The sequence below is a fragment of the Sinohyriopsis cumingii genome, chromosome 3, assembly GCF_028554795.1.
Source record: "Sinohyriopsis cumingii isolate HCF-2022 chromosome 3, ASM2855479v2, whole genome shotgun sequence".
NCBI lineage: Eukaryota > Metazoa > Mollusca > Bivalvia > Unionida > Unionidae > Sinohyriopsis > Sinohyriopsis cumingii.
This window is the reverse complement of record NC_142963.1, coordinates 27,331,039-27,403,127: the sequence shown is the minus strand read 5'-3', so window position 1 is coordinate 27,403,127 and position 72,089 is coordinate 27,331,039. Positions and strand designations below refer to the sequence as shown.

General features: G+C 35.0%; 1 protein-coding gene and 1 long non-coding RNA gene across 3 annotated transcripts; both read right to left on the bottom strand.

Annotated features, from left to right (window-relative positions):
* Positions 1–10,046: 10,046 nt before the first annotated feature.
* LOC149802593 (uncharacterized) lies at positions 10,047–17,146 on the bottom strand. Of its 2 annotated transcripts, none has more exons than XR_016420067.1 (4): positions 16,801–17,146; positions 14,608–14,722; positions 12,605–12,694; positions 10,047–10,688 (listed from the first exon to the last, which is right to left on the bottom strand). It is a non-coding gene; the product is annotated as an uncharacterized LOC149802593 (long non-coding RNA). The 2 variants fall into 2 exon arrangements; XR_016420066.1 differs by having other exon boundaries at positions 16,268–17,143.
* Positions 17,147–28,453: 11,307 nt separating this feature from the next.
* On the bottom strand, positions 28,454–59,768 carry LOC149802592 (cytochrome P450 3A9-like). Its single transcript, XM_089951870.1, has 14 exons — positions 59,486–59,768; positions 52,214–52,316; positions 50,004–50,056; positions 49,368–49,464; positions 47,626–47,751; positions 45,900–45,988; positions 43,161–43,315; positions 42,098–42,222; positions 40,508–40,598; positions 37,616–37,773; positions 37,087–37,175; positions 34,152–34,289; positions 29,788–29,950; positions 28,454–28,895 (listed from the first exon to the last, which is right to left on the bottom strand). The coding sequence occupies exons 1-14, from the start codon at positions 59,554–59,556 to the stop codon at positions 28,818–28,820; spliced, it is 1,536 nt and encodes a 511-aa protein (XP_089807996.1). The 5' UTR covers positions 59,557–59,768; the 3' UTR covers positions 28,454–28,817.
* Between the last annotated feature and the right edge of the window lie 12,321 nt (positions 59,769–72,089).

Genomic DNA, 72,089 nt, shown 5'->3' with positions numbered 1-72,089 from the left:
AAAATGCCATAGACATGTCAGGCCAGCTTGCCTAGTTTTGTAATAGATACGCCAAACGGCAGCATCGCATTTGCGATACAGGTTAATGTAATATTTAATTATCTTTTTTATTCTGTCAGTCTTTTTCTAAAATATTTATTTATTTCTGAATTTCTGAGATGATCATACCGAGTAGCATAATTATTGCTTGTATATGTTTACATTTTAGATATAGAATATGTGTAATGATTTTTTTCCTTCAAGTTTACCAACTTCATACAGTTCTAGAATTTCTTTATTTTTAAAACATAATATAAATAATTAAATTGGTAATTAGTTAACGATTAGCAACTAGCCTTGTGGGGTGTAGAGAAGACTATAAGAAAGATCACACAAAAGGGCACAAAGGCCAATTATGGTAGCCGCTCATTGTTTATTTTTTGTTAAAATAATGTTATTTTAAATTTATAATTTATAATATAATGAACTTTGAAAATATCAATGATATTATTTCTGCGATTAATTCTGCGATTAAAAAATTAAAACATAAAGTTATAAAAATATCTGATGAACTAGATCCTGAGAAAATTATTTGTGATTTTAAAGAACGTAATTTGAAGATAGATGCCAACAGAGTACAAATTCATTAAGCAGATTCAGAAAGCTATGATCCAATCTTTGGCTGAGGTGAAGGAAGTTGATAAATGTGTCCCACTTTCACGCGAGATCGAGAAAATTAGACCAAAATTGTCTCACGAATACGAAACAAATAAATTATAAACACACGTGTGAAGCAGATGAGAAAGATTGTCAGATCGTGAAAAAGAAAGCGCTGTCGTTAGTGAAAGTGAAAGCGAAAGTGCCGTCAGTGACAGTATCAACAACGTCACTTGTGAAAGTGGTGATGAAAGATAGATCAGTATTAAATAAATCTGGACTTTGTAATTTATTTAAATATCAATCTGAAGAATTAGACAACATTTAATTAAGCCGATCTAATTCAATACAAGAATGTGCATAATTCATAATCTGATCTCTACAACGCGTAATCATAATAATATGTCCTCGCTGCAGTTCATTTAATTGTTCCTGCGCCAAAAAAAAATATTTGCATTGCCGTACTCGTCAATAATTATATTAACACTAAATTGTTTTGTGTTGACTGGGGGCGGTGTCAATATTATTCTGATGGCTTTTTCAAGTACCTCTTTTTGTCGTGTATAAAATCTCTTATATGTTGGTACATTATAAAATACCTCTTGATGAAATAATTAATTTGTAAAACACTCTGCAAAAATATCTTTATGATTATAAATCGTTAAGCTCTTAGGTAGAGATTTATATTCAAATTCACATTTCTTGAATCAATTAAGTGTCCGGATTGGTCTATAAGTTTGAAATGTATTCGTGATAATAGCGGATTATGACACCGTAGATAAACCGGATTAATAGGCTTTTGTACAAGCAAATATCCAGGAGGTTTTTTTGCAGTGTAAATGTATATAAAATATATCCTTGTTGAGTTTGACTAGATTTTCTAAGATCTATTTGACAGCTGCCATCAACTGCATCACATACAAGACCGACTGCGATTTTTTTGTGTTGTTGATGTTATATTTACAATTCCTGGTGAAATATGTCTGCCGCCACCGTACAGCTCATTGTTGTATCTGAAAAGAGATGGTGGCAGGGCTAATTTTTCCCATGACTCAACAATTTTAGGAAAGTTGTCATTGATAGGATCGTTGACTGTTTTTTTTTAGTTCGTCAGTTCTAAATTCTGGTATTACAAACGTTGATAATTGTTCTTTAGTTATTTTATAATGACTGAGAAATATTGTCGACCTATTTAAAATTTGATTTGCTGATTAATTAACTCAAGATCGGATATAACCTGATTTAAATGTTGTATTATTTCATTAATAAGTAGTTTTATATCATTATTATAATATTGTATAATACTGGAAAATAAATTTCGTAGATCACCGAGTACACGTGCCTGCTCATCTTTTACATCATCGGAAAATAGTTTAATAAATTTGTTTTGTCAACAACTGAATTAGTATCATCAGATGAAGTATAATAATCTATATCATTATTCATCATAATGAAATAAATACGACCAGTAACATCATCACTGTATTTCTATATAGTTTTTTGATATTCTGAAAGTTTTATATATATCAAATTAGTTAGTAGAAAAATCATCTCCTTTGGTTCTGGTGGTCCTTTATAGTCTGGTGGAATTTCCGGCCATCCTAAAAGACTTCGGATTGATGATTGATAAATACTACAACATAGTCTTGCGAATATATTTCTATCGCAGCTGATAAAGATTGTTCTTTAACTGTTATTGTTATTTTGATTATTTTCATTGCATTTGTACACGTGCATATTTTTTTGAGATGATATTAAGAAGGCCAGCAATTGTCGTTGCAGTTGAAACACAAATTGTTACTACTGCTGGTGCCATCACTACTGCTGGTGTTATTGTTGATAATAATGCGCCGTTTCTAGCGATAACAACAGACGCACAATAAACAATTATGTCAACGACAACTACACTTCTGCGATTTTGTTTTACTTTTGCTGTATATTCGTCAATGATATTTTTTAGTTTTGTTTGCCATTCACGTGCTAGATTATATTTAAAACGTTGAACGTTGATCGGAATGCTCATTATATTTTAAGTAGGTGGGAATTTAGCTACTATTTCAAGACACCTATAATAAATCAAACCGAGTTTAGTTTTTTGACTTCTTCGGTTTTCGACAGTAGATGTTTCCTCGCCATTTTGATCTAACATCACTAACATAGATCCAGGAGATCAACCTAACGGAGTTAGTGGATAACGCAGTGCAATTGTGGTAGATATTATAAATGTTACAATACCTAGCACTGAGAGGCTGTATATACCGGTAACCTCAGCGCGATGTAAATTTATGTCAATGAGTTTAATATCAATAGCTTGTGGACTTCCAAAAAGTTCAATAATAGATCTATTTGTGTTTCTACGAAAACTCATAAACAATTGTACATGATTAGAATAATCAATTCTAAATGAAGACATTTCATTATTAACCGAGACTAACGAGTTCATCATTGGAAGGATTTTATTATCGACATATTTCTTCGTTACAGCGTCATTGTCTGATTCTGGTTCTCCAAGACCAGTAATTTTTTTATTAGACATATGGAGAGAACCAGTCATTGTATCACCGGATGTTTGTACTCGACCACGAATATTATCTGATATCGTTGACATAATAACACCAGGCTTAATTTTTCCATTACTAACAAACACAGCTACAATATTTTCAGTTACTCCATTAATTCTAACGATAGTATCTTTTAATGAAAGAATGATTGTATTTAATTTTCCTTGCTCATCTTGAAATACTACAACTTCGTTTGGATCTAAATTTCAAAGATATAATAATTCAGATATATTACACCATTAATCTGTTTACTTATATTTTCATGGGTTATCCCGTCAGTTTTTGTTTTTGTTTAGAAGAAGATCTTCCGCAAATATCTACCATTATACTTTAAGATCTGTTTAAAACGATTAACGGCTACTTGTATACTCGTGGACGACTTGATGAGGTGTTAATGTTGATGAAGATATAGCGTCGAGTACAGCAATTGCTTCACGGCCGCATTTGGCGGATCGGTTATTGTTTGTGTTGGTAATGTTGAATACCAGACTGGAGATTTTATTGATTTCACGTAACTTATAAATTATTTTGGTGGATCCAACCCATATGAATCAAAATAAATAATTCCACGTGGATCAATCGCGTATACAACCCACTGAGGTTGTTTTGGTAATTGATCACGCATAAAACCACGTCTAAAAAAATTATATTTAATTTTTTAGCAGCATCAAGTAAATCAAAATTTGACATTGGACGGAAGTCTCAGACCTTTTCCTTATCAATCAGGGGTTCCTGGTAATCTTAGACCCCTTCCCCTTTTTTTAAATCCTCTTCCTACTATTTTATCAAAAGCCATTTTACCAGCAGTTCCATCAGCACCAAGTGCAGCTGTTTTTGCAATAACTGGAGCTGCAGCTAATAAAGCTGGTAAAGCTGCTGCAAGAAGTGGAAATATACCACCTGTTTTGATTGAGTCTTTAACCGCACCAGCAGAAATATTGATGTTAACGCCTGTGAGTTAGTGATATTTTGATCCAGGAGTCAGAATGACACTTACATGACGATATTACATTATAAATATCGTCAGTGATTTAATTCATGTTTTCCACTGGAGCATCAATAACTCTCATTCGTCCACCAGTACCTTCAAGGAACATTGCTATATCGCTGAGTATAACTGCAATTGTTCTGTAATTAACACCACCAGCTGGGTTTACACGAGCTTTAAAATTAATATCAACGACAGATTGTTTAAATAAGTATATAGGCTCCAATGAAAAGCAATAGATCGGATACAGATTTCTGAAATCTGTGATATTTGTAAACCGGTATCTATATTTTTATCACGTTCCATAAATGTCATTTATCTATGATTGTACGTGCTATATAGTTATTTTCAAAATTTAAAGTTATACCTTCAGATGGTTCCTGATGTCCATTTATCCATAAAGAAACTTCACTAACAGCAAGGTTGCCAAATATCATCTGACTACGTTCTTGATTATCTAATCGTTCAGCATTTAGTAAAGCGATAAATATATGCCTCGGTGCAGAAACTCCTTGTTGTGATGCAATATGCCATTTAAATAGCCTAGCAATATTACTCTGAATGCGATCTGTAGTTAACGTTAACCACGATAACAGTGATTTTCCGCCTGAATTGATCAAATTAAGCAATCTTTCTTCTTCAGCAACTGATGGAGGCATTATTAGCATCCACAATGAAATTTTAAATAATATTACTTTCCCATCAGCAACAGCGGATGGTCGCCAAATAGCATCATTATCATTACCCTTTCTCACAAGTACAACTGATTGTTTTGCTCCAAAGAAAACTTTTCCGACATTTCTACTAAATCCAAAAATAGGCGATAATGGAATTGCGCATGAAAATCTTCTACGACCATCTTTCAGCATTGATTTACATATAGAAAATCCTAAGTTGTAATTTGGTTTGGTGTTAATAATCATGTTTTCACCATCAATGTCAGTAGCGCCTGCATTGTTTCTTGGTCGTCTTATATCATACTGGTTACTTTCAGGATGAACAGTCTTATCTTTGGCGAACATCACTGACGAACCAACTGATCTTGCATAATCATCTGAATATCTTGCTAAATTTATTATCGCTGTAGCAACATCAAAGTCTTTTTTAATTATTTCAATATTAATTCCGTCAATCATGTACGTAGCGCTATCAAACAACGCCATAATACCGTTGTTAACAAAACCAACTACAGCATCGGCTCCATATGCTGTATTAAGTGGGAGATCTGTTATAAGCTCTCCTTCTACTTCAATAAATGCTTCAGCAGGTAAGAAATGTATGCTTGTATCTTGAACTTGTAGCTCGATTCTTCCTCATGCGTTAGGTACACGTGCGTCATAAGAATAATATTGATAATCGCGTAACGATTCATATTTAAGAACTGGTGCGTCTATATCAAACGTTGGATCGGATATACGCTTAAACATCTTATTATAACTATCTACGTCTAAGACGAAGACCACTTCCTGAAATAAAACTTGTGTTTGTCGGCATAATTTCATTAGCCAACTTTGTAGGAACAATTTCATTAACAGCCAACTCTGCTACAATTTCAGTACTGGGTAATTTTACTGGTTGTGGTTTTCGTTGTATTAATCGAGCTAATCTTTCTCTGATTGATGAAAATGCTTTACCACCAGTATCACCAACAGCATCAATACCTTTATCGCGAACAGCATCAATAGCTTTCATTCCTAATTGTTTTGCAATCGGTATTGCTTTTGGAGCTATTCTCTTAAATAAACCCATAACGACATCACCAAGTCCATCTCCATAAATCACTTTTTAAGTTGGCAATCGTGAGTGTACTATCCTAAATATTACAGGCCCACGTTGATCATTGTGTATAATCATTTTTAAATTACATGCTTATTAATTAATTGTTTTCAGTCACTGTGATAATCATCAGCAATTTCATTAATGAGAGAATGATAAATATTACGATCCATAACACCGCCTGTAAATAATCTTCGGCAAATATTAGATATTTCATTAATAATCTCTGGATAATTATTTCCTGCGCGTTTTCCTCCGATCAGAATTTCTAAGCGATCAACATCGGCAAGAACACTGTCAGGACAAGTTCCTAGACCACTTCCGGTTTTTGGAGGTTTTTCAATCAGTTCAGTAAGAACATATTTCTCTTCCGTTTGCTGTCATCCTTGTTCTTTTCTATTTTCTTTTTATTCTTTTACTACTTTTTGAAATTGTATTAGGTCTGGGTCAATCCAATTAATTTTACCTAAATCACCTAGAGCTGCATATACATTTCTGGTGTTCGATTTAGAAGATGTCGAGGTATTATAGATTTTTCTTTTTCATTATATCCATATGCAGCTATATCAATTAATTTAGTGGGGTCTTCAAGTTCTTTAATAATTTCAGGATTAAACATTTTCCTAAAAGGACCTAGTTGACCATTAATTTTCTTACAAATTCTGACGCCATCTGTGCTTGTTTCTGCGTTGAAAATTCTAATATACATTTTTGAAGTTTATCTATATTATCTTGATATTTTATAAATTCATGATCATTATCGCTAGCCTGGCTAGTACCTTTATATGCTCGATATACCCATTTTTCCCAATTTTTTTATCTATATTTTCATAACCAGGTTTTAAATATTTTTGTCTGTGATTAAAAGACTATAATCCAAAATTAGCTAATCAATGTCACTAAGTCTTTTTATTCTATCTATAATTCCTCTAATAAACTTTTCATTTATACTAGTTTTATAATTTTTTTGGTTTAGGTTCTGGTTCTTCACCAACAGCACCTTCAAGTATTTCTTCATCTTCAAGTTATGGTTGTGGCTAAGGGACAAGTTGTGGTTGAGCAGCAGCTATTTCAGCTGGAAGATCTCTTAAAATCTTTTTTGTCTGTTTAGTTCTTGCTATCTTTTCAGTTTGCTCAGCAGTTTGTTTTAATGCCGGAAGAAGACTCTCAGTAACTTCCGCAAGTTTCACAGTAGTTCACAGTAGCCTTTGTAATAGGTTTTAAAAATCGTTCTTTTTCTTCTGCATATTCAACTTGTGCTCCTCGTTATTCCTGCAGTTTTTGTTGGAGAGCATCACGAACGGGGATATATCTTCTAATTGCCTCTAATCTTTCTCGAACTAATCTACTAGTATAAAATTCCGTTATTAATATAAAAATGATTTAATTACTCATATATTTATAGCAGCAGAGGAGGTACGACCTCAATAAAAACATTCAGCAGGTAAACAAAACCACACACAAATTTAGAAAAACACGAACGACAACGATAAAGTAACATAAAAAAAACTAATCCAATCTGAGAAACTCTTGGTAAGTTAGAGGCTTCGGTTTGACGTTATTGACCTTATTATTTTTCGTAGGAAGCCTTAGTTTTTCAAAAATGACGTTCCAGCAAAAGGTCTGTTCACCTCCTCTGCTGCTAAAGCACGATTTGTTAGAAGACTCAGTAATCGGTAACTATGCATTACTGTTTGATAGTGTTCATAATGACCTGATTTATGACAAGTAAATTTTATATTTTCTCTATTGAAACATTGAAAAGTTATTTTGGTAAAAATAAATATAAATGCGATAGCTCAAATCTTTTTTCTGATTTCAGTAGAAACTGGTTATGCTAAATAAATTTGAAATGATGAAAACCTACCTTTTATAGTCTCTTACTATGCTTGCGAAAACGTTAATAACTTCTAAAATAAACCAGGTAAGTGTGTTTCATCATTTGTATTTCTTCGTTTAAGCAGTCTGTAATTTGGGACGAATCAGTCTGTAATTTGGGACGAATCATTTAAGCTGAGTAAGCATGGTCCCAATTACCCATTATCCAAATCAGCCTGATACATAGAGCGGCAAAACTGAGGAGGGGAGGCAAATTTTTAGTTGTGTTTGAAACAGATGCCGCTTTTGATACGAACAGCGACGGTACTAATACAGAAAATACCCTTTTCTAAAATGGAATCAGACTATCTACGAGCTACGACATCTGCTTTACTTACGACATCTTTAGTTAAAGAGACAAACACCCTTTCCATCAATGTGGACTAGCGCCTTTTACAAACCCTTTTACATAATTCAGTTTTCGACCAGAGTTCCTGCGATCCGTATCATGCGATAATATAATCGACATATCGGCCGAAAAGAAGGCAAGGCTAATTCTAAGAGGTGAGTTTGTTTAATGTACGGCGGCATCTATGGATAAATGCCTCGTGTCGGCAAATAGCTATAATTACTAGTTTTTTTGTCAAAGGATTTTGAATCCAGTAACGGCATCATCTTTGCTCAACATGTGTAATATTTTTGGCATGTCCTTTCGATTCGCTATTGAGACAGAGTAATTCATACATTGACAGAATGTAGCATGAACATCACTAATTTTATTTATTTCAGTAAATACGTCTTAGCATAAGGAATAAATTTTATTTTTCAATATACAGCATAAGAAGAGCAACAACTTGGCGGAGGATTGATCTCTCTCTCTCTCTCTCTCTCTCTATATATATATATATATATATATATATATATATATATATATATATATATATATATATATATATATTAGGTAATTTGTCATCTGGTTACATATCACCCCATGGGCCCCGAGTGGCCGAGTGGTCTAAAGCACCATCCGTTACGGATCACTGCCATCTCACCTCTGTCTGCGTGGGTTCGAGTCTCGGATTCGGCTAATGTGGGTATGTGAGAAAGCTTGCCAGTAGCTTCTCGTGGGTCGGTGGTTCTTTCCAAGGTTTTCCCAGGTTCTTCCTCCACCATTAATACTGGCCGCCATGTATAGCCTATCGTGTGCTGAAAAATGGCATTAAACCCTACAACAACAACAACAACAACATGTGATTCGCCGAAACAACGCGGTAGCAGCATAAGTAAATCCGATTTAATAGGTGTAAGGAAAACTATGCCATATTGTATCGAACCCATGCGACATTTTATCGAACCATATTTGCCTGATAGTATACTATTTGTCTTCTGGATCATAACAATCAAAATTTATTTCGTCTCTTTAATAAGTCGACGCAGACACTAGAACCATACTTAGCCATTTCATACACGTGATCTAAATATCGTGGTTTACATTTTCTTGACGTCAGAGGTTAAAAAGATCACGTGATGCAAACAACAAGCCGCATGATTTTGGCAATAATGAGACTAAGCAATGCTGTATGGAAGAGAAGATTATTCGTAATTAGTCGATAATCGTGTCATACTTCGACTTATTAAAGTTACAAATTTTGTGTTAATTGTTATGTCTCAAAGACAAATAGTCTACTTATCAATATCAGGCAGTAGCGTTCGATCACATGCCCTGGGGTAAGGAACACCCGGGCCTCTCCTAGTTTTTGTTCAAACAAATTTTTTCTTTTATAAAATTGAAAAGTGTTTTATTAGCCTGGGCCCCCTTACGGGCCTCCCCGGTTGCCTCCTCCCTTGTCGACCTTGGAAGTGACTGTGCAAAGCAACTATCCTGGACCGCTACCTCACGCTACCAAGTTTTCAATAAGGCTTGCGCTCTGACCTCACAGCCCAACATATGTAACCAACTATCCAAAATGGGGCAGAATTCCATAGAGGAAACTCGGAATATCTCAGGTCAAAGTTTTGCCATATTTGAAAACTTTTGTTCATTTAGGAATATCGCAAGAAAGGAGGAAATACAACACACACTTAATTCAAATCTCATGGCGTAACTAAAATCTTTTCATATACTTTTGTATTATTTATGCAACTTAAACAAGGAATGGAAACGTATACATCGTACGACTAATTGTCCTCCTACACTGTGTGGACAAGATAAGGTTCATGAATGTAATTTTATGGAAGAGAAAAATAAACAAGAACGACAACACATGTCTGTTGTTTGGTTTAAATTCAAGATTGAGCTATATGATTTGGCAAATGACTAGTTCAACTTAAAACTGGCTAATCAAACAATTCTGCCTGCAGCAGTAACAAAAATGTGTTGTTGAAATTAAATCACGTTTTCAGCTTCTTCTTGCCGCCTTTTGATTGAATGCAAAAGTTTATACAACGGCTTACTCGTGTAAATTTATTTTCTGAAGGCAACTGTTAATCTTCAACAATAGTGAGAAAAATTAAAATAGCAATGTTTTAACCACATGTGTCTCAGGTTGGAGTTATAAAAAGATTAAGTATATAATATTACTATATACTTAAGTGTGAAATATAGAAAAATGTTGGCAAAAAAATCATATTTTATTCATTCCTATATTTTCACAAGTGAAAATAAAATCTTTTTTTTTTTTTATTCTGTCTCTAGAAAGTTACTTCCCTTTACTGCCTTGGCAACAATGATAAACCCTATGTGATGCAAAGTACAAAACGCGTTCACAGTTTAATGACACTGATTCCACCATGAAGCATATCCTCTCCTTGTCTGGCATATAAAGCTAAGTGTATCTTTTAAACAATTTAGTTTCAATAGGTTTTCTTTTTTCGGCAGCTCAAACATTCTATGGTCCAGTAAGCGGCTTCTGTAACAAAAAGTCATATTTGTAAATATTTCTTGGAACAAGAAAGAAAATGCCTGGTTTGACGTTGGCAAAAGTTAACTCGGGTCAAATCTATGATCAGTATAAACCGATTTTTTTATTATAGTTCCAGCCATATTTTACTGATCAAGTAAAGGTTAGACGTTACGGATCACTGCCATCTCACCTCTGTCAACGTGGGTTCGAGTCCAAGGCTCGGCTAGCGTGGGTACATGGGAAAGCCTGCCAGTAGCTTCTCGTGGGTCGGTGGTTCTTCCCTGTGTTTTCCAGGGTTCTTCCTCCACCAGTTATACTGGCCGCCATGTATAGCCTATCTTGTGCTGAATAATGGCGTTAAACCCTAGAACAACAACAACAAAAAAAAATAAAGGTTAGATTTTTTTATGTTGTACAGCACAGAAACATTTTCAGGGTGATCTGGTGCAGTGGTAATTATAGTAAACAGCTGTCAGTCGTGCCTCCCAGTTATCAAAAAAGTTTGTCTTCAGCTGCAGATTTCCTGACATTATTATGCAAGTGCTTAAAGAAAAATTATATGCAATTATCACATGTTTGACAGTCATTTCATAGAAAAGGTTTTGTTATGCATTGCTCTGAAACTTAAAAACGGTCCGACTGGAAGACAACACCATCTAAAGCCGAATCCCAGGTAGAAAACAAAATGAAATGCACACAAGCATTTGAAATCAGTTACTTTTTTAGATAGTATTCACTACCGATTGAAACCAAACGACGCATCCGACAATATCACATGCCACCATGATTTCCTGTCAAGTAAATGACAAGTGAATTAACTATTTAACATTTTTATACAAACAGCATAAGTGATGCATTCAGAAAATAGCTACTAACATCAAGGACATCATAATTTATCAGACATCTTTCACGAAAATATCAGAACTATTTTAATTTTTTCCTGTATAATTGACATAACCAATATTTAAAAAATGTAACATTTCAGCATACTTCCCGTGACAATTTTTATTTTATTTTAACCCTCCATTTTAATTTAAAATTTATTTTTGTTCACTCATGCGTATTCAAGAAACTTCTGTATTTTTTCCTCTCTATAAACATCACTTTGCAAATTTAAATAGCTACCATGTGACTCTGTATGTAATACCCTTGGTATACGCCCATTTATCGTAAAACATCTTTAACCCCTGACACGACAAACGTTAATGGGGTTTCAGTGAAAGAACAATATGAGGCTTCCACCTCATACTTTCTTTTACCTATTTGGTCACTACCAATTTGATTTGTGGTTATTTGATTTTACCTGTTAGGTTTATTTGTTGTGAAGGTAACACATACAGCACAATATGCCTTAGCAACAATATAAATGCAGCCGGACATAATTTCAACACTATATTTCATCTAACTCAAAATCAACTGCAAAAGCAAGGACTTTGATCTCATCCATAGCAAACACTTTCGTTGTTTCTATGTGAAGAATTAATGCCACGTAAGATAGGAGTTGGTCCTGGTATGCCGCATCACCGTAGTTTCGTAAAATGACGAAACACAACACTGAAATATAGTAAAAATGCAGAGAGAGAGAGAGAGAGAGATCTGCTAGAGCACTCGCAAGGTATTTAAAAAGAAAACATTTGTATATCTTGTAGTATACGTCCAACCAAATTCCACTCAATAATATGATCGGTAATTTGTTGAAAGACCGATATAAATTGTCGAAATAAAATATAATTCAAGAAAAAATTGGGAAAAAATGGAACATCTGTTACATTAATTGCACCTGCCTTGAATGTGAACCTACTTAAAAGAAATGTTGTATACCAAAATGTTTTAAAGATTGATATTCCGAAACGCCCTATCTAACCCAATTGGAAAATAAGAAGTTACTACCCCATCTGGAAATAAACATGAAATTTGTATACCTATTTGGCTATTTCTGGAACTGTGAGTGGTGCAGTTGCTGTACTGCCTCTGGCAGTCCTTTCCTCAGGAATCGGAACATTTTTATAAATCTGGCATCAATAGAAAATGTATATGTATATGTATAATTATTATAATGGCGTTAGGTATCACGGTATATATAATAACATCCAAATATATAGCATTTACACAAACACAAGTTGGGCAGAAAGGCCTCCCCAAATGGTCTGCGAAGATCAACCGGGGAAAGCACCCTTCAAAAAGAAAAAAGAAGAGAAACGTTGTAAGTTGGAAGATTTGGATATGGGTTGGATGTTTGAAATCTTGGAAAAAATTTGGAAAACCCCAACTCCTCTTGAGACTAAAAAGCTATGTATAAAGGATAATTATTTACACTGAACAAATATAGTTTGTAAAATTAACATCATGGTTATATACTTATTTGAAAATTTATCCGAAATTCATTGCTGGGGCCCCGAGCGGCCAAGTGGTCTAAAGCGCTCATCGTTACGGAGCACTGCCATCTCACATCTGTCTGTGTGGGTTCGAGTCTCGGGCTCGGCCAATGTAGTTATATGAGAAAGCTTGCCAGTAGCTTCTTGTGGGTCGGTGGTTCTTTCCGGGGTTTCCCGAGTTTTTCCTCCACCATTTATACTGGCTGCCATTTATAGCCTGTCTTGTGCTGAAAAATGGCGTTAGGTATCAACGGTACCAATTGTTTTTCCATATACCTCAATGCTAATGTTTTGTGAAAATAAATATACTTTCTATCCTACCTCAGCATGCATGTCACACACTGTCATAGAGAACAATGCTAGATTGTCAATTTGACAATGACATAACCAGGTACTCCACTGCATTTAAGAGAGATAATTCTACTGGAACTAGACAGGGGTAAGAGTTATCTAGTCACAACAGGCGCATTTTCAGCCATGTGTACCATATTTTAAAAAAATCATAAAAAATACAAAATATGATCTAGATAGAAATTAACATAAACTCACATGTTGCCAAGAGGCTCAACATTTTTTAAGGCAAACAGAAAGTACAACTCTTACATAATGCACCAATCACATCTAGTGTTGTTCTTTATTTCAGAATGCAATCTTCCTACACCTTAAGCTCCACCCACATGGACTTGCGCAGTTGGTACCATTATACCTATAGCAAACCTTCATTTTTCCAATTATCTGTGAAATAGTTCGGGACTGTATAAGTAGCAAATGTATTTAGTCTCACTTGTGAAAAACAATTTTACGAGGTACTAAGCTATGTCTTCTATGAATGTGTTTAGACATGACATTGAGCTGTTTGAACTCTTGTTTTCATACTTGCTTCACTAGCAAACTCATCTTTTGAAATAAAATGAATTCTTTTAACTATGAGTTGTATCTTATTCATATCAGCATTTATTGAACTTCACATGGGTAAGATGGGATAAATCACATTATGTCATATTATGTAATAACTAGGTCAAAGGTCAATGTACCAAATAGTATGTACCTGTCCTACTTCAAAATGTACAATTCACCTAAAAGAAAGGAATTTATACTTGTTTGGTAGATGCAGAACTTAACACCAGAGACAGTTGGACATGACCCAATCTTATTATAAAGTATAAACTTTGAACACTTTACACTGTCTGCAGATACATGAGGTCACTAACCACCAGTCCTCATACAAAGGTCTACCTACCCATCCTCTTTGTAACACAAATAGTAAGCTTCCCTCCTTTGTAATGTGAATAAAATTGATTCAGTAAGCCAATCAGTCACCAAATATAGTAAATCACAGCTTCTAAGTGGTTATGTTGGATTGGGGATGAAATTAGGGGAATAAAATACAGAAAAATGCCAAATATAAACACTAAGTATAGCACATCAAATGCAGTTAAAAATAGGAGAAAAGTGTGTATCTAAAAGGGAGAGGTAGCTTATCATAAAGGAATTAAAGGAGACAAAATCAGCAATGCGAAAAATGATAAGTGAAAGTTTGATGACCTTACCTTGGACAAATATATGAGGCAGGACCCCATAGGTCCAAGGACAGCCCAAAGGCAACTGTGCTATAACATCCCTTACAGGTACCCAAATTTCAGATGAATTGGTGCTCATTTCCATCTAATATAAAAGGGTGAATAATTTAGATAATATAGATACATATAATGTATATTTCTTCTACATAAGAAATTAACAATAATTGGCTTAAGTTAGGCTGGAACTTACCTCAGAACCAAACAAAACATACATTATCAGTTTTTAAACTAGTAAACTTTACTGTGAGAAATTATTAAATTGCTTCTACTTACATCTGCATCAAGATTGAGGACTAATATAATACTTTACAAATCTTCTCTTTATTGTTATAACCAGTCACTGAAAATGTGAACTTTTATTTTCTTGAAATGTTATGACTGGTGTAAGGGAGATAACTGAATGATATACATAAGGTGTGGTAACCTCTAATATATTATCCATGTAATATAGTGGAGTTCATGAATAACCTGTATTAACTTCATTGCAATTAAATTATCCAAAAATACATTATTAGTAAAGTGAGAACTTAACATTTAGACTTCTATATTTAGTGGAGACCTCAAGAGTCATAATATTTTAATTTCTAAGATGACACTGCTCTTTCATATCACACAGTTCATATTTTCTACAATGCCGGCATGTACAGTGCAGCCTTCCATAACCATGCAGATATGATCCCATGCCAATTTGGATTATTGCGATGGGATGCAAAGTTTCAAGATCAGTGTGGATTTGAATGGAATGAATGCGCACCGTGTGACTAAAATGTTTTCATTCAGTAATGTTGGACCTAATATGGAAACTCCACAAGAACAGCTGGACAGAAAGAAATAGAATTAATTGAAAGTCAATAGTAGATTATCACTGGGCTTATAGAAGTGTCAATGGGAAATACTGACTTAAAGAAACTGCTCTTGTTTGTTGGTATTTCATGCTACCTCAACAAAAGGGAATGCAAGAGAACTTAACTAACTGCATGAACAATTTCAAGGCAGGAAAGAGTTTTAAAAAATGGACAATTAGAGTAGGACACTTAAAATCAAAGTGGGAAGGAATACCATATCTTTAATAAATTACCTAAAATTACTCATACCAGAACATCCTACATGGTACAAGCGATCTATAGTGTACTTAGAGTGTTCTCTATCCTGGTTTATGGAATGCCTTACAAGAACAAGATAGCTGTTTTTGTACACATGATTTTTCATCTTTTGCAGGTAAAATAGTAAATATTTGGCCAAAATCAACTATATTATGTTTACATAACTTATTTTGTTGCATGTATTCCAATCTAGGAGATAACAGCACAGACATAAAGGCATCAGGCAACACGTCTATATCTGTCATAGCTATAGTTATCAAAAGTCCCCACCCAAAGCCAACTTGTGCTATTTTCTGAAGATTTCATACATCATATTCTTAAAGGACTTTCAATATTTGCCCAGAACTGTTCAGCACCCATTTGTTTTCCTACATCAAACTAGTAAAGTTCATAAATGCTGCCCACATGTATGCGTTTCTATGGATACAATGTGAGGCTATTCTTCCATTTAGGTATCACGGTACCAATTGTTTTTCCATATACCTCAATGCTAATGTTTTGTGAAATAAATATACTTTCTATCCTACCTTAGCATGCATGTCACACACTATCATAGAGAACAATGCTAGATTGTCAATTTGACAATGACATAACCAGGAACTGCTTTGCATTTAAGAGAGATAACTCTACTGGAACTAGACAAGGGTAAGAGTTATCTAGTCACAACAGGCACATTTTCAGCCATGTGTACCATATTTAAAAAAAAAAATCATAAAAAATACAAAATATGATCCAGATAGAAATTAACATAAACTCACATGTTGCCAAGAGGCTCAACTTTTTTTAAAGCCCAACAGAAAGTACAACTCTTACATAATGCACCAATCACATCTAGTGTTGTTCTTTATTTCGAAATGCAATCTTCCTACACCTTAAGCTCCACCCACCTGGACTAGCGCAATTGTTACCGTTATACCTTAAACGCTATAACAATAACAGCAACAACAACCATTGCTGAACAGCAGTTTGGTAACTCATATCGCCCTCCGTACGGGTGTACTATACTACACCAATCCTGCGCATGCTCAGTTAGAGATAAACTATAATGGCAGCGACCTACGAAGGCTATACACGGTGAAGGATCAGACAGAGCCCAGTAGTTTGTATAAAATGCGGCGACATCTATTAAATATCATCTCCAGTCGCCAAACATTATCTCCACAATAGCCTCCAATCAATAGAACTTCTTATATCAAACTTGCAAATGCGTACTTCGAAATCACCATTAGGTCACACGTAGATGTACATATGTTGTGTGTTTCATCAGCTGATAGTTCAGGCGACCTATATTAGTCATCATATTTCAAAAATGTACATGCTGAGAAAAGCAATTGCCGTAAAAACTAGAAAATTCTGTCCGTTTCATGTATTTTTTATGAAATAAAAAGCAAAATGAGAGAAAGATGAGATTAGTTGTAGATTATATGTTAAGTTTTACATGCTTTTTTATTTTAAAAAGTGGTGTATAAAAGTAATGGTTATTGTAATCGGCCCAAGATTCCTGCCACATTCATCCGCCCGGTAAATGGCCAACCACAGGATCAAAAAGGTTTCACGTAATTCAACTGACCAATTTACTAATCCACTGGATGGGGTCGCAGTGCGTAGAAGTGACTGACAGCCTTAGTAACCTTTGAATGTTTTATCGGATAGCTTATGCGGTCGTGTAATGGAGGAGGTCAGAGCGTAAGTAGAAAAACGATAGAGATCTTGAATAAATAAAATATCGTAATGAGGAAGGCATGATCACATGCAAATACAACCTCTGGTGGTCCTGTAAGGAAAAGATGACAGGGATAGGAAAAGCAATGAATTAAGTATGTAATATGAAAGAAACAATTTGTATCTTTTCTTGTTGCTTTTTTGTTGATGTAGGCCATACATGGTGACATACAGTTAAATTCGCAAAATTGACAAGGGAAGAAATAATGGTTATTATCTAAGACGTGTTATGTTACCATGTTAACTACTGAATTTACAGTACGAAATGGCAACCGAACTGCGACAACACAGTGGTCTAGCTTGGACAAGGTTCAGGTACAGCCTAGTTTTAACGAAAATGGCCAGAATCGACTTACCTCCTTACAATGGCATCATGTGTCTTAGACATAACCCATGTAACGTATTTTGCAATGAACTATGTACAGATTAACATAAGGTTTCTATATAGCCATTGCGGCGATGTTCCAACGGATGACTTGAAACCAGAAAAACAATACATATTCCAGACTACTGAAACTCTGGAACAAAACGTCTCAAATCAGAAAACAATATGAAATGTTCACGAATACAACTTAATTTAAAAACACGTGCATTAGAAGTGCAAGTGTTGGATGAGTCTCATGTGTCGAGTCCAACAGGTTCAAATACAGAGAAAACCTTCGTGCACCTAAATGATAGAAGAAATGCCAGTTGTCCTAACAAGTTTTAAATGTCCGGGCGCAGAGAATCTTCGTGCATAATGATGGCTACCACCTAGTTCCCCTTCAGTGGGTTAAGTAAGTAGCACAGAAGCAGATATCCCTGATGCAGACGAGGTTTGAGAACTTCCGAGACCTGAACAAGTGGAGGGAAATGAAACAGTATCGATTAAAACTAGACAGTAAATATCGATGAGTTGAAATCTAGTTCAGAAATTTGCATATATTTTTAGGTGACTGGTTTTTCAATGATCTGCTAAGTCTCATCTGACTATTTTAGTCTTTTTTAACTATCTGATATACTCTGTTTAACAACTTCCATTGTGTAACGGAAAATTATTCCATATTGATTCGAGTTCGACATCTCGCTCGAATTATTAATACTTTTCAGAGGCAGAATATTAATTTCCTAGATAATGAATTTATTTTCTTTAAAATGTTTTATTGCAGAAAATGAATGTACTTGTGCTTTGTTTTGAAATGTAATTTAACAGTCTTAATGTCGTTGTATTCCGTCGTGTCTTTGTCTAACAATCTTAATGTCGTTAATAGTGTAGTGGGGTTGTTTAGCGACAGTTGGAAAATACATTACAGACTCACACGTGGCTGTTTAGCGACACCACTTTTTAGTACACCCTGAGGCGGTTGAGCGAAAGGGGAATTGAACCTGGGGAATATTAGGGCTGTATAGCGACATGGGAAAGTGGGGTTGTTGTATAGGCACAATAGAAATGGAACCGGTGAAGTGACGTTACGGTACTGAAGATTGGTAACAATGTAGCAAGGGGCTGACCTCAATTTGACCAAACAGCGGGATAAAACATAGAACGCTTAGGGACTCGCGGGACATAGACATATATAACACATACAACATACATACATAGATGGATGAATATTAATTTATCACGCAAACAACTACAACCGACTAAAACAATTGTTTAGGCAAGAAAGCAAATCTTTTCGAAGCATATGAGCGGCCATGAAAAGGACCTTTGGTTTTATGTTAACACCATTCCGTTAACATAGCGGGCATTAGATATGTCTTCTCGTCCTCAAACTTCTGACTTCTGGACCGTAGATGAGGACTCTCTTCAGACAGCCTTGTCTCTCCACATAAATTCTTCTTTTCCAAACGCTCGTATCGGTGATCCGGATGATTCTCCATGATGATTTGACATACATGGGTAAGTCCGTACGGAACAGCATCGACGATACGAGGGTAGATGATTTCACGTTTGTCAACATCTTGGGACGAGAACAGGTGATGGAAATGAAGTGAACGCGGATTTTTATAATGGAAGAGCGGATCGAAACGGATTGAGGTTTTTTTCAACTTTGTCAAACGTCGATACTCGGTCAAAGCCCTACGCTGGCTACATTACTTGTGTGACAAGGAAGACAAATGGATGTAGCACGCCCACAGCGGAGGAGGCGAAAACACCATCGGACCGAATTCGGTAGATGGCTGGGACTTAGAAAACCCCAAGATCGTGTACGAGTTTAACGGATGCTTATTTCACGGGTGTCCTCTCTGCTACCCTAAACCTGACATAAAAAATCAGTTTTTACAACGTACCATGGAACCCTTGCACGAGGCCACTTGTCAGCATCTGTTGAAGTTAGAACAGCAAGGATAGCAAGTGGTGGTAATGTGGGAACACGAGTACGATCACCGTTTGAAAACCAATCACGAGTTTAAACGCATCGTGGAAAGTTACAAGCTGGTGGACCCACTGAACCTGAGGGACAGTTTGTACAGAGGACGGACGAATGCCACCTGTTTGCTGTACCACGCCGACGAGGAGAAAGCAAAAGAAATCAAATACTTGGACATGTGTTCGCTGTATCCTAACGTGTGCAAATAATATCACTTTCAAGCACGGTACCCACAACTGATGACGAAACCTGGACAACATTCGACAATACGAAGGCTTGATTAAATATAAAGTCTTGCCTCCCACGGAATTGTACCATCACATTTTACCTCACCATTGCCAAGGAAAACTGGTGTTTTCCTTGTGCCGAAACGTGCAACCAAGATCAACCTTGTCAGCACACTCAGGAAGAACGCGCCTTGACGGGAACATGGGTCAGTGCTGAATTATTTAAAGCTCTGGACCTGGGATATCAATTGTTAGAAGTGTACGAAATTTACCACTTTCCAAAGACACAAAAATACCACAAGGGCGACGAGACTCAGGATGGCTTTTTCGCAGACTACGTGGATGGCTTTTTAATACTGAAACAAGAAGCCAGCGGCTATCCTTCCTTTTGCCACACTCCCGAAGACCAAATTAAATTCAAAGGGAGATACTGGTAGCAGGAAGGCATCACTTTTGACCACGTGGAAAAAAAAAACGAAGGAAGGCGATCGTTTGCCAAAGTGATGTTGAATTGCTTGTGTGGTAAAATGGCACAACAACAGTGTTTACGCAAGACGGAGTATTTGTCCGAACCTTTCAGCTACTTTCAGATGATTCACCACAAAACTAAATACATAAAACACGTGTCCGTCCTTCATGAGGACTTGATCTTAGTAAATTACAAAGAAGTGGACTTTGTAGAAGCCGACGAATTTGGAAATATCATCATTGGGGCTTACGTGACAGCCCATGCTCGCTTAGAATTGTACGACGTTTTAGAACTGTTAGGAGATCGCGTTCTCTACTTTGACACGGAAGTTGCATCTACATCGATCGCCTGGGTTACTATTACCCTAAAATCGAAGAAGACCGTTAAGGAGCCTTTACGGACCAGCACCCCGACGACAAGATTATAAGTTTTGCCTGTGGCGGTCCTAAATGTTACGGCTACGAATACCGGGACAAACAAGGAGAAGAGCACACGAAGTGTAAAGTGAAAGGATGGATTCTCAATTATCGCAATAGTCGAGTTGTGAACTTTGGCGTGCTGAAAAAAGCCTTGCAGTCTGGACAGGATGGAAACTTTAGAAACTTTAAAGTGACCACCTACGAACCGCACAAGATTGTACGTTTACCCACACGCCAAATTGGCAGTCGACCTTTGGAAAAAGTGTATCAAATCGTGTACCAGAAGCGAGTGCTGCTTCCCAACCACATCACTTTACCGTACGGACACGTCGATATTGGCCATCATATAAAAAAGGACAATGTCCAAGACCGATAGTTCATTGTAACTACCAAGACCAAGCAAGAAAGATGAATACTTTTAAACAGACTACATTCAAGTTCATAGATTCTTAAATGAAGTGCGATGGTGTGCCTAGCGATGAGAGAGATGCTGTGCGCTGTGACCAGAGCGATGCAGTAAAGTATCATGAGAACTTTGTTATGACTACTACTACTACTACTACCACTACACCTACCATGGAAAGTGATGATGTGCGTGTCAAACCTGACGGGTGTGAAAGCGATGCCACTCGTTAAAGCACAACTTTTTACTTTACTGGTTTTCATGGTGGATGTCATCCTCCATGTGAAACAATTCAGCTACCTCTCTACGGATGTAATGTAACCCTAAGTAAACTCCTATGGATTTCACCGTGCCCTCATCGAAATGAGCCTGTGAAAGACGAATATTCGTTCCATGTGCGTTTGCCTAAATAATGCAAGTCGACTCCAAACGTTCCAAGGAAAATGGCCTAAATATATAGGAGTACCTACCCCGAATAATTAACCAGAGTTGGGTTTTTCTACTTGGGCGAAGGGGATAAAGTCAAGTGCTTCAGTTGTGGTGTGTCATTTCACGAGTGGGAGCAGAAAGATTCGGCTTACCTAGAACATGCTTAATAATCTCCTCATTGTCACTACTCACCTTTAGTGGAACATAGTCATTGAAGTGGCATACCATGTCGTTTAAGAAACCAGCTTGGTTTGGAGTCAAACATTGGACAACACAGAGACAAGTATTTAAACCCCATTTGAAATGTAATATTCAAGGATTACCAAATGAACAGCAAGAGAAGTTCTATAAGGGTGTTTGGCAGGGTCTTGCCAGGACAAAAACTCAGTTGGTGACTAGAACTTTTGTGTCGAGAAATTCCCGAGAGGAAAGTGAAAAAAGTCAACAAACTCGTCAGATTTCTCTGGATCAAGTCTGCGTTCACCCTATTATTCTGCTTTAGACCGTTTACGTTAGAAGATTTTATTGACATTCTTGACCGTTACCCTGAATGACAGTTGTCAGAAATTACTCTCTCTAGGAGAAGATTTTAAATAAAATAATAATGACTTACATAATAATGGATAATTTACAAGAGATCATTTGCATATGGAGTTGAGAGAATGCATTTACCGAGAGCTGGTCAAAATACGAGTGAAACGCAAAGAACAATTGCATCCGTCACATCACCGATGTTTAAACCACTGGTGCCTGAATGCTATAAGAGAACTGATTCAGATGAAAGTGTTCGAGTGGTCAAACATTTTTAAACTGGACGTAGGCGAGAAGGATTGGTTTGTTGTGACTCATTCTTTTTACTACAAGATAGACATACTGCAACCAATTCCAAAGGAAGAGTTAGAGGGTTACCAAAATCATTTACACAATGTAAACATAGTTCAAGTGGAACCTTTTGAACAGTGTGTTGTGATGTGCAAGTTAGTGACACAACCATTTAGATTCGCCACTGGAGTACGATCATCTCAGTGCAGAAAGTACACTTATTGCCCGACAAAAAGAGGTATAAACACGACCTTTATCACAGGTGATAAAGCAGATTCCATCAAAGGAATTCAATGAGAGTATTCCAACGGTGGAGGATTACGAACAATTATTACATGAACTGTGTCCATTGAATTTGGGTCATCGTGTGGTGTTTGCTTTAGATACTTGCTTTCTGGGATTTCGTTTACCAGCCGATTCCTTGTGGACTCTTTACGAACAGTACTTACTACCAAATAAAACATGAAAGTGGTCCCTTTAAATGTCCAGTAGAGACACATTCTGTTAAAAGCCTTGCCTTGTCATCTGGATACTTCTCGACCTATATGGGAAAATAATATTTGTCAACTTTTAGGTACTGAAGATGTGAACGACGATGTGTGTGTAGCTTGTGGAAAAGTTGGGGTTTCGAGGCTTCGACCAAAGAAGTGGCCAATTATGCTCAAGAGTTGTGATCCTCAATTCAAATGTCCAGTGAAAAAAGTAACTTTTAAACCTGTGCTAGTGACAGTGTCAGAAGAAAGGACTACCTTTTCATTAAGCCAAACATTGGGACATGTTTTCTTTCCTGTCCAAAGCTCCTTCACGCTTGCGAAAACAACTCATTCAAACAGCCTCCAAAGACGTCGTCGATGCTGTGTGTGATTGTTGTCTGAATCTCTTGAAAGGCACGATACCTTTGTCTCCAGATCAGAAAGAATACTTAGCCAAACATCGAGAGGTTCTTCGCCAAATGGTATAAAATAAAATATCCATCCGTCAAAAGAAGAAGATGTAGGTACAATGCAGAGGTATTTAGCCCATGTTGTTAGGACCCTTGCTGAAGCGAGTATTAAGAAAAATGCTGGGAGGACTCACGGGAGCAGGATATAAAAAAGGACCAAGAAAATAAAAGGGATCTCTGGAGTCCAAAGATCTCAGACATGATCACTGAAGTCGAATGGAAGGACGAAAACTTTAGTGCCTCACAAACGATGGATGGAACAACTGACCCAGCATTTGCCTTCTAATCCTCATTTGACCGAGATATCCCAGTTACAACACGAATTGCAATCATTAATGGATCACAACGCTTTGTCCGAAACAGAAAAATCGCAAAAGTACGGTCAACTATTGCAACGACTTCAACTCATTCACCAGAAAGCTGTAGACGAAACAACTCTGCCCACTCTGAAATATTTTAAGACCCTGATGAAAAGTCCATCACTATCACCACCACCTCCAGAAACCAATATATATATTTTTAACAACTGCCAATACTTTAGAATTTTTTAATTTAATAAAGTAAAAAAGAAAATATAAGTACTTGTTTCACTTATTTCTTATTTTCGCAAGTCATATGACATACCGCAGCACGTACTGACGGGTGATAGGACCAAAATGTCATAAAAATACATGTTTTAATTGCATTGGTCAATGTATGTTTTTTCTCTCGTTATCTTTCATTTAAAAAGGAACTATTGAATTTGATAAAGAACTAAAGAAACTTTTCGCTCTTATTTCTTTTTTCACGAAAAGAAGTTCTTTTCGCACTTTAGTACTACCGTTCCCTGACATGCATGTAACTCTAACCTTGGGAGCACAAGGTTCAAACAAAACGTTAGATACCGAGTTTTAAAGGCGCATAGAAATTTGCCTTCAGTTCAGTGAGGGAAATCCTGATAGAATTAAGTGTACCAAAACCACTGCCAGGAAAAATACGGTACATTTTATTCGAATAAAACACGATTCCTTGCACAAATCATCTGCTATGGTGTAGGCGAATGAGAAGGTATATGCGCCCACGTCCTTTTTCTTAACCATTTTTCTTCATTTCAGATTTAGAATGACAAATTTTAAATCTGTTTAGATTTTGATATGGCGAATTCATAATGTTACAAAGCGAAATCCCTCAACGTGCCAGAATAACTTTGCCTGACAGTTCTGGCTCTTAAACAGTTAGACTATAAATGGCACTTATCTGCACGTAGGCTGGAATTCTGATTGGCCAGCGAACCACTTGGATCACTGTTAAGTTGTAGCTGATCGACAGTTATGGATAGGTCCATTTCTATATTTAATTTTGGGCCTGTATACTAATATCAAATTGCATGACATCCACGAAATGTATAACTCACAAGTCAGCATTCACAATCCTGCATTCAAAAATATGAAAGTGGACCATGTATACATCTATGGAATGGAAGACAATTCTTTTAATGAAAATGGGAATTAGCTCAAAATTTTACAATACACTCCAATCAATTAAGACAGACCAAGAACAGACCAAGCTTACTGTTTTCAAAACTACTGGTTGGGTATAATTGAAGATTTTCTCCAGTTTTAAACATTTTGCACAATGCTATGCTCCTTTTTAGGTGAGATTGTCAACAGTAAGGATATAATTCATGCTGGTTTAGAATGGGTGACGGCAAATGGCTCGTACGGTCGAATACGTCATGCCACCATCTTCAAAATGGATCTTCTTCGTGGTAAGAGATGTTCTCGTAAAAGCGAAGTCATAGTGTACGATACTAATTTAAGGATAAAAAATTTATCCACAATTCCATCAGCAGCTCTCTCTCTCTACTTATATATATATATATATATATATATATATATATATATATATATATATATATATATATATATATATAACATTAAGAAAGATGGTTGACTCACGAGTGATATATTTTTGTTGCTGTTTTATTTATTTTTGGAATGTGCTATATATACAATGGCATTACAGTACAACTACATAACATGCAGTTGAATATATATATATATATATATATATATATATATATATATATATATATATATATATACATACATACATACATACATACATACATACATATATATATATATATATATATATATATATATATATATATATATATATATATATATATATATATATATATATATATATATATATATATATATATATATATATAACACAATAAAGCATTCATCCAGCATGGAGTTAAGATATGGTTAAGCAATGAATTGTTGTGAACATCAGCAAAAGAAAGAACAATAGTCTCTAAAACTGCATCGCAATTTTGATATCATTAGTGTTTTGTATTTGTTTCAAAATAACCTATGACAAAAATACATTATTCCTTCAGCTATTACATATAATGAAAAATGTAACATTTCTGTTAAAAAGGCTAACAAGAATAAGACTATTTTATAAAATACTGCATTTTCAGTAATTTTCAATAACTTCACATTTTTCATCTACCAATAATAAAAAGTAATTATTACAGATAGTATGAAACAATACTGTCTGAATATAGTTAACAGTATTGATCATCGTATCTGAGCAGGTCCCTTACAGCATCAACAACTGATCCAAATAACATATTTACAAAATGTATTGCTCGAATATATGAAGTACGATGAAATAAAAAGAAAAGAAACATAAATAATCAAATGTCTTTCAAACAATGTGCTACAGAATAAAAGACAGTATAGGACACACGGTACTAACAATGTGGAAAAATGGGAACCAGTCTGGAAATAGAGTATATATGGGTTTGGTTGACCAGGATTGGTTAATAATGTAAGTTATGTTTTAGAGAAAAGAATCTTTTGAGAGCTTATCCTAGTTGTAAGTGAAAACAAATAGAGACATTGTTTTATTGATGGAATTTCAGTCCATTAACAGTCTTGAGTTTTGAACACTCATTACTAAAATTAGCACCTGACTCTTTGGTGTGGAATTGAAAGCACATGTTTCATACACAGTCAGGTCCAGCAAATGCCGTGGCTCATATCCTTTCCTCTACACAGAAGCTGACATCCAGGTTTCATCTATACTGATAAATATATTTTTGATCATGAGCACGCAAAAATTTTAAGTTATTGAATTTTTAATATCATGGCATTTGCATAGGTTTACTATGGAAACTGAATTAGTACCTTGAGTCATATAAGCATATAATTGGAACTGATTTAGCAATTAAAACAGTCTAATAGGCTAGTCCAGATATTTATTTACACTATGACTTCACTTTTAAATTAAATATTTATATTTATTACATACACACGTGTAGGAAGCTCTGCCTCTTCAGAAACGCACTCCAAGTTTTCAAACGTTTACTGTTTGGGTTCTGTCTTGGTTAAATAAGATTCTCTTGAAACAGAAGAGTCACATGCAGTAATTCATATTAAGGACTATCCCACGTCAACATGGCTGTCACAGGGTCTAACTTTTAGTAGTATATGATTTATTTAAGAATATGGTCTAAAGTTGTGCAAATGCATTCCTGTTTAGTGGCAATCAGTTACATTTCAAGATGCATACTTGTTGGTCTAAAATATTCCCAGATAAAATAAAATGAGATCTTGAAGTGGTTTGCGCACTTCTATAAAACGGAACTTTTATGAAAACAATGAAGTTGAGATTTTGTATTATTTTGGGTATCAGTGCGATGAAGCTTAGAGGCAGCATGTAAATAAATTTGAGTTAAACCTACATTCTTTTGTTTAATACACATGTCATGCTTCCAACAGGTCCGCTCTGCTATTTTGGCATATGTCGTTATCGAATGAAACTTCACACATTTACAAGCAATTTTCAATGTTAGAAACATCTGAATCTCAACACTAAAAATGCATATTAATTTACAAAGTTTGATATTTTCTCTCGTTACAACGATCGAAGCTAGATCAAACTTTGCTTTAATTTTGATGAAATAGATCCTTTTGAGTTCATACTCCCACCCCAGTGTCTTGTTCAAACTGAGGTCTTATTGTCTGAAGTATAATCATATGATAGAAAGATCAAATGACCTTTGACTAATTTTAGCTTAGAAAGCCTGCAACCATATTTTCAGTATAATGCCGATAGGCGAAGCAATGTGCACCTCTATATTTTTTTATTAGCACAGATCCGGAACTCATTTCCATTTGTGTGCAATTCATGTTTTTAATCGAGGGACGCGTAAACTACAAAACTTTCGGTTATTTTCGTTAAGATACACTTTATTTCATGTATTTATGTGTGGATGATAAATATAATCTCAACTATTAAATGTCTGCATACTTATTTCATCGTTCGTCTGTGCCTGCACGTATGATTTGCCCCGAACTAGTGCCATGTTAATCAGTGTGGAATACAGGCAAAAACTGCAGTTGTAAAGTGTTGAACAAATTCCGGTTTCAAACATGGCTCATTTGGAAATTTGATTGTCGCTTTGCATAACTTTTACTTTTAAGACTAAATATCAAAGTTGCACTTTTCTGGAATATTAACATAGATTTGACTTTATTTGCATTGACTTGAAGGTAGTAATGGATATACCACTAGTCTGAGTCTTTAGCGATTGTCATTTATACATTTCTTGTGTTGAAATCAACCTGCTGCATATAATTCTGGAAGTTAATGGTGTACATTTAATGGATCACAATTCTGTGATTTGTGAACATCAATCCGGTTTGTAACAGAAGTAAGTCCTGGCCATCATATACTTTTAAAAGGATTACTTGCACGTAAAACACCATATGTAACACTTTTCCATGTGACACCACCCAAGAAGGAGCTTTGAGATTCTTGAAGCTTATTTGTCCTTCTTGTTGCTTGCAGTGGACTTGATTACTTGGCTGCCTGGTTTTTTTATTTTATTTTTTCTAATAGAGTTACACTAAAAGAGAACAATGTAAGGTAAATATTTTATACAATTTTCTAATTTGATGAATTTTCAATGAACAGAATATATCGCTGGCAATAATCTTTCCTCAAATTAAGACAGCAAAACTTCATTCCACTTTATCATAATACTGTAGCCCACACTTTTGGGCTATCGAAATCAGTCAGCCATATTGGAGAGTCCTTAACTGTACAATGATACCAGAATCTTGTGTGAAGATTTATTTGTTAAATATCTTGTCAGTATATAAATAAGAGAATAGAGTTTGTTTCTTATTAAATATGAAAGTATCATTTTCTTGGATTCATGTGCATCTCTCTCTCTCTCTCTCCAGAGTTCTCTCTATTTCTCTCTCCAGAGTTCGTCTCACGGCCTTACTGTCTCCTTTCCACCCGTACTAGTACTGGGTCCTCTGGAACAAGAAGACCCAGTAACTTCAACTTGAGAGGAACCTGCCGAAAAGATAGAATGTCTCATTTAATGTCGTCCCAATTACATACTCATCTTATTAGCATAGTAACCAACATCAGATTATAGTGTCTACTTTGCATCAGTCTTTTTATAGTTCTTAATGTTTTTGTTTCTTAAGGTTTCATCAGGGTGCAAAGGACAGGGAAACAAGTACAGCTAAGCTGCAAAATACACAAAAAGCTTCAACTTCTCGTTCATATGTGAACAAGATTTACACACCTGATGTTGAGTTGTATATATTGTTTCTGTACCAGTCACTTAATTGATATCAAATAACTAGATATTATATTTTTATAAACGAAAGTTTTCAGTGGAATGATTTATGATTAAATCTATTCGCACTCTGAAGTCGATTATTACAAATCCATACGTTATTTTTTTCCTGAAAGGTGGCATATAGGAATCAATGACTGCTCGATGTTTGCTTTGCTGATAACTTACTTTAGCAAAATATTAACATTAATAAACAAACAGCAACAAAAAGAAACTAACGCTATTTGCATAAACTACCGTTTTTAATATTTAACGGCCCAGTTTTAAAATGTTGCTAATGATGCATAGTATGGTTAATTCATATTTTGTATATATTATTTTATTTAACTCTAAAAACAATATTAATAATTTATGCTTCACCATCTGAAGATATTGAGCAGTACATCTGATTGCATGTCGTTTATTTTCACACTTTTAAAAGGTGCAGCATTGGCTGGATTTCAAGGTACTTTAAATAACGTATAGAAAAGAATACTTTGAGATTTTTATTTGGTGAGTCTTTCACAAAATTTCCTCAGGTTGATACAATTTGTCTTATAACTTTATAATAAAAATATCTCAATATTTTGTTAAATGGTTTAATAAATAAGCTGGTCATACCACTGTCTCCGGACAGCGGACAAACTTGACTTTTTGCAGGACCTTGACCAGCGCTATTTTTGCCTCTACCAGGGCCAGCCTCATACCGATACAGTTGCGTGGGCCGTATCCAAAAGGGAGGAAAGTTACGGGATTGGTAGCAGATTTCCTCTCTGTAGAGAATCTATTCAATAGTAAGATACATTTTTCAAAATATAAATAATGTGACATATCGTTGCAAATCATAGTGCTGGTCCAAGCACAGAACTTGTGTGCGTGTATATATACATGTTACATGTGTGTGTGTGTGTGACGGATTAAAACATATTGCCTGGATCAAGGATTCCAGCCAGGATGAATATTAATGACGTCAATGATTCATTTAAATTGAACAGTCGTTGATACACTAACATTAATCCAATGATTTCATGTGGAAATGAAGTTCTGCTTCACCGGAAATTTTGTTAATAACAATTAAAAAAAGTAACTAGTAAACAAAAAAAAAAAAAATAACGAAAATAATAGTGGATGCAATTTTGAGCTAGATAATATAAATGAGCGACTTGAAGATAAAATAGACCAGGAAAAGCAATAATTGGTAAGTTCTCTCAGTCCATCAAACTTTACAAGGTAGCATGATTGTAATTGCAGATCATGACAATGCTATCTGCGATATATGCACTGACACTAATCAGAATCTCAGCTCAGAGATATTGAAAGCATCAAATTTGCTTAAACGTTGCAAATAACCTGGTGAAGATATGCTTCCTGGGGTATTTTTAGTGTAAAAATATGTCATAGTATGTTATTTTACACCTGTTTGACGCTATTTTCAGGAATGGTATCTTTTCTGACAGATGGTGAAAGGGTTAATTATATCACGTTTAAAAGTTCAACCCTTGTCTTGTAAACAAATTATAGAGAAATAACATTACTATATACCTGCAGTAAATTATTTACTACAATTCTAAATTAAAGATTTGATACTTGCGCCACCAGCTGTGATAAAATACCTGACAAACAGTTGGGATTCTAGGCTGGTTATTCGACAGTAGATAACAGTTTTATACTACAATTTGTGCACAAGAAATATCTTTAGAAAAAAGAGGAAGATTATATTGCTTATCTGTTCATTTTAAAAAGGCATTTGATTCAGTGGATAGAAAGAGGCTGTGGAATGCATTATTATTCTTATTATTATAGTTTCAGGTATTAAATCAGCTGTATTGAATTCTCAAGATCAATAAGTGAATATTATGAATGCAAACTTGGAGTGAGACAAGGTTGAATATTAAGTCCTCTCACGTTTTTCTTGTTTATAAATGATTTAATGCAATAATTAATGTAAATGATGGAATTTATATCTCTGTTGACAATTAAGCACAAAGTATGATTCTGTTACTTTATGGTGATGTCTTGTATATTTTTGCTGATACTATTTTAGAAGTACAAAAGAGATAGACACATTGGGGATCTTTTGTGTAAAATGGAGTCTTACTGTAAACATCGATAAGACAAACTGTTTTTAGTAATCATGATAGACTTAAGACGTTTTTGAAAAATGGACTTATCGTAATGAGAATATCCAAATTTTAGCTTATACAACCATTCGAAAGTAATGTTCTCGAAGAGACTGAACTGATCAAAAGCAATTGAATGCATATTACACAATCTTATACAAGTTTAATTTCATTAAAAAATATTAATAAGCAACTCAAATTATAAAAGCCTTATAGAATGAACATATAATTATATATTGCAAAATATAACAGAATAAGGCGGTTATACACTCTCTTCAGGTTAGGAGAAGTTCCTGTTCATATAGATACAGGTAGACAAATAAAATGTTGATAGGGTACGTAGATTAATTTATTTCGGTGAAATCAGGGAAGTTGATTTTTATCAAAATGCCCAAATTACTCGGAATTAAGATTTTATTTTCTTCCAAAGTAATATTATGAATACCATTCTAATGAAACTGTTTGCAATTTAATTTCTAATAAATCTGATGAGGCAATAAGAAAACAGCATAGTTTATACATTTTGCCTTCAAGCTAAGGAAAAACGCTTTACAAATTGTGTAATTATGTATATTATGTTATATTTATGTAATTCTATGACCTAGCACCATAATGTAGACTTAGAAAATACCAGTTTGTGTCCACCCTTATTATACATTTTCTTCGTTGTATAATTTTGTCCTTGGACCAATGGCATTATAAGAAAACAGTAAAGTTAATAATGGGTATAATAACATTAAAGTAAGCAAAATCTTCTGACACTGAAATGCTGTCAACAAATATAGTATCCAAAAGACTGTAACGTAAAATTATATCAAAATTCAATCAAAATATTTTATAATCTACTGAAATAAACAATATCATTTAACAGGCTGTCAATTCATCCCTGACCAGGAAATTACATTGTGAGGTCACATGATAAAAGCGCAAAGATTTTTGTCATGGTGTAATCCGAGTTTAGCTGAAAAAATAATATTTTCTTGGGATTACATGATCTGGTTGTCCTCATTATCTGCTACTGCAATTGCAATGGATAGAGGAAGTTGGTGACCAAATGAGGGATCGCAGCCATTTATCTTTCCAACAGGTGGAGCCACAGAAAAACCCGTCCAGATATTTGATGGTCCTCGGGTTTATCGTTAACCAGGACAATGTATTATATAGCAAATCTTATGGTATTAAGTTGTTTTTCTTATCCACTGATTAGTGTGGCTTTATGAAAATCTCCTGAGCAGGTCTGGCTGTATGAAAATCGCCTGATTAGTGTAGTGTGACTGAAGTAAAATCTCATAAACAAAAGTAGCAAATGGCATGCTGAAATTTCCAACTCAGTACATGGAAGAAAGAAGTTGATAAGAAAATACAAAATGTATAACTTAATGTTTTTGTATTTTTATTCCTTCATTACAAAGACAATTAATTATGCAAAGCAACTGTAAATATCTGCAAAACAACTGTGAAAACAGATTCGTGTCTAAACCTTAATCAAGAATAAAATAATTGAATTTATTTGATGTGAAATATAAAATATACGATCACAAAGAGGTAGATACCTTTGGTAAATTTATGAGAATTACATCTATGAACAGAGTCAGTCTACGTATAAATACATTATTAATAGATCCATGATTTGTGTGTGTATGTGTGTGTGTGTATGTGTGTGTGTGGTAATCAGAAAAAAATTATTTTAAATTATTACACCATTTGTTCTATTGCAACAAAATCCAATGTACTGTTCTCAATCTTATTGGACACTGTCATTGCAAAACTGAAGAGAAGACGAGGAGCACTTACAGTTAACTAAACTGCAGATATATTACCTTAATTATATCAAATATATGATTAACGCAAAAATTATTCAACGAGAATCATGTATATTTCTAAATAGTTACAAACGTCTCAAAGGAAGTCTAGAATTAGTACTAAATTACCCAACAACTAATTACGTAAAGAATTATTCAGAACAAATTGCTCAATGGTCTATGAATTATATATTTAAGGGATATGAATATGTTAAAACAAATAATTTCAGAAAAGGATCACAAAATTAATTGTGTAAAAATGATGAGTATTTAACTTTTATGCAGACATGAGGAAAAGTGATTTTCTATTTGTGAAAATATCGCCGACTAGTACTTGATTACGTACCTCAATTAGCTGCTTCTTTCGCCCAGACACCTGAGCTCTGCATCTTTTTTAACTTCTCTCTCACCGATGATAACATCCATGACTTGTATGATTGAGACATTTTGTAAAGCAAGATGAAGATGCTATAATTTTATTGCTTGTTTGTGAAGCAGGAAGTATACTGGAAGCAATCTTGGATCGCTTTGTTCCAAGCTGCCACCTATCGGTTTAAAGGGAAGATAACTGGCTACAATCCTCATTAGATCAAACGCATACAACTTCGTCCACCACGGGATCTACCAATAGACCTATTTGCATAATATATCCCTTTGCATAAGGTCAGAGGTCATACATGGTGGAGATACATCATGCTCAATGGGGTGATCACTGATAGTCAAAATCTTATATCAGCCCCAAAAATGGAAGAATCTCATCGGCCTCAATTTACATATATCATAAATGCATTATTTTGCATTATTTACACAAGTAACTGTCAAAGTTCCATCTCTGTATGGATACTATTTAAACCAAATAACATCTGACTTTTGAAGCTTTTCTGTGGGTACAAAGCAACTTAGTGATGTGTCAATTCTTCTACTGTTGGCAGCTGTTTAATACTGGTAGATAACAAAACTTTACCTATTTCACAGGTACGATTTCATGCGTAAACTTGTGCTACCTTTCTAAGAGTACCAGTCGCTTTCCAAACTGGCCTTTAATAATTACTTCATTAAGTACCTGTCAGGATTGAAAATATCTGGGTCCTCATAATATTCCGGGTCGTGATGAATCTGGTAGACATTGACATTGACAGTGGCTCCTGCAGGAAAGGTGTACGGTCCATAAGTTACCGTATTAGCAACATGCCTGTTAAACCTATAAAGTAAAATAAACACGCGTGTAATGTGTTCTTATTCAAGAAGAGGAAGAAGGAAAAGGCGTGATCGTATTAGAAAATCAGCATGCATATATAAATCGAGATAACAACTGTAAACATCATATTTAAATAAAGAAAGAATAACTTGTGTCGCTTTGTTTGCATATACTAAATGTAAAGATTAAATCTTATAAAAGCAGAAACTTTGTGGCTGAGAAAGGCAAGATTATTAAGCAATAAAATCAACCTGTGTGCTTTTTCTGTTCAATTACTTGAATAACAGTTCTATTCCAAGACAACATATCATTTCAGGTTAGGCAAGCTCTTTGTTACACCCACAAGGGGCGCATACAAAACAATACAAGCACTGGGCACAAATGTTATGAGAGTGGAATGTATTTACATCGTGGTACAAATGAAATCTATCCGTCAAAATGAACTATGAAAGAAAACAAATAAAGTCAAATCCACGAAAATGTTACTACCTCTCTTTTGTGAGATAGGTTAATAAAGAACAAAAATGTTCTTGTGTGAAAATGAAATAAACTCAAAAGATAAACAATAAAAGTATATCGATCAACAAGAGGACATTATTTTTTAATACTAAAATCACACAGGAAATCAAAGGACTGAATGTGGATAAAGGCAGCGCCTTCATAGGCCTAGTGATCGAATTTTACGTTTGTGATAATAGAAAATTACATCCCATGTAAAATATTTTATTCGATATTGAAGAAAAATATTGTTATGACAGAAATGCTCTACAAAAATGTAGATTTTACAAAGGAAATTGGAGTATTCAGGGGAGTGTGGAATTACCACTACTACTACTACTACTAATAATAATAATAATAATAACAATGGATGACTAGATCATGGAATTTCCTGAGGTAGAATTGAATTAAAAATCAGATTCTTGTCGACAGAGTGTAATATTGTATGTGTCTGAGAAACCAGAGACGAGACGAGATTTTGTGGCCAAGACCCTATTCTCGGGGGGGGGGGGGGAGGGGGTTTGGACTGCAGAATCCAGTAAAAAAAAAAATCTGAAACGGTCAATCACGGTTATTTATTTCTGAAACAGTCAGTCACGGATAGGACATTATAGTGAGGATCTTAACTGACTCGACAGAATGTCTGGCTGAACTGTAATGGCTGACGAATTTGGTGTCAAGGTTATTGCGAATGAGGCTTACGAGATCCTCCAGTCCAGTTCTGAAGTCGACAGTTTCGCCAGCAGTGGACACCACAGCTTTAGCAAGACCGGAGATGAATGGCATTAATGCCATAAGATCCCAAGTTTCTATTTATTTAAAGCTTACTTTAGAGTATGTTTAATGAGTTGGTATCGTTTATCTCTGCGTTTGCATATGACTGACTACGTCCATGGTTCAAGCTGAAGACCGCAATAGATGATGTTTAAGAATGTTATATCTACTGCACTCAGTCATCAGAAGTTCGTCAAATATAACCTTTAGACGTTATAAGATTTGATATTGTGCCGGAATGTCCAGAGTATGGTTCAAACTGGGTACATCAGGGTTGTACGTAACCATGAATCGGATGCATGAGTTTATGGCTTCAATTTTGTAACTCAAAAGTGTAATTCTATAGAGGGTCCTGATTTTTTTGCACTTTCTTTTGAACTACTTCATGAGTTCGTCTAATCTAATTGTACAAGACCTGTAATGGATGCAGATGCGCTTGATATGAACCCAGAATCCGTGTGGACGGTTTTTTTTATTATATTTATATGGTATCGTCTGGTTGGCAGCACATACTAACAAGAGAGAAAGAGAGGAAGAGGGGGTCTTATAGGGGGTCTCTAAGAAAACATCGAAATACTTGATACGCTGATATAATTGTAATGGCATGATGAAAAGTAATATACCAATTTAAAAACCTGTTTGAATTTGTTTTCATTTCAATGTCATCAATCAGCCACTGAGCGCATGTGGTCCGTATTAAGAAGTTCTTGCTAGAAACTATAAGCGGATGACATTGCAGTTGTAGTGCCCATTGGTGTTGCATTATTTTAAGATAATGTTGATCGTTCGATGCAAAGTTGTTCAACCTTAACACAGGACTTGAGAACTGAAGAAGTTGTTGGAGAAGTGTCGAGGCGACTAACCCTTGCTTCCCTAAAGCTCGAATATCTCCATCATGTGAGGTGCTGGTGTAATAAGAGCAAACATCCATTGTATCAATAAGAGTAATTTCGCTAAAATCTAATACCTTTTTTCATCACCCTCAAACAAAAATGCCGCAGCCTTCTTGCACAAACCTTCCTGAGATTCAGCTGATTCCTCAGTTTATTAAAAACGGCTGATGAATAATTTCACGTATTAACATAAATATTTTTTCCGCTGCGTGTCAAACACTTTCATCAATTGTATAATTAAAAGCGAGCACTTCACGCTCATCAATCGCATGCAACAGTCTTCCAGAACTTAACGAATGCTCTTTCCAGGGTAACAGAATTGTTCTCCATCTCTGATATTTTACGAAACTGACTTTTACCTATGTTATGACACACGATTATATATCCAGTTGTCTCGAGGTATGTGCATTAAGCTGCAGATCATTTTCTGCGACAATATTTTGTCACTCGATCTGCATTAAACTTGTTGAAGCTCCAGGGTAAACAAGAGTTATAAAAAATATTCTTAAGGTTTCAAAGACCTCTCGTTTATTTGTGTACGTGTCCTACTTTGTGCATGTCTTTAAGTGTGAGACTATATATATATATATAGAGAGAGAGAGAGAGAGAGCAATAAATTTGCTTTCAGTACTTACCTTGCAAATGGAGGATAAAACCTTAGTGTTTCATTCACAAATTGATCCATGTACTTTAGTTCTGATAATTTGTCGTAGGTCAGTTCAGACTATAAAAACAATCATATGACAATATCATAAATTTGGCAATGAAATAAATTTCTCACGTTCAGGTTAGTTACAAATTTAACTAGATGAATCATCAATATTTTCTTGCTGAGCTAACAACCCAATTTTTTTATTTCTTAACATCGTCAGCTTTCAACAATTTTATTAAAAGTCCCTTTTAGTGGATGAACAAAATAATGATGCGATATAAAATAAGCTATTAAGTAATTCCTTGATAAAGAAATGTGCGTGTTTACTGAACCGTGGTCAACCTTTCGTTTAACTTGATATTTTTGTGTCCACAAGACGAGTTCTCGTGGTAAGGTGAAATATTTTTTTTTTTCAAATTTCGTGGCATGAATAATTGCTAGCTTGTTATCCCATTCTGGCAGTTGTATCGGTTTTACTGAGAGGAGAATATTTTATAGGTTGCATATTTCACCTCTCCGACTTGCTCTCTGATTTCTTGGACTAGTCTCTGGTCAATTTCTGGGTGTAGGGCCAGTTCATAAGCAGCGAATCTCAGCAAACTAGCTGTAGTTTCGTAACCAGCTATAAAGAACAGGAATGCTTGGGAAATTATCTCCTCTGTAGTCAATCCTAAAAATACGCAAGAAATAAATTGAATGTCTGTCTCAGTTATTTACTGAAACCCCGGCCCAAATCTTTAAAAAGTGTAATACTTGGGATGTAAGATGTATGTTCTTTCTTAGAAATTTTTGGAAGTGTGCCCTGGCAACCTTTAAACCATGTCAAAATTAGACATTGACATCATCAGATACTAAAAATCATAGACATTCTTGCAACGTTAAACTAGGATATTGAATCGAACCTAATTTAATAAAATGAACCTCAGAACTTATATATAGTAATCATTAGCGGTTTTTCTTATTTTTAAATGGTTTAGTTTGATTTATTTGTTGGTTCAAGTTTCCTACCGGTTCTTTGTCAGCTTTTGTTATTGTTGTTGAATAATGATACGGTAATAATAAGACAAGTATTTACTTTACAAATGCTGTGTAATATAGGATGACTACTGAGACATCATAGGAAACGCCTATTTACAATTATACAAGATTTTAAACGCGAGTTTATGATTACTGTGTGTAAACTCTCAATATGAATAAAATCTGGATCTTGTAGATGCGTAATTTGTAATATATGCGTAATCTGTAATATATGTGTAATCTGTGATAAATGTGTAATCTGTAATATATGTGTAATCTGTGATATATGTGTAATCTGTGATAAATGTGTAATCTGTAATAGATGTGTAATCTGTAATATAGGTGTAATCTGTAATAGATGTGTAATCTGTACTATATGTGTAATCTGTGATAAATGTGTAATCTGTAATATATGTGTAATCTGTGATAAATGTGTAATCTGTAATAGATGTGTAATCTGTAATATAGGTGTAATCTGTAATAGATGTGTAATCTGTACTATATGTGTAATCTGTGATAAATGTGTAATCTGTAATATATGTGTAATCTGTAATATAGGTGTAATCTGCAATATATGCGTAATCTCTGATTTATCACATAGTCAGTACACTTTTCCAACTGTGTGTGCAGTTTCATATTTTTGATATACAGGTGAACATATCACTTTATGTGATTCTTACTAGTCAATATAAGCCCATGAAATTATTCTGCAGTATTCTCTTTACTGCGATCGTGGAAAAACTTTTTTAACACCGCCTTCTGGATTTTTTTTCTTCACAGAACATTTTGGCCGCCATTTTTTTTATTCGACTCGCGAAATGGAATTGGGAAAATGGTCTCGTCTGTTTCAATATTGCCAAATTTGCCCCATAGAGGTTGGTCATGTCATGTATAACATATCATAACATGAAAAATGGCAAAAACAAACAAGACAAGAACAATAATAATAAGTAAAACTACCAGTATTGCTTAAATGATCATGGAATCCACCCTATATACAAGCTTGGTTTAAATGTGAACTTACTGAAGTAAATAAACTCATCTTTGTTCACAGAATAATGAAGATATAAACCGGTCTCTCCAACTGACAGAACTGTGTCCAACCACAGCATATTTACGCGGTAAATAAATAATGCAAGTCCGACTCAAAAAGAGATTTATTTACGTCTTCTGTACAATCTAATGTTCCAAATCAAATACTGCAAATATCCGGTCACAAATAAATTACAGGAAATATGTGTATTTCTGCATCCAGTACTCTTCTTTTCACAAAAATATCGCAACAATGTAATGTTTAGCTGTGATGTGGAAAATTTCAGCTTAAACACTTTCACTGTGTTGTGTAGGCCAACTCAAACCGGTACTGTGCACTGTAACAAACTATGTGACATCACACGCACTGGACATTTTGTGTTGACAAATGTTTTGTCTTTTGTAAAATATTCTGTTTATTCGGATGGACGCTTATTCTTTGATTTATAGCTATCAAAAAGTATAATATACTTTTACTATTTCAAGTTTGTTTGGGGCTATTTTTCACGTACAACAAATGAATGGTACAGCGTCTGTCAGTATGAACGAAATTATTTGTTCTTCTTTCTATCTAAATAATTTCTACTGAAATAAAACTATGTGATAAAAATAATCTCAAATGGGAAATGATTTAATATTAAATTTATGAACATCGTTAAATAATGTCCGGCTTTTGCTCGTCAAGGCTCACAAAAGCTGGACATTATTCAACTCATTTCATAAATTCAATATTAAATCGTTACCTATTTGAGATCTTCTATACATGTATAATCTGTAATATATGTGCAATCTGTTATATATGCGTAATCTGTAATATATATGTAATCTGTGATATATGTGTAATCTGTAATACATATGTAATGTTCAGGGGCGGATTAAGGCTCACTGGTGCCCTAAGCACTGACAAATCTTGGTGCCCCCCTCCTTTCCACGTACACCTGGGAAGATTACCCTAGGGTGCACCATGATCAAGAAACAGAACATTATGATCAATTTGCACTAGTTTTATAAAAACATTTTTACAAATCTTCATTCGTTTTTTTTTTCTTTTCACCCATTGCTCAACTTTGTGGTGTCCACTTTGGCCCTGGTGCCCTAAGCACGTGCTCTGTCTGCTTAATGGTTAATACGCCCCTGGTAATGTTAAATATATGTGTGATCTGTAATGTATATGCAGTCACCACACGATCTTTTGCTGCATTTCAAATGTTCGAGAACTGAATCGACATTGACACCGTGTAGCATTGAACGTATTACGGTGCAACAATTAACTTGAAACATTTCATCCTGTAATAACTGTCTCTTATTTTCTTATTTGTGAATATTTTGTCGGCGAATGTAACGTATAAACTTACTCTTAGTGGACTCTTTGGTCTCCTTTTGTTCATCAAAAGAATTTTCCTCAAGTTCGGCATTTAATAGTAACTGCAGAAAATCCGTCTTTCTCTAAAGTGCAAGACAGTTTCAATCAGTAAATACAGTCAAACCTGTCTTGACTGACATATCCGTAAAAAGAACATGCTTTAAAATAAAACAAAAATCATCTTCATTATCTATTTCACCTGCATATCTAACTGGAAAGAAAGGTTTTAGAACAATATTTTTAATTCATTCTCTCGACCTCTACCAAGAAAAGTATCTGGTAAGCAGCATGTATATGGACACAGTTACACTCAGAAGGAAAATAGTAAACAGTACAAGGAATAAACTAGTATGTAGTAGTAACAGATATAACAGCCACCAGGAAAATATAAATGAACGTGAGCTTGTGAAGAGTACCACGAATGCACTAATATGTAGGGTAACAAGGAACGTGTGTGTGTGTGGTATCGTCTGGTTGGCAGCACATACTAACAAGAGAGAAAGAGAGGAAGAGGGGGTCTTAGAGGGGGTCTCTAAGGAAACATCGAAATACTTGATACGCTGATATAATTGTATCGCTACGGTGTCTGCAGTGTGACAGTTTATAGTGATGTCTAGCACTGGGGCATCATGCCGCAGACATGTAGCATGATGTCCCACCCAGTCACATTATCCTGACACCAGGCCGACCAGTCCTAACACTAACCTCTTGATGCTGAGCGCCAAGCGAGGCAGCTGTTGGTACCATTGTTGTAAGTCTTTGTTATGACTCGGCTGGGGATCGAACCCACGACATCCCGCATCCGAGGCGGACGCTCTAACCACTAGGCCACCGGAGCGGTGCCAAGGAACATGTAATAGTATACAGTAGCATGTGATAGTAATCAGTAACAAGTGATAGTAATCAGTAACAAGTGATATTAAACAGTAACATGTGATAAATAAACAGTAACACGTGATAGTAAACAGTTGCACATGTTAAATAATACGAGGAGTACTTACAAGTTACGAATATTAGTATGTTGTGCAATAAATTTCTGTACTTGTGAGTAGTACATTAGTGCACACCCTGGACATACTTCCCAGGACAGCCCGATTTTCCAGTGCAATTGTCTGGTGGTGCTGCACGTGCGGCTGCAGATTACTTTACATGACTCTTTTTGTCTATCATTCGGCATTAAATTTATTGACAGGAAATGTTACAACAAAATATTCAAAACATTTCCAATACCCCTCATATGAAGAATTAACTGGAATAAAATTCACAAGAAAATATCAATGAACATGTAATGGTAAGGAAAACAAGTAACAGGAGTGGCAAATTCAAGTAAAACATGTAATACTAATGACAGACATTATAAAATGTTTATCAGCCTGAACTAAAATTCGAATTAATGGATACTGATATCGTGTTCCTAAACCATATATTTACGTAAAGAAATCATCCATCACTCTTCAAAGACTGATAAAAGATGTAAATGTCTGAAAGTCAGTATGTATCATGAACTCAAATAATGGCGAACTCACCCAATTGTTATAGTTCATTTTGTTTGTGAAGAAACAAGAAAGACAGAAATGCATACGGTTGGATTTTTCTTTCGGTCATCTATTAGTGACTGGCCCATACTTGAGAAGAAATCGCAAGACTCCTTTGGAAAAATTGCAATCTTAAACATACGAAGCAGAATGCACACTCCTGGAATTATTGCTGAAGAAGAGGTAAAAAGGAGTCTTAACTGTGGAAGAACGTATCCAATACAAAGTCATTTTACCTTCAGATCTGAAGGGGAAAAAATGAGATTTTGAAAACATGCAAATATAAGTGACCTTTTTGAGCTGTCTCTGCTACTAGGTTTTGGTATATTAATGAGCCCAAATTGAGTCAGACGTGTTTGGCAGTTAGATTTCATATTTGTAAACAAAACTGCACCCGATACTCACCAAAATTAAATTCTTCTCTGTTGCTATAACAAGTGTAAGCTTGAGGTTTATTGATATGCAAATTGACATGCAAATTGCTATAACAAGAGTAAGCTTGAGGTTTATTGATATGCAAATTGCTATAACAAGTGTAAGGTTGAGGTTTATTGATATGTAAATTGCTACAACAAGCGTAACCTTGAGGTTTATTGATATGTAAAACGTTTAGCCAAATGTATATACATTTCTACATTAGATATTAATTTTCCACACATTATAACTTTGTGAACCGACAGCAGAAAGACGATAGATAGATAGATTTCAGGTGAATGGAGATACAAACAGAGATTATTCAATATTTAGATGAATTTTCCAATGAAAATTAAACATGTCTTAAGTCTTTTCTTTGTGAATATTTAATGATTTTTTCACCTGTATCAAAGCATATGTAGACATTATACTTATATCCAGCTCGAAAAGCATTTAACGTATTAGCTACATGGACTTTCAGTCGCTATGATCGTTATTTTGATGATACGCCCATGCTTTCAAAATTGACATGATTTTCACCGGCTTTATCAAAACGGGACTCTATTTTGGGCCTATAAGGACTTTAAAAGTCTCGACCTTTGACTTCTTGTTTCTAGAAGTAAATCTTTATTTTTGTTCATTTCAAGAAAAAGTTAAATTCATTGACTTGGTGTGTCTGGATATTATATTACTTACCTGCAAGTAGAAACGGAAGTCGCCTAAATATATTTCTAGGGATGAAAATTGGTAAAACATGTCGGACAAAGGGGTCGTCTGGTTCGTTCTGAGAATTTACTTGCATACCAAATGCTGTGCAAGCTATTGCATCCATGGTAAAAGCTCCAAACAGACTAGAATTGGAAATTGAAAACTTATTTGTACCTTTCCCCTGTAGCAATATACACTTTCTGAAATTCATTCAAATAAACTTTAAAGCTATGCATGTTTCATATCTTCGTTATATTAGCTGCAATTTAAAATCGTGGATGAATAAATCCGTTTTCATTAAATATCTTAAACTGCTTCCTTGAGATTTCTTGCACCGTCTCTTTATTTTAGCGTTGGAACAATGGCTTGTTAAATGATTATCAAGCAGGCAAGATTTTAACAAAATATTACGGAGGTATTCCTCGAATAATTGCTTTCACTCTTCGTAAAATTTGAAAACTTGTCTTGTATTTGACGTATTTCTCAATTATTCCTTCATGAATAAAAAAATATCGAGTTATTTTCCATCATTTGGACCAGGAGCAGACAGAGGTTCATTGTCGTCCTACTATATACAATGATAATGATAGTGAATATTTCTGTACGGAATAGTAAACAATATGCTGAACAAAGTGCAATACTAGTGCGTATCTTCCACTAAGCTGCTAATTTGTAAATTACACCTCACCGAACCATTAAGCATTTACGTGAAGCTACGTGCCTTATCATTGTTAACATCAATTCATCTTGTTTATAAATGGGGGCATAATATCTTTGCTGAACTGTACAATTCATAAAAGACTCAGTATTTTCAGAATTGTCATAAGCAAGAAGGAGACATTTTGAGAATCGTGTATGCCATATTTATTTGTTTATTCATCTTGGAGTATTGTTTTTATTTTGCTGTTTCGATTCTTCTTCGGGAAACAAGCGATAAATCAAAGATATCCCTTTTCGCCGTATTCTGCGTTAGACATGACATAAGGAAAATTTGTACAGTCAACAAGCGCATAAAACGTATTACTCGTACAATGAAAACTCTCAGAATCAAGGCTTGGAACATCTATTTTAAATAATAAAAAAGAACAGAAAACCTCAATAAAAATCAACAAAATAAATCTATTTGTAAAAAAACAAAACAGAAAACTGCAATAAACTCAACAAAAGAATTTTTTAAAATAATAAAAACCTATTTGAAAAATCAACAAAAGAAATCCACTTATAATAATAAAAAAGAAAGGAAAACCTGAAGGAAAAAATCAACAAAAGAAATCGATTTATAATAATAAAAAAGAAGAGAAAACCTCAATAAAAATCAACAAAAGAAATCTATTTATAATAATAGAAATAGAACAGAAAACCTCAATAAAAATTAGCAAAAGAAATATATTTAAAAAATAAAAAAGTACAGAAAACCTCATAAAAATCAACAACAGAAAAACTCAAAAGAGAACACTATATCACATCTTAGCCACTGATGTCTTATTTTACATTGTTAATCAACAAATTTACACAGTAACGCATACAAAAAAGTTTCGTTCTTGTGGCTCAAAACTCAACAAATACAAATTCCACAGACATCGATTGTTACAAGATTATAGCAGGCGGAATATGCGCTCATATCGGCATCTTTTTTCGTATCAATATTTATATATAACCATTCTGCGGAGTGATAATGATGTGCGACGATTTTGCATGGATTTTAGGATAAAAGTTAGATTGCTGAGGTTGGTCGCGAGACCAAGAACACGTCATAATGCGTGCGGTGCAACCGAACACACTTTGAGGTCTAAGACGGTTGCGGTCTTTCATCATTGGCTCTCATAGACGATAAAGAACTATGGTGTAGTTCTTCAAGCCAAGGTTTTGCAAATTATTAATTGCGAATATATTTTATAGCAGATTTTATTAAAGTCTGTTGTATTTATTATTTAAAACAAACATGGCTCATATAAATGAATATCACAAAGGAAAAGAACGGTATTAGATTCTTTGCTACCAGCTGTAGACAAATATGCCATCAAATTATCCTTCACTTCTTCAAGATCATTAAGCAGGATATAAGTTTTTTTCCTGCTTGTACGTTCATCAGCACGTTTGTTCCTGCTTTTACGTTCATCAGCACGTCTGTTCCTGCATGTACGTTCATCAGCACGTCTGTTCCTGCTTGTACGTTCATCAGCACGTCTGTTTCTGCTTGTACGTTCATCAGCACGCCTGTTCCTGCTTGTACGTCCATCAGCACGTCTGTTCCTGCTTGTACGTTTACCAGCACGTGTGGATAGTTGGTAATTGTTCACACATAACAAACAAAGAGCTATCTACTATCTAGTTTCACCGAGGCCTTTGACTCCAAATCTAAAAAAGTCATAGTTACATATAATTCAAAATTTATTTGCTATTAGTATCCACCATTACCATCTCTTTCTCCAGTATGATCAAAAATTCAACAGCTTATTTCCACCTTCCCCAACAATCACAGTCTGTGCGTTGCATATGCAATCAACCCCTTTCAATCGGCTGAATCGTCCTTAAGGCTCTGCATTTAACTCAAATTCAATTCCACAGTTTCTGGAGCATCGACTTTTGATCAAGATACCGATTGGCAAATGATGACAACTAAAACGATAGTCAAGTAATAGGCGATACATTATGTAAAACGTTCCAAAACGACAAATCTTTACTGGAACATAGATTTCAATAATATTAAATAAAATGATTTCCTACTCTTTGACAGAGACTGGTTTTCCTTCTTCCGACCGTTTAAGAAAATTTTCAGCCAATGTATTGGAACATCTTTCAAGTTCAGAGAACATCTGGAATGAAGATTATCAACCAGCATTATGTACAAAAATCAAGAGAAAATGGTATTAAAAAACCAACAAAAAAGATCACAATATATTTGTCTGTAGCTATAAAAGTCACTTTTTGTATATATATATATATATATATATATATATATATATATATATATATATATATATATATATATATAATATCGACGTGCAGAGATTTACTGTAAACATTTTGGCCAGTGATAGTAAATGATAACATCTTTGCAACGTTATGTTCAAAACGGTGATCCATGAAATATTTCTAAAGGAGTACAGCTGGAAAGAATAAGCGTTTAGGTGTCAAAAATTACAATAATATGAATACAACCAAATCTTGGAGAAGGACATTGATAGCAAGGAAAGCAGAAGAGTTTTAAACGTCATGTCAGAATTAATTTCTTCTAAATTAAACAAATTTTTGTTGGAAATAATGAGAACAATTCAAAAAATCTGTTACGCTACGTAAAATCTGTGTTTATAATGTTCTTCGATAGTATTTTTATGTTTCTAAATAAAATTAATATTTATAGCTGATTAAAAAGAGAAAATTAGTTTTTCTGAACTCATATATTACTAGTGTTACACTTTTTCATCATTTTACTGATGTTAATGGTAATCTAAACAGTTTAAATGTAAAATCCGTTAAAGGCATACACTGTTAGACAACACAATGTGAAATGATATATACAACGCTTATATGAATATGAATGTAAAATCAGTGAAAGGCATACACTGTTAGACAACACAATGTGAAATGATGTATACAACGCTTATGTGAATATGAATGTAAAATCAGTGAAAGGCATACTCTGTTAGACTACACCACGTGGAATGATATATACAACGCTTATATGAATACCAATGTAAAATCCGTGAAAGGCATACTCTGTTAGACTACACCATGTGAAAAGATATACACAACGCTTATACGAATATGAATGTAAAATCAGTGAAAGGCATACTCTGTTAGACTACACCACGTGGAATGATATATACAACGCTTATATGAATACCAATGTAAAATCCGTGAAAGGCATACTCTGTTAGACTACACCATGTGAAATGATATACACAACGCTTATACGAATATGAATGTAAAATCAGTGAAAGGCATACTCTGTTAGACTACACCATGTTGAATGATATATACAACTCTTATATGAATATGAATGTAAAATCAGTGAAAGGCATACACTGTTAGACTACACAATGTGAAATGATATATACAACGCTTATATGAATACGAATATAAAATCAATGAAAGGCATACTCTGTTAGACTACACCATGTGGAATGATATATACAACTCTTATATGAATATGAATGTAAAATCAGTGAAAGGCATACTCTGTTAGACTACACCATGTGGAATGATATACACAACGCTTATATAAATATGAATGTAAAATCAGTGAAAGGCATACTCTGTTAGACTACACCATGTGGAATGATATATACAACTCTAATATGAATATGAAACTAAAATCAGTCATCAAGATTGTCACCTTTAACATTGAGGAATCTAAATCTGTATTAGATTCGCATTTGTTAACAAGGTTTCATGTCAACAATTATGATAATTCGTATATCAATGGGTATATAATAAATATTTGTATGACCTGTTTCAGTTTTCCACCGCTGAATGTTGGTGTCATTATATTTCTTGTCCTCTTCCAGTCTTGTCCTTCTTTAAAGAAAACTCCGTTTAGGACAATAGAAGGGTTCCCGACAAATCCATCACCTAACTGCACAATAAGCACAAAATAACAGAATTCATTTAAAAATTTTAATAAACAAATCAGTAAAAAATACAAGGTAGCTTTTCAATGTATGTCACAAATGATAACATTAGGTACTAAGGATCCTAGATCCCAATAAAATGAAAACGCGTCGTGAACAATCATATCCTTGCGAGCGCAAAGCATACACACACAAGCACACGATGGCAATCCACTGCCATAAACAACGCATTTGAGATTTTGGACACAAATATAATATCTTCAACTCCAAGGAAAGGTCAGTGTTCATTTTTAATTTCTAAATTAAATAGAAACTTAAAAAGTACTTCCCAAACCTACTGAAAACGTAAGCGTACATCTGTTGTTTCATGGTACTGTTTGATATGTAGAAGATGAATAGTTACATAATGTATTGCTCCGAATGCCTAGTGGTTAGACCGTCAGCCTCGGATGCGGGCTCGAACCCCGGTGGAGTCATACCAAAGACTTAATAAAAATGGTACTTTCAGCTGCCTTCTTGGCGCTCAGCATAACGAGGTTAGTAATGTGACTGGGTGGGACATCATGCTACATGTATGTGGCATGATGGCCGAGCGCACTATAAACTGTCACACTGCAGACATCGTAGCGATATGACTGAACAAATTGTAAAAGCTACGTTACAAATCCAAATCACACACACACACACATACACACACACACACACACACACACACACACACACACACACACACACACATATATATATATATATATATATATATATATATATATATATATATATATATATATATATATATATATATATATATATATGTCTGCTGTCGTAAAATGCGCCAATAGATCACAGTCTGTGGATTTTTTTTTTGTTCTATTGATTATTCCTAACAAAATGTAAAAACCCAGATACCCCGGCGCATAATCGAACAATAGTAAGCGTCTATACGGTTTACAGTGGATTCGACTTATATGCGAATGTATGGGGTAGATACTTCTGGCCAAGGTAAATATGAACGAATAGCTAAACACTTTGGAAAAAAGCCCATAAACTTTGTTTCAAAATAGTTACGAATATGATTATTGATTTGAAAATGAACATTGTAGGTTGCTTTAGGATAAATATTTCCGGCAAAAGTAAATTTAAGCACCGGTGGCTCCATAAGAAAGCAAGTATCCGTGTATTAAATAGTTAAGTGTAAGAAAAGTAACAAGAACATACAATTTGAACTTTCCTGAACATATCACTTATCCAGATGATTTATGTGGAGCATCATTCTTATGATTTATGATTTACTGTTTGAACACTTTCAATTCATGCAAAAAAACACATTTGAACCAGAACAATTATGTAAGTCGCATAGTACGTTCACATTCTTGTAATAGAACGATTGGAGAGTTCCACTGTATGGACAAGTAAACATTGCAGATGGGAATCTGCTATAATCAATAGAAAGACAGCAATAAAATGGTTTATATTAATAAAGCTATGTTATAATTTCTACGTTCTGAGATTAAGAAGTCTGACTGATAATGAATGCCACACTAGGGTGAAACAGAGCATATTAAACAAGAACCGAACTTGCATTTTTTCTGTAACGAGACAATGAGTATCAAATACTTACTGTTCTATCTGTGAAATTAGAAAAATCTTTGACAAAGACATGTTTAAGAATATCTACATCCGTCACGTTGATGTGCATTGCACGGCCAAAATAATACCTGCAAAGGAATAAAACATGAGGACAGACATGCAGTGATGGATCCCGAGGGGGGGGGGGGTCGGAAAGGGATAGGCGGCAGTGGAACCCACTTCTGCATCTAAAATAGTACACTTCCAAGAGAAAAACTAGAAATTTGGTCATTTTATGCAAAATGAATCACATCCTTGTATAAAACAGAACCCTCGTATAAAAAGTCCTGGATATGTTCACTACGTAATTAATTTTCACCTTCACCTCGTGATTTTAGTCATTATGACGGACATCTTTCTAAGCCTATATCTTATTCATTTTTATATATAAATTAATAATGAAACTTATTCATATAATCTGGTCTAAATTATATTCAAGCATTCGAAAAAATTAATTCTTGTCAACTTTGCAAAAAAATTAGCATGATTTATTTGCGTCCGTGAGAAAATAAAATGTGACCAACCTCGAGATATCTACAATCTTAGCAAGTTAATTCAATGGTTTCATTTATTTCGATCTTTACAATCAAATTATAATGATTTGTTGAAATGTGTATTTATTACTTACCCATTTACCCTTCCATATTTCTTGAAGAGCTCTTGATCGATTTCTATGAAACCCTGAAAACAAGTGTATCAATTTAATAAAACATTACACGTGTCTTGATTCTGACCTTAGAAACATCTAGAACTGAAGTTTCCATTAAGATGACAGAATATTTTCAGAAAATGGTAATTAGGACCTGGGTCGCGTAGAGTGGTATATAATCCTTTTTATCGAAGAATTGTTCATTTTTGCCTTAACATCGGAAGCAGAATCATTCTTTGTGTTGTGTTCAATTTCTAATTTGGGTGCAATTATTTATTCAAATTATTATTCTCTGGAATTACAATGTGCACAATAATATTATTGGGATAGAACCTTAATTTGGAATTATAGTGAATTCAGACAAGGGCATTTTTGAATTATATTATTGTGATACTTCAAAAGACTGTTAACACATCCCCACAGTCCAGGCCACTGGCACATTAGCACATTAAAGACTACATGCACATATACAAATTCAGTATTGGAATTTATTTGGAACTTTATATATTTGGACTAGTGATAAAACTTTGGGACTATTTGGAATTTATATCACAATACTTTAAGTTAATTTTAAATTTTCACTTGGTAATCGATGTAAATAAATTATTTGTTGAATTTTACAAAACTTAAGTTACTATATATATATATATATATATATATATATATATATATATATATATATATATATATATATATATTTATATACACACACACACACACACACACACACACACATATCGCTATGTTGTAGATACTGCAGAAAAGAAAGCAGTGTTGACAGGCAGGTTCCAAGATTGACGCAACACTTGCAGGAAACAATCTATATTGTCCTAGGTCACTTTGAATGAAAATGAACAAACTCACTGGTGTCATTAACGGACAATTAATGGCTAGAGGTAAAAAAAAAAACACGAAAAATTCATTTTTTAAAACTTTTCTCGAGAAAGGCGAATTTAAGTGATATCAGTATGATTTTCAATGTTTTGTTCTTCATAAGGTCGAACACCAGATTTTCGGATGGTGAAACCTTTCACCAAACTATGCCTTATAACACTTTTACAGGCGTCTTTCCACAGAAAATTAATGCGTTGTTTTGAATTTTGTTTTCGTCCAGGCGTGTCTGCCCATAATCTTTTCGAAAGTCTTTCTCTTCATTAACACCGATCTCGGAATCAGTGAATCACTACTCATTTGTCTTTGCACATATCAAGGTCAAAGGAGCCTACTAATGAAGGTCTAAATATTCCTAGCACGAGATCGTCCATCGACACGCATCGAAGAAACCGTATAAGATATTACGTGGGATCTATCGAAGCGTTTGGGTTCCTAGTCTGTCCTCAGCAAAACGTTCAGAACATATTGCTCTAAAAAAGGTGACACTGCATATTTATACAGATGTAACCTCTCATACATTAGTCATCAAAATTTGATTTCTGTACTCTGTAGACAGTGACATTTGTATGTGTACATATGCAATTACCAGTCACGCACAATTTTATTTCATTGTTTTTAAATTTTAATTCAAGCACTAAATGTCACAGGAGCATAATAACGGTCGCCGTATGATTTCGAACCCTAACCCGTTCTTACAATACTGTCTGAGCACAAAATTTGAATTCATTCTAAAATTTTAGAAATTTCAACATTCTAAAACTTTGTTGCAGGATAGGTTTGAATCATGAAAATGAGCCAGGTTATGTAAAGGAAGTTGCTCAGATATCGCGGTAATACAAAAAGTAATTATCTATACGATGGCATATGCTTGTTCTAATGTTTATGTGATCGTAGTTTAAAATACTACAGCTGACGGTTAATATTTAAATATGGGGTTTTCCGCGATAATTGTCCATATGAGCTATTTTTGAGTTATAATCACAACATACCTCAGTAACAAGGAGTATTCAGTCTATCTGCAAACTGATGAGCAGGAAAAGATAAGCATGGTAAGACACGTCTCCGAGAAAAAAATATAAAGACAGATCGCATACGTGTTTTAACTGCAAGGGCTGTTTTGGTAGCATCACACGCGCTATGACGTATTCTTAGTTTCGCTATTATTTAGTGCCGGAACCCATTGAAAATGTTCTGTCATCCTAGATTTATTATAATTATGGATACGATCTCTTAAAAAGTAGAAAAAGAAAATGCCGATATTAGTTCATCGTGAGCATCCTATGATGTTTACTTACCGTCTTTGAGCGTAGGAACTGTATCATAATACCAACAAGTGGGTAGGGTGTGGGTCCTGGTATTCCAGATCTTCGTAGTGTTGTGAAACGACGATACACCACACTAAAAAAAATAGAAAACGCAATGAGAGAGAGAGAGAGAGAGAGAGAGAGAGAGAGAGAGAGAGAGAACACGCATGTTCTTAGAAGGGGGAACCGCGGAAGATAGAGTTGTACTTCTCTTAATTTTTCCTGAAACTTTGTTAAGACACCAGAAAAGTCTAAAGTTGGAAGTGCTTATTTTCACAATAATAATAGTGGTAGCTATATTTCATGGTCTTTGCATGTGAAGCATTTTCGTCGGCCCTGTAATATGATTGTCGTTTAATTCTTCTCGCTGGAATAATAGTTTTCAACGAATATTTTGGCCACACATACGAAAGGAAGGTATAAACTGAAAGGTCGGTATTGTTAATGTACAATGGTAAAAAAAAATCAGAAAAAGTAACAGCTCTGGCAATGTAACTTAACATGAACCTAAAACTTGAACCACGCATCAATATTACAAGCAATCCAGTTCCAGTTCCAGATACTTCGTGGGTTGCTACTCATAAACATATCGCCCCGACTGTATCGCTTCCATATTATTTGTACATTCAGAAAAACTCAAAATCATTAAGTACAACTTATATTTTGCATTTATTAAATATTGTAAGCTTTTAGACAAAACTGAATCACGTGTTTACTATTATCCTTAATAACAAAATATGTTTCTTGAGAATCGGATCTGCATATTTCTTAGAAAGAAAATTTATTTTCCATAATAGGAGCAATTTAAATGTACAAACTGCAGTTAATGTTTTGTTCTTTGCACATTGTTGTGCGTATTAATTGTTAGTCGCAATTGAGACCTTTTACTTTAATATGTAACTTATCATGGTTTATTGAATGATATCATTTATAATTTATCACCTGTTCAACATGTATCACCTGTTCAACATTTATCACAAGTTCAACATTCATACAATTGATATTCCTCGTGTAATGTGTGCCTTCACACAACGAAAAATATTCGTGGTGAATCAAAAGTGAAATAAAACTGAATGCCCATTTACGCCAGATAATGTGAAACAATGCAGAGATTCATATACTCAGAAAATGGAAAAGTATGTCGAATAAAAAACTTATTTCTGACTTTAGCACACCTTTTTTCTCGCTTTTACGAAATACTAAGTAAGAAAAGAGGAAGAAATGAAAGAAAGAAATACAAATCAAGTTGGAGGGTAAGGAAGCACATAATGAGTCGCCATCCGTTGTCATAATGGCATACTACAGATTAGCATGGCATTATGACAACAGACGGCGCTCTAAATTTATAAAGCTTTCCTTCACCAGAAATAATTAATGCACCCCACGGAGCTTGACGGCATTCATTTTGTGTCGATAAACAGTGTACTTCTTTCAGTTCCTTTTTTAAGGTGTACGTTAGCAACGAAGTTTTAATCGTTCTCTAAAATCATGTGCTTTCTCGAAGATCTAAGTGATTTATAGCACCTTACGAAAACAAAAACGCATACTATTACAGCAGTGTGGTCAATCTTCTTCAACCCCAGTTTTGACGCACTTTAGTATTTACTTTCACCGTTTAATAAATCTACTTCTTAGTGATATATCTCATTACATTTGGAAACATTAGTTATTTTAGCAAAGTAAGGATCAGAAACGAAAATGATATATTCCCTCGTAACTCTTCTTAACGAGCTTTCATCAGACGACCCTTGGTTGTGCGGATAGCATTGTACGTTACCCATTTTGACGCACCTCCCAGACGTTCATCCTTTCCTGTGATATTATTGTACATAAGCTCAGGCGAAAATAATATACTTCATAGCAACATCAATAGCACATAAAAAAGGTTCATAAGTAAAATGACATTAAAAAGAAATTAAGAATTCCTAAAGGTTTTCTTATTCTTATCACAATCTTCATTATGGAAGATATTTTGTAGCAAAAGCATAAATAATCAATTCGTGGAAAATCATGTTCGTATCGTGATAACACTGTTTACATGCAATTAGAGGTATTAGATTTAGTGCACAATTATTTTTAAATACTTAATTTGCATTGTTAATGTAAGAACCTCAACCTTAAAGCTTGTAACGTATTTATTTTAAAAAACAGCCTTAAAACCGGTTTGCATCCTTTAAAACTTGTGTCTCTAAAAATGGAAATCATTAGAGAAAAAAGACATTACGTTACAGAAGATGTTACTTTAATTTATTGTAATTCTTACCATTATCAAGCCAATTAAAAATAATAAATTAGTTCAAGAATTTAAAAAATATAAATATAGCACCCTTATGTTCTAATTATTCAGCTGCTCTTTGTCACATTAAAGATTTTTGTTTAAAAAACTTTGAAAGAATTTTTGAAATCTGAATGTAGATACGCATGATTCCGACTTATGAAGTGTTGTGCTCTTTGCAATAAAAAAAGCAGTTTAATGAATTATCTATGATCAAACAGAGAGAGAGAGAGAGAGAATGCACCAAAACGGCAGTGTTTTGCTGTTTGGGGTAATCATGGGGTGTTTCATTTCATGATAATTACCAACATGGGGAAGAAAAAAACTCTCCTGATCTTACTCGATAATTATACAACGTAGGATTTTACTGATTACTGTCTTTTTTTAAGGTTTAATTCAATATAATTATATACATGTATCCTGGGTAGGTGAGAGTGTTTTCGGACAGTCTTGTCCTAGCCCCAAGACTTTCAGGGTGATAGGCAGAAAAATTAAGCTGTTGGATGTCGAAATTATGCATAAGTTGTTGGAAATAATCAAACATTAAATTGCTGGACAGATTTGGGGAGGCAAACAACTGTTAAAAAACATTGCTTAAACTTTTAGAACAGTCTTTGCTTTAATATTCATCATAGGAATAGCCTATATAATTCTTGAGGACGCACACATTATGGTCAACAAGTATTGGTTGCTTGACTTGGTATTAGGTAAGGAACTGACAGCTACCATTTGTCTGCTAAATGGCTTGTCAAATGGTCAAATGCAGGAATAGGTTGCAGATGTGCCTTATATATCTTATGATTGGATTTCCTACCATTTGACAAGTGTGGCAAGATCTACAGCACTTATAAACATCAATTTTAATTTTCGGCAAATAAAAATGATTCAGGATCTTGTGATAAGTCTTACTGACACCAAACTGACCAGCTAGACTATGAATTTCCTGTCTGTACGACTTAGGAACAACAATTTGATTGCTCACTGACCACTCATCAACAGCAGGTACATCAGGTGGTCTCCAAAGAGCGACAAACTGGTACTTGTTTGGCTTCAAGACAAGACAATCCAGGTATTTGTTGCTTATAATTGCCTACCTGAATGATAATTTTTGTTTTAGACTAATTCATCAAACAATATTGTTTTTATGAATGCCGGTTTACATCAAATATTTATTTTTCACTAATATTTCTTATGAAAAGTTAAACACAGGACTGAATATAGCCTTTTTTAAAAATTTATTATTACTTTATTGCATAGTTGTATTGTGCTGATATTTGTGTGTCATGACAGTATTAACTTATATTTTAAACAATATAAAATAATGATAAAATCACAGACAAATGAAGATGTTTATGCGGGGGCGCAATGGATGCTACAACAGCCTGAGCTGTGAGTAGCCTTAAAATCTTTTAAAGTGTTTAAAAAACTATGGGGGTGGGGGGTGTTACTCTTCTAACAGAAAACAATCACATCCTCAGAAGATACGTGTAAAAATTCGTATTAATCTTTTTAACTACTACATTAATTTCATATCCAAATGTATCAAGCAAGTTTGGTACTGTATAATAGCAGTAATAATAAAAACGAATTGAGCTGGTTACTGATAGTGGTAGCAACGTTATTTATATTCAATGTATTATAATTTAAAATTGCTACCAAAGGAGTTTGATGTTTTATCAGTGAAGTATCTTACAATCAATCATCTTATCTGTACTATAAATATCACTTCATATATGGATGAATACGATTTTAAATAATAAAAAATGTAGTTTTCAGTTTTATATTGTTCGAATTTATTTTCTTATATAATGAAATAAGTTCATATTTGTGTAGTATATAGCTATGCTACAGTATATGCTTTGTATGTGATGTCCTTGTTGCAAGTCATTTGCCTCTTGCTATTGTATTGGAATTAGAGATGTTTTTAAAAAATTGGAGATATGACATACTTGTCACTGACATCTAGTGACAATACTTGCGGGCTATTGCATAATCATCGATGCCATACATATATAAGAATTCCGTATAATCTGAATATTTACCTTATGAGGTCTTTATTGATACAAAAAGCTAAATTTGCAATGCACTCTAAAATAATAGACATGCTCTAAATTGATAACATTGTAAATGAGAATATAAAAACAAATTAGGACCATAAACCTTGTTTGTAAGCGTCTACCCTATTCTGCCACCGTGCGGAAGAGGTAATTTACACCCACAAAATGTCCAATTAAAAATGGGGTGGTAAGGGTCAGCGGAAATATAACATTGTGTAAATACATCTAATTGTATAAAACTTTATACATTTAATTTGTTGTGTGCTTCTTGCAAGCCACATCTCTTCCGAATGTTAATGCTCTGAGAAATCAGCTGACTCTGACGATATTTTAAATAAGACGCCCAAACATACCATAAAAAGGTATAACCTCTTGTTGCAATGGTCAGGGGAGTAGTCGTATTGTAAGAAATGGACGTGTCACAGCGCCATCTGTTGTCATAATGAGACATTATGTTATCCTAACTTCCATGATGCTAACTTGCAACGTGCTTGATGCTACATTATAGTCATGATTTTAGAAGGTGCAATCTGTAACTTGTGATCTAGCAAATTTATAAATAGAATATTAAAAACTGTAATAACTGACATAGCGTCTGCCATACGACAAACTACGTAATGAATTGAGCGTTTGGCAAAATGCAAGACACATTTACGCAGAAGGAAAGTAGATCTAAGCTCTTGCAAGCAGCCATTTACAGCTTGCATCAATGAAGAATAGAAAATTCATGACTAGAATTAAGAATGTAGCACTTGCAAAAGCAACCATTGACAATAATGCAGAAGGAAAGAAACACTTGCAAACTGCCACGTACAATTTGCATCAATGAAAAATACAATATACAGGGACAGAATTATGAAAGTAGAACTTGCAAGCAGCCATTTACAATAATGCATAAAGGAAGATTAGAAAATACATGTATATAATTATGGCGGTAATCCCCCTCCATACACCTCGACCGATACACTTACAATCGACAAACCTACTTTAAACATAAACCATATGGTAGTCTATCAGTGGCAGTATATACCCAGAACAATTAAGTTCACGTGACTGAATTGTAAAAAATAATCGACAGGATTTTTAGGACAGGAATGGTTTTGATGATATCGCATACAGGTAATCGGTATGTCAATTCCAACTGGGGTTTAGATCAAAAGTAGACACCAGAAGCTTTTATTTTTAATGCTAGACAAGTACGAGCTATTTACAGTGAGAAGTTTATGTCACTGGGTGGGAGTTGTATTGTTCCAATTGTCACACACTTCGTTTTAGATGCATCAATATACATTTTGCTTTGTTTACATCAAAAACAGATACCCTGTTGAGATTGATTTCAAGTTTTCAGTGCAGCTGAGACATTTTCCAAATGTGTGTAGTGCAGAAACCTCATCGACTAGGCGGTCGCATGGTATTCCGCACTACACTAGGTGACAAACAAATTACCGGTATAGCCGTCCTCGATTTCGACCTAATACTTACGCACTTCTACTTAACATTCAAATACACGAACTACGAAATCTATGATCAGGACCCAACAAAGCTGGCTCGAAAGTGACCATCTGTACCTTGATCACACACACACACACACACACGTATGTATGTATGTATGTAAGTACGAAGTATCGATGATATACCACGAGATGTATAAATATTTCATTAAAAATAAAACGCGACATGCCGAGTTTCCTTTTAATGAACTTTTTTATACAATAAGTGGTATATAAAAGATACAGCGTACATACTATACATATATTTTATTTATATCTCATGCAAATACACATATTTACCATTTGAACGGAGTTAAGATTGACTACAGGCAAGTGTGTATTGACCGACTGGATGAACTCACATCCCTGCCGAGTGTGTCCGCTACAAAATGTTGTTATGTGCCTTTTGTGGCTATGCACAATTACATTTGCAAATTGATAAGTCGATAGTTTTATTTTTTAATTTCTATTTTTATTTACATTGATTAAATCAGTATAAGACACACTTATGATTTAAACATGAAAGATGGTTTTATTAATGAGTGTAAATTCATCATTGATATATAGGCCTAGAATTGACAGCACTCAGTTGCAAGAATGTTTATATATGCGTAATACTGCGCCATGATGTGCGGATCACAATATATATATATATATATATATATATATATATATATATATATATATATTATCGAGCACACACACACACACACGCAATGCAGATCACGTACGTATCTCACTTCAGTCCGCGTGACTTCCAGTCTCGACTCAACTGAGGTAGTTATAGAAGAAAGTTTGCCTGTTGCTTCGCGTCGGTCCGTCGTTCTTCCCATGGTTTACCATGGTTCTTTTTCTACTTAATATGCATGCCGCCATGTATAGCCTATCATGTGCTGAAAATTGTGTAAAACCCTATATATCCTAAACAGACAATCAAATCCATTACCATCGGAACAGCCCTGCATAGCTACTTTAATGCGTCTTAGGCAAGACACTTTAATTACCACGGCACCAAAATACCCACTTGTGTTGCTGTGCCACAAAATGAATGAAATACACGTAGTAAGCCAGGAGGGAGGTGAGCTGGGCAACATCATCATCCTGCAGTGCGTTGATGCCGCAGTTAAAGATAGGCTCTACCACTGATAACTCTTTTTTCTTCAACAGAGTGACGTCTTTCAGCATGATTACAGTATATGACTTTGCAAAGTATACGTTTTGTACATGAATAGATCTGTTAGACATACGATGCTATTTTTATCACGTAATCTCTACCACATATGAAATGCGCATTACTATATCAAGAGGTTGACTCCCCCCCCCCCAGTCAACATGACCATTTTATGTCTGCAATATTTGATAAGCCACATAGCCATCACTGACCAAAAGGTGTGTATTTATGTAACCACTTTTCACTTCACGATTATTTTCATATACTTACTGTACAAGCAATAGTAACAGCAACACTGTGCTGAGTAGAAGTGCACTGAAACAGGCAGATCCTAAGTCCATGCTGAAAGTCTCGAGGAGAATGTCGCAGTACCAATGTCCAACACGGCAAATGTCACACAAGAGTGGGTATTACAATTTAAGTGCCTCCAAACTTGTGCGTCTAACCAAAACTTCACACATTCCGGTGTGTTTTTAAAACCTAACACTTCTACTTAGGCATTATGGGATTGAGAACTACAAGCAAGATTTACTTACTTCCGAAACTGAAGAGCTTTAGAACGTGCAAAACAACGCACCTCCGAAAAAGAAGATTTGACAAAGGAAGTTCTTGAATGAGCATCGCAATTTTACGCTTTGCAAAAACACATATTAACAAACTTTTATTTGAAAAAATCGTCCTTATTTTAAATTTACTTCCAATGGATCATCATATTGACTTCATTAACTCATCAAAATTAACAAAATAATGCAGCCACATGTTTGGAACTAATTTGTAGCTCTTAACATACTGACGTGACCTCAGAATTGATCGACGTAGGGATAAATATCTAAAATTGGATAGTAAAACGTCAGACGGAGAGGAGTCGCCTAGTTATGCAATATGGTGCAGAGTGTTCCTAACCAAGCAATATTATCTTTGAAAGAATGTACTTCAGTAGATAGGAGGTACCGTTCGGGACAATCTATTAATCGTAGTTCTAGTCCACTTGTATATGCAAAAAAAACCCGAATTTATCAGAGCGTATCCAGAAAGTGGGTTAATGAACCACAGTGGAATCAGATTACCAGCCCACTTCCGTATTCTGCACGGCAAAAACTAAATTGAATTGCTTGTCACAATAACAATATTCAAAATGGAAATAAACCTTACAGAGTGGTGCCTATGCTATTTTGAGTTCGTTTCCTCGTAACTATACAAAGGCTTTTTTTTTAGTAACGTTTGTTATACATAATGTACTAGAAATGGGACAGATAATCTAGTGGATGTATAACAAAATTAATTACATGGCGAACGTACTAGAAACGTAACATAAACTAGTGTAAGTAAACACACACACACAAGTGTACAGCAACATCGTAGTTAAAGCATTAAAGTGCATTGGTCCTTAGTCTAATTAATATGAAGTCAAATCAGTGCCAAGGACATGAATTAAAAAAGTGTAAGATTACTGAGAACGTGAAACCGTAGTGCACCAAAGAGCTTTAGAGAGAGTTAACACGTAATGTATTTAAAGAATGTTAAATCTTTAATCAGGGAGTGTATAAAAATATCTGAAATTGGTAAAGCGGCCTCCCCCAAAGTTAGTATATGGCACAGCTCCGATATACTACCTACAGTAGCAGAGGCTTTAGATACTGAGGTAAAATTGTCCAAAATCTTTGTAATTTCTTCTCAAGATATAAATTTAAAACACCACAGAAATACTAAAACAAAATTTGAATTAACTTGAAAGGTTATCAAATTTTAATAAAATATATTAAACATGTTCCAAATAAAAAAATAGAATTTGTTAACACATTATACATTGTTTTACAACTTAAACAATTTATGAACAATACATATTTTTGAAAGATAAACTTAAAACAAAGGGAACTAATTTTAGAAAAAATTAAAACATATGATAGCTTAATGTTCATTAAAAGTTGTTATATATATATATATATATATATATATATATATATATATATATATATATATATATATATATATATATATATATTAAAAGATAGACAGAATCTTACACGAGTGCTCATTTAAAATGAAATTTAAGTGCCGAATGGAATAGTTTCTATATCTTGCAAGCCATGATATTATTCAGCTAGTTTCATAAATTTCGTTTGAAATGAGTACATATATAAGATTATATGACTAAAATACTGATTGCATTTTGCCAAAGCTCACAAATGTATAATAAATAACTTTGAAATATATTCTTATGCCTATTTCCACTGCATAACCTTAGAAATGAAATGCAGTTGTTTAATTAAAACTTCACAAATTGATCTAACTATTCAAAAGTGAGGAACAACTCGAAACCTTCTTTAATACTTACCCAATTAAAAACAGGATTAAGATATATAAGTACCCAGACTGTAAATAGAATCAGAACGACTAGACTTAGAAATTAAGTCAAGAACCAGGAAAATTAGTACAAATTCTACGGTGGGAATAATCAAGATTTGTATAACTTTTTCAATGCCATTGAGCCATACTTTAAGAAAATAATGATTCCAAAATTTAGAAGAAAATTATGGTTCGGAAATTTAAACTATTGGTTTTGTAAAAGTAACAGTTTGACTTAACGATCAGACTTATCAAGAGACTCACCTAAGAGGAGAGAAAATTGAATACAAAGAATTTTGTCACAGAACAAAGCCTATGAATATAAGAAGCGGATGAAATGATTGATTTCATCAAGCGTTTATTTGGCATTTTACGTACCAAATTTGGACAGAAAATAAGCGAAAAAAGAATGTTTTACAGTGTTGATTATTTATCATTGCACAAACATGGGCATCAATCGCTGTGTGGGCACATTATTTGGATCTTTAATTGGGTGAAAAACAACAAAGCTTGCATTATTGTTAAATATAAAGACAATGTTTTTTGTATGCCTTAAAATTTATGTCAAACACATCACATGGTCACGTAGAAAATTTGAAAAAGTCTTCTGATTGATTGAATGATCATTTAAATTAACGATTTAAGCAAATTTGGGAAATAATTCATATATATGTAATTACATATAATGTACTGGAATGGTTAGAGAGTGGTATAAAGAGAAAGCACATTAAATCTCATAGAATAACCGAGACAAAGAAAGTCAGACACGTTTGAATGTCGGTCGTATTTGATTCAAGTGATCCTAATATTACACAGATGGAAGGTAATATTGCTTTCCAATAAAAGACCGACCCTTATTGGTGTCATCACAAATGAACCAGAATGACAAGAAAAAGAAAACTATAATATAATATTTGATTTTTTTTAGCTAGAAAAGTTTAAGAACACAAAAGCCATGATGTATTGAAGACAAACTCAACATATATAATGCCTACAGACGGATCAGTTGTAAAAATTTGAAATAATCTTCATCAATGCAAAGTTCCGTATGCTGTTTATTGTCATTTCGAAAGTACTTTTTTTTACCGAACTAGAAGTCTTCATGATGTGCACAAGTAACGCGTGACAGCAATACATATCAAACAGATGCATGTTGCACATGTTGCACATTTTACATGCATAATAAGCGAAAGAACAAAATAAATGTTTGACTGGATTGAAGCCAGTTCACAAATCATACAAGTCAGTTGTTTATAGAGGAAATGAATGCATTCATGTGTTTTACATGTGGCTTTACAAGAAAGTAAAAGGATAATCTACAATCATGGACAAAATATTAGCTATGTAACATGTAGTTTACAAATGACTCTTGCAATCTACAATCATGGGCAAAAGTTAAACACACAATATAGATAGACATAACACAGTAATACCATCCAAAGAAAAGGAATGTTTAACTCGTCAGTTAACGATTCAAAATAATGACCATTGCAGTAATGTTGACACGCTGGAAGTTATATGACATCTTCGAATAATTTAGGAGTGCCTAAATGGATCACTGCAAACTTGACCTAGTACATTATTATAGTGGTACCGGGTTAGCTTCTAAAGCGAATTTGAATTAGAACGTTTAACAGACTGACATTTTCTGGATATTTAAAGTGAAATTTCTGGTGGAATTAGTATAACACCACAAATCTACTCAAAAGCAAATAAAGAATTTTATGCAAACGAAAATATTAATGTACCTATTGAAAAATCATTGTCACGGAACGACAACAGTAAGGTAAAATATAGTGGTGGCTGTCATGAGACTAGCCAAGTTCATTCGATATATGCTGGTAATAAAAAGAAGCTTACATTGCAAGGAGTACAGAAATTAGATGGGTAGAAGTAAGTTTGCTTGAAATAGTTATACTGGTTGCATACTTGCTTGAAATACTATAAATAGTCACACTGGTTGCATACTTGCTTGAAATACTATAAATAGTCACACTGGTTGCATACTTTCTTGAAATACTGTAAATAGTCACACTGGTTGCATACTTGCTTGAAACACTATTAAAAGTCACACTGGTTGCTTACTTGCTTGAAATACTATAAATAGTCACACTGGTTGCATACTTGCTTGAAATACGGTAAATAGTCATACTGGTTGCATACGTGCTTGAAATACGGTAAATAGGCATACTGATTGCATACGTGCTTGAAATACTGTAAATAGTCATACTGGTTGCATACTTGCTTGAAATACTATAAATAATCACACTGGTTGCATACGTGCTTGAAATGCTGTAAATAGTCATACTGGTTGTATACTTGAAGTGGATTCAGACAATCTGTTATATCTTTATGCTCACTTCAAGAAAACTGCAAACACCTGAAGAAACTTGTTCATGGTTAAAATTACATGATTTGAAACAGACAAATGATTAAAATGGTACACAAGCAACCGAACCAAAATTATTTTGTGCATTGAAACAGTAACACGTATGTTATACATTTCAAAACTTACAGCATTACTTGCAATAGGGTTTAAACTGAAAAGGATACACTAAGTTGACTTGCTTGCACAGTTATATTGGGTGAAGTCATGCGTTGAGCTAATTATCAACTTGAGATAAAAAGCTTGTAATCGTTTGGAGAAAGACGCATTCAAATGAACAGAAGTAGTGAAGGGGGGGGGGGGATATACGGACAATGGGAAAATACATTGCAGACCACCACCCCCGGACAATATTTAAATGGACAATGGAAAACCAAGTCAAAAAGGTCTTGGGCCTGTATACGGACAAAAGGTTGGGCTGTTATATAAGGACAATAGGAATGGAACAACAACTATACAACCAACTAAAAAGATTTTAGGCAAGAAAGCAAATCGTTTCGAGGCATATGAGTGGCCTTGAAAAGGGCCTTTGGGTTCTTCTATTTTCTCCAGTTCTTCCACCATTTCCTCACTTTGTCAATCATTCCTATCTTGTTCTTTTTCTCTTTCTCTGGCATCCAGTCAGGATGGCCCATTGATCTAAATTTTTCCTGCACCTTCATCCAGTTTTGATTTCAATCTCCTCTTTTTTCTTTCTATTTTCTTTTTCCTTTCTTTCTTTAGACCACCTGTCGTCTTCTTCTTTCAGCACTTTTCTCATTACTTCTTCTGCTTTCTTTAGCTAGTTCAGCCCCCACTTCACAAAGGACCACTCCTTTCATTGCATTATCAAGGGCCTTCAAGATGCCCAGTCTCACGTATGTTGGTTGAATGAAGCCTCGTAACTTTTCTACTTCCTCTTCGATCATGCCTTGTACCAGATCTCTGGCTACCTTTTTCAGGCTGGTCACTTGACTTGTCGCAAAGTCATTGGTAACTGGATACCTCCATTCCTTCTCAAGCCTTTCCACCACATAGGTGGCATCCATCATCCAGTACCAACTGTCGTTTAACTGGTTAAACAACTCTGTCGCCATCTTCGTTTATTTAATGTTGAATGGCGCGAACGCGTTAGTTAGTTAATTTAGATTTAAGTGGTTTTCGCACAGTCTTGCATGTACCACTGTTTTATGCCTACACGGTAGGCTGTTTAATTACTCCTAGGGGAAGGAATTCGAGCCACTTCCTCCAGGCTTTTATGCGCTCACGGTGCACTGTTTGATTGAATCCGTCAGGTAGTGGGACTAAGATTTGTCCCTATCTGTCTGAATGGAGGGCTTGAAGGCGAATGGGAATAGACCCAACACACACTCGACCTATTCAATCTCTACTACTTAGCTGCATTTAGGTGGGTATGAGTAGGAATGGTCCTATCACACACACATATGCTAGTACTGAATTTCCAGTAGTATTAAGGGTGTGCACTGCACGTTATTTATTTTGGTGTCTGGCCGTGGCAAGAAAGGAGACTTTGGAAAGGCGGCTCCAAGATCACAGGTCGGTGCTCCTAGGCTTCAGGATATTGGGTCTAAATTTTCGTCCAACAAAATTTTGAAAAAAAAACTGTGCTGTTTTGAGTTAAGAATTTAGCTTAGGAGAGGTATCTTAGGTGACAGTTTTTAGTAAAGTTTACCACCTTATGTGGCTGGTCCTGATGGTCTTGGACTTTTGAGACCACCTTATATGAAGATTTCTGTTTTTAGGGTCTTACTTGTCTAAATTATCGCTGTTTTATTTGCAGCCTTTTGTTGCTGGGCTTGATGGTCGTTGGAGTTTAGACCACCTTATAGATGCTAATTTGGGGTCCTTCTTTCCTAAGTTGTTTATAGTTTTGCTGCTTTGTGCAGCGGGCTCTGATGGTCTTTGGTGTTGCACCACCTTATACGCTCTAATTTAGGGGGCCTAGAATTTCTCGTGGTATAGATATTACTATCACCTTCGGCTAGAGCATTCTCAGAGGTATTAGTGGTGCTACGTGCATACTAGCTTAGTCAAATATTTTTTAGAGAAAGAGGAAAAGGAGTGGTTAGATTCAATATGTAAAAGAGAATAAATTATATTAATTTTTTTAATTTTTTTTCAATTATTTTTTTCCTTCTTTTTTCTATTCCTAGTTGCCTTATTGTCAGTTGTTATTTTATGTGGTTAGATTTGTTTGGTGTTATTTTTATTTTCAAGCTAAGTCTGTTTGATTAAGACAGAAATCTTTGCCGATTACTCGGGTCGCTAAGACGTGTCAAAGACATCTGATCTTATTTTCCCCCTAAATTTGAGTTTCTTAGCCTGAATACTAGTTATGTGAGGTTTATTTCCAGGCTAAATCTAAATCGCTAATACGTGTCAAAGACATCTGATCTTTTTTGTTCCCTATGTTTAAGTTTGTTAGTCTGTACTAGTTGTGTGATGTTATTTTCTGGCTAAAATTATTTGGATAAGATAGATTTCTTTGCCGAATACTCGGGTCGCTAAGACATGTCAAAGGCATCTGTTCTTATTGGTCCTTACATTTGGTTTGTTAGCCAGTCTCCTAGTTGATAACAATTGAATTATGTAATTTTGGTTTTATATTTTGTTTTGTAACCCAGATTCATGTATAAAGTTAATTATATTTATATAGGTGAGATTGAGGTTAGGGTTGTTATTCATTAAAAATCCTGGGCATGTTTCCGGGCATCCAATCTTATTTTGCTCCATTTTTAGTTTGGTTCTTTCCTTTTTTAGTTAGTGGCAGGTGTTGAATATATGTGTTAGGTTTTCTGGAACCCGGCAGTGGTAGCAGTTTGGGTTGTGGGGTTGGGGTCCTATGTATTGCCCAAAGATGCTGGCCAATTTGTTTTTTCCTGTGTAAATTCTGATTCTGGTCCTTTGATCGTTATTGTTCACTTTTGGTGGTGTCCTAGATCTGGTGACGTTTTTCATGATGGAGTGTAGTTTTCTGCCTGTAGCATCTCAGTTCCAGTTTTATTGCCATATCTTATTGATATAAATTTTGGTTATACTTAATAATTCACTAACACGGTAGTGGAGGTTAGTATAAGTTGGGTCATGTAGTTTTTGCTTCGCTACTTGATCAGCTAATTCATTTCCTTTGATGTCAATGTGGGATGGTATCCACATGAAGTCAACTATTTGATGGTTATTATTAAGCTCTTTAATTGACAGGAAATTTTCTCTTGAGTCGGTGTTATTGTTGAGGATAGATGAAATGACGCTTAGCGAGTCACTTAATATTACTGCTTTTTTATTTTATTTTCTTTGATCCATCGTACGGCTTCCATGATGGCCCAGAATTCAGCTGTGTATATGGAGCAATGATCCGGTAGTCTATTTCCCATATGAATGTTCAATTCAGGAATTAATACTGCTGCTGCTGTTCGGGAGGGGGGGGGGAGGGTCTGCTTTTTGGATCCATAAGTGTAAATTTTGACTGAATTAGGGTATTTAGTCATTATTTCTATTGTGGAAATTGATTTTATCTTAAGCTCCTGTTCATTTATGTTGCCAAGTTTCGTTAATTGTGTGTTGATTTATGGTTTGATGTTAGTCCATGGCATTGTGTCATAGTTTTTAGCGATTTCAGCCTGGAAGTTGGCTATTGGTAATCGTCCAGTTAGTTGAGGTACGTGTTTCCCTACAGGTACGTTGGGTACTAATTTATTGCTGAATGGTTTATTACATTTATTGAATGCTACCCGGGTGGGGTGTGAATTGTGGTGGGTTGATAATCTAGCTGCGTATCCTAAGGTCAACTCCTGCCTTCCTAAGTGCAGTGATAATTCTCCAGTTAGAATTTGGAGCTCAGCTAGCTATACCGACGGCAGAGTGACGGTGCATATTATTGGTGCTTTTCTTTGAATCGAGTCTAATTTCTTAAGCTATTTAGATGGTGCCGAGTTGTATATTTGGCACCCATAGTCTAATTTAGATCTTATTAACGTCCTGTATAGTGTTAACATAGTTTACTGGTTGGATCCCCATGTGGCCCCTTTAAGGTTTTTAAGTAAGTTTAGATCCTTATTACAACTGCTAAATAGTTGGTCTATATGATGCCCCTAGTTTAGATGTTCGTCATAGTACATATCCAGGAATCTAGCAACTTTAACAAATGTAATGGTTTTATTTTGTATGGTAAGTTTATGGTATTTTGTTTTGATTTGATGTTTGGGGGAGAATAGAACTGCAATGGTTTTTTGTGAGATAGTGTGAACCCCCATTTGTCTGCCCATTTCCCTATTTTATTTAGAACGCTTGGCGGAAACGGAACTGGCGGGACAGAGACAGAGTTAACACAGACAACAGACAATAGACAACAGACAAACAACTATACAACTAACTAAAAATAAATTGAGGCAAGAAAGCAAATCTTTTCGAGGGATATGAGTGGCCCTGAAAAGGATATTTGGGTTCTTCTTCTATTTTATCCAGTTGTTCCACCAGCTGCTCACTTTCCCAATGATTCCTTTCTCCTTCTTCTTCTTCTTGTTTTCATCTTCTTCTATCCAGTCAGGATGGCCCATGGCTCTAAATTGTTCCTGCACCTTCATCCAAGCCTTATTCAGTTTGTCAAACTCCTCCTTTTATTTTTGTTTTCTTTTTCCTTTCTCTCTTTTTCCCCAGATATCTTTAATTTTCTTTACTTCTTCTTCCATTACCTTTTTCACAATTTCTTCGGCTTTCTTTAGTCTGTCCAGTCCCCGTTTGACAAATGGCCACTCTGTCAAATTGAAGATATCATCCGAAAAACATCTCACTTTGATAACAATATCAAGGGTCTGCTTCAACGTTCCGACTCTTACATATTTAGGATTTATGAAACCTCTCAACTTCTCTACTTCCTCTTCTATCATCCCTTGTATGTGGTCCCTGGCTACTTTCAGGCTGTTCGCAAAGTCCAGGCTGCCTGGGAACCTCCATTCTCTTTCATTTCTTTCTACTACATACTCCGCATCTACCATCCAATACCAACTATCCTTCAAATTGTTGAACAAGTGTATTGCCATCTTGGTTTATTCAAGCTTGAATGGCGCGAACGATCTATCGATCTATAATTGAATTTACGTCGATTTCGCCCGTTAGGGCATGCTCGACGATTTATTCCAGCACAGCTGGTTTTCTAATTACTCCTGGGGTAAGGAATTGGTGCCTCATCCCCCAGGCATTTATGTGTTCAAAGAACACTTATTAATTTGGCCATTAGATGGTGTGGCTAATTAGTCCCTAACGATCTGAATGTAGGGTCGTCATGAATGGGAATGAACCCAACACGCACTCGTGATTGAAAAAGTTGGAATTCAGTTGCGATTGAACGCACCAGGTGTCAACCCAAGCAGTATGTAACATCCGCTACGATTGGTCGGCAGCGATGATGTCACATTAGGACACCTGGTTTTTTGACGGGTGGAAATGGTTCCACATTCCGTCAAGGTACGATGTCTGAAAGAGGTCAGGAAGCAAGGGACTCGGAAAGCCAGCCATGGATGCTGTGAACTCCCAAAAACGTCAGCCGGTACTTATTTCAAATCTAGTCCAGATTTTCTAATGGACAGTAAAATATACCAATAATGTGTTAACCACCTATGCAATTAGATCAAATCCAGCAAGTCTAAAAATTAAAAATAATGATTCATTCTAAAGTTGGAATTTAGTGTACAAAGTGTACATTCGATACACTAATTAAATTAAAATAAATACACTAATTATTTACCAATCAGTAAAGTCGAAATGACTTATAAATATTTTGTATCACGCATAAGTAAAAATAAGAGATTAAACTTTTGATGGTGGTAAGAAACAAATCAAATTATGTTCGTTGTTAAAATAGATATTATCAAATAGGTTCTCTAGCCAAAATGAGAACCAAGATTATTCGACCAGGCAACTTGAAAATAACTCGGCAATACATTTCGAGGTCAGGAATGTCGTAGCTTGTCCGGATATAGTCTACACTGGTAATCGGCAGGCATGTCCTTCGCTTGTGGGTATCACTAAGTGGCCTCTACAAACAAGGTCTGCGATCTTTTCCCAGTCAGGATCCTTTTTCAGACGCAGCGTTAATACTGCGCTGATAACGCCGTCCACCACATTAAGTCCCAGCTCTTTTGTCTTAGAACCGACGAGGTAAGTTAACAGGTTTCCGCGAGCGGCTTGCACATGTATATTTGCCACGCTCCCTTTTTTGCTATTTTAATGGTTCGTCGTGGCCCACGTGCAGCACGCTTTATCGCTCTCTTCCCCTATCGTATGGCGGTCGGCGCTCCGGTTATTTCTTTTGACATCTCCTAGGGTGTTCCTGCACTGTTTCTGGCTGTCCCGGGCATACAATTAGTCCATGTATGGCTAGTGACTCATCATTGTCACCTATCTTCGCGATAAATCTCATAGCCGCCACGCGGACGACAGGACAGAATGCTCCACGATGTTGCCTGGTCGGCGTCCTCTTGCTGAATGAGGCGCGAATGACTGACTGACTGACTGATTGAATTAATTAAGGTCGTTTATCGCCCTTTCGGGCATGTACGACCGGTTTATTTCCCATTTGGGAATGATTGATTTTTTCCAGGGGAAAAGATGATGCCACTTTCCCCAACGCATTAATGCACTTAAGAAGTGCTATTAGATTAGTCCGGTTTCGAGACATTTATGTCTCACGGGATTAGTGGCGAGTGGGAATGGTCCACACGCACTCACCTAGATGGTACATATCTGGAGGCGGCAAAGGAGGACCAGTGTAATGGGTGCACCCTACATCAGGTATCGATTTTTGTCCCCAATTTCCGAATAGTAAATGGCGTCGTTTGCCGTATTTATACTTTTGGAAACTCATTTGTGCTGTTTATAGAAAAGATATAGATATAGATAGCAAGATGAATCTCCTAATCTATTTTAGGGATAAAATTATTTAATCGAATCATATTTGGTTTTCTATTCTAAAAATAAACGTTTCCGCCTTGTGCGGGGTGCCTGATAACTGGGGTTTTAGTCACCTTATAGATCAATATTTTAAGGACATAATTCCTATTATATAATTTGGTGCCACCTTGTGTGGCAGGTCCTGATGGCTTTGGGCTTTTAGCCACCTTATAGATATAATTTTGGGTTGTTGCTCTAGTTTTGTAGTTAGTTTATGGTCAGTTTGTTGCCGCATTGTCCAGCAGGCCCTGATGGCTGAGATTTAAGCCACCTTATAACTTTTAATTTTGTTGGCCAGTCATAATTAGTATATTTTAAGTCGATTCATCATGCTTTAAGTAATGATAGAAGATAGATGCTAGTATGTGTGATGGTTCCCTAATTACCGATTACTTGTTGAATTGCTTAATAGACTATACATTTGGACAGCTCATGGTGCTGAAGTGGGTGATAGGTGCAAGTGTAGCATCAGCCCGCGCTCTGGCGATACTCGCCTCTATTCGGGCTGTATGTTACTCCCGCCCCCACTTTCCCACCCAGCAGCACTAAGAGGGATGTCCGTTAGTGTACAGTCTAACGTTGTATCGATGTTTATTAATTTGTCCTATTTATTTAAGTATGCCTTAAAATATATTACTTATGCAATCGCCCTATGTGTCCGGTCGGTCTGAGTATATGGATTTGTTTGGCTTATAATTTATTGATTTTGTCAATTTCCTTAAGGAAAATCAACATAGCATCAATTGTTTGATTGGGGTTTGGGTTAGTTTGGTAAAAAAGTTCGGGGTAGGTATATGACGAGTTAATTTTCCTTAGTGTATTGACCATTTGTTTCCTTTGTTCTTCATATTTCGGATATATATTGAAAACAAGCCGGAGATCTTTATCATCAACGCAATTGGGGCACTTTGCTCCAAATCCACAATTAGCCAGGACATATTTCCCCATACTGCTTGCAAGGCGCTAACGACGAACACTTTGACTTTATATTTGTCAAGCACGGACGTGAAGGAAAACATCCCTTACGTTCACTTCACATATTATCTACTATCCACACAGAGGCGAGGAGCAAAATAACCCACAAATTAATATCGATACAGAGGTGAGGAGCAAAAACAAACCACAAATATACTATCCACACCCGGGAATGAGAAAAATAAACTCTTACTATACTATCCACAAATCCAAATCTAC

Coding starts and splice junctions, on each gene's coding strand:
- LOC149802592 (XM_089951870.1), bottom strand. CDS start 59,556: ATGGACTTAGGATCTGCCTGTTTCAGTGCACTTCTACTCAGCACAGTG. Junction 43,316..45,899: donor AAACCAGTCTCTGTCAAAGA/GTAGGAAATCAT, acceptor TTCCAATTCTAG/TCTGTTTGGAGCTTTTACCA. Junction 34,290..37,086: donor TTTTATCCTCCATTTGCAAG/GTAAGTACTGAA, acceptor TTTACTTTATAG/GTTTAACAGGCATGTTGCTA.